This window comes from Zonotrichia leucophrys, unplaced genomic scaffold (assembly GCF_028769735.1).
Source record: "Zonotrichia leucophrys gambelii isolate GWCS_2022_RI unplaced genomic scaffold, RI_Zleu_2.0 Scaffold_70_233381, whole genome shotgun sequence".
Classification (NCBI taxonomy): Eukaryota; Metazoa; Chordata; class Aves; order Passeriformes; family Passerellidae; genus Zonotrichia; species Zonotrichia leucophrys.
In genome coordinates this window covers 99,892-170,137 of record NW_026992275.1, presented here as the reverse complement: position 1 = coordinate 170,137, position 70,246 = coordinate 99,892, and the positions used below count along the sequence as shown (strand labels likewise).

At 50.4% G+C, this 70,246-nt stretch overlaps 4 protein-coding genes across 4 annotated transcripts in view; 2 read left to right on the top strand and 2 right to left on the bottom strand.

Annotated features, from left to right (window-relative positions):
- The window catches only part of LOC135460636 (Fc receptor-like protein 3), a 10,898-nt gene extending 9,156 nt beyond the window's left edge, over window positions 1-1,742 (bottom strand). Inside the window, exons 1-3 of the mRNA XM_064737535.1 lie at window positions 1,653-1,742; window positions 1,061-1,082; window positions 886-936 (exon numbers count right to left, since the gene is read on the bottom strand). Coding sequence (XP_064593605.1) covers window positions 886-936; window positions 1,061-1,082; window positions 1,653-1,742 — 163 coding nt within the window. The remainder of the gene's footprint in view (window positions 1-885; window positions 937-1,060; window positions 1,083-1,652) is intronic.
- Window positions 1,743-5,969: 4,227 nt separating this feature from the next.
- On the top strand, window positions 5,970-13,384 carry LOC135460635 (oocyte zinc finger protein XlCOF15-like). The gene is given in 3 exon segments (XM_064737534.1): window positions 5,970-5,977; window positions 7,088-7,199; window positions 12,734-13,384. Coding segments are annotated over 3 exon segments (771 nt in total).
- A 5,748-nt stretch (window positions 13,385-19,132) lies between these two features.
- On the top strand, window positions 19,133-20,050 carry LOC135460632 (olfactory receptor 14C36-like). Its single transcript, XM_064737531.1, has one exon. It carries the CDS (start codon window positions 19,133-19,135, stop codon window positions 20,048-20,050), a length of 918 nt encoding a protein of 305 aa, XP_064593601.1.
- A 32,867-nt stretch (window positions 20,051-52,917) lies between these two features.
- Window positions 52,918-58,880, bottom strand: LOC135460634 (zinc finger protein 239-like). The gene is made up of 4 exons (XM_064737533.1): window positions 58,875-58,880; window positions 58,148-58,294; window positions 56,014-56,071; window positions 52,918-53,648 (listed from the first exon to the last, which is right to left on the bottom strand). The coding sequence occupies exons 1-4, from the start codon at window positions 58,878-58,880 to the stop codon at window positions 52,918-52,920; spliced, it is 942 nt and encodes a 313-aa protein (XP_064593603.1).
- Window positions 58,881-70,246: the final 11,366 nt, after the last annotated feature.

The following is a 70,246-nucleotide window of genomic DNA, read 5'->3' as shown; positions in this document are numbered from 1 at the left end:
TCTTTCTTTTAAGCCAGTTGGCCCAACAAGGGCCCTCTCTCCAGGTGGCACTTCTGGTCACACGGCCACTCAGGAGCTGGCTTTTGCAGAAAGTCAAGCTGACAGACTGACGGACAGCTGGGGACCTGCCTCACCAAAAGCAAGGCCTGGCCACCCCTGCCACACACAGCTGTTCCAAAATGTCTCCAGACATCAAACTTTTCCTGTCTCTGACACTCCACCCTTCACCATGGCCTGAACATGACTGCCCTGGGAAAGGGGGAGGCTCTGGAACCTCCACAGGGCCTTTGTGACATCATCATATGGGGAACACAGCAGAGGAGGGGTTTGGGACAGGGGAGAAGAGAATCCAGAGCCTCCTGAAGGCTGCTTTGGCCATGAGAGCAAGGAAGGTCCAGGGCCCTGCCAAGTTCTACTGGTGAAGGAAACGTGCTGAGGGAAATGTCTAGGGTTTGTTCCTTTTTGGTGGCTTTCCCTGAAAATTGTTCCTTCTGTGACAATTCAGACTCTGAATCTTGTTGCTGTTGGTTTTATTCTCTCTGGTTTCTGTTTCAGGAAATTGTTCTTCTCTCAGCCCTTTAGAATCTTTGTGCCTCCACGGGGAGGGAGAGGGGCAGTTTTTGGTGGCAGCACAGACATGAGTGGGTGCCCATGGGTGCGGACCCCCAGTGCCCCCCAGTTCCCCCCAGTGTCACAGCACATTCCTGTAGATGTCACTGGGTTCCCATGGTGGCCCCTGGGGTCCCTGCAGCTCCGCGTAGGTCACCTGGGGATCCTGGACGGTGGTGGCACAGGGGGACGCTGTGAGAGACATGGGCTGTGGGATCTGGGTGGGTGACACTTGTGGGTGACGTGTCCCTCTGCGTGTGTCCCCCCCGTACTCACTCCCTGCCTTCTTGGTGACCACGACGTGGGTGTACAGCACCTCCCCCTCCTCTAGGGGGGGGGGGGCGGGGGATCCGGGGGGGGCCTGAGAGAATAAAGGGGATGTATGGGAGGGAATGGGAGGTTTTGGGAGTTGGGCTGAAAGGGGAGAGTTTGGCTTGAGCATCCCACTCACCTTTCCTGGTTCTTTGTGGCAGCTGCAGAGGAAAGAGGTAAGGGGTGACTGTGGGGTCCCACGGCCCTGAACCCTCTCAGAATTCTTGAAACCCCTCGGGACCCCCAGGCATCCCTGAAGCCCCCCCAGAACTCATGAACCTCCCCAGTGCCTCTTACAAACTCAGCCTCAGGAACCCAAAGCCCAGCAGGGACAGAGACCTCCAAACACTCAGAGGGCGCCTGAAAGAACCCCCAACATCCCTGCAGGACCCTTCAGCATGTCTCCAAACCCTTCACGACACCCAGACAAGGTCACACTTCTGGTGCTGTGGGTACTGCCTTATTGATCCCCAACTCTGAGGTCCTCTACACCTCCCTGGGACCCCTGTCTCCCCATTGTCACCTACCCAAATGGTGCCCCTGGCGCCAGGTCACAATGACACCCATGAGCAGTAGGAGGAACAAAAGGGCCCCACTGACCCCTGCAGCCACTGCAAGAAACAGAAGGGGACACATCAGCATCACCCATAACCCAAGGGGTCCTGCACTCCCTGGTGACCCTGTGTGAGCCCACCTATGTCCCTGTGTGTTCCTTTGTCCCACAGTCTCACCTCCATTGCCAGCTCTGGGCTGAGTGCCCGGAACACTCCCAGCTGGTTTTTGGCCATGCACTGGTAGGTGCCCAAATGTCCAAAATCCATGTCGACAGCTCTGAGCTCCAAGAGGGGACCCCGGGCCACCTCCTGCCCATTGTGAAGCCAGGTGAAGACGACAGGGGCTGAGCCCACCTGCACCGAGCAGCGCAGGTGAGTGTGGGGAACAACCTCCCTAATTCCCCCAATAATTAATGTTTATACTCTTCCATGTTTTGCCTTCTCCTGGGGTTTTTGTGGTCCCAAATCACAATAATGGCATTTTCTGGCACAGTAATGGCATTTTCTCCTCCCTACGGTGTCTGTTTACATGTTCCCTCTCCCATATCCACATCCCTGCTGCTCAGATAATTTGTCTTTCTTCGTGTGTAAACAAAAGGTTTATTATAGATTGCATATCTTCCCCAGTATAAACATTTGGTCCCTAAAATTGGTCTACTTCTTCTGCTAATCCAATAGGATCTTCTAGTAGACTTTTTAATTCTTTTTCAAAGGCTTTCACTTCAGAGGAGATACGTGGGGCAGTTACAAACCCAATTGCCCTTATGTCCTTGTGCCCTTCACAAGGGTACTTCCTGGAGGAGGTATAGTGATACTAGTTGATCCTCATTTTTTAATTCCTCCCACTGGACTGCTCTTCCCCTGGTATTCTTGCTAGGTCCATCAGAGTGTGGAGGGGGTGCAGTAGGCGTTGGTGGATATAGAGGAGCCTGATAATCTAAGGGGTCCCAGTTTTTTGCTTCTTTTAATTTAAATGTATTCACTTCTCTCAGACAGGCTTCATCCCCCAGCAAGTGGCAGAATCCTTCTCTTCCTGATTGAGCATTCACATAAATATTCAAAGCTTGGCACATCCCCCTCTCAAAGAACCATGTATAAAGCTCCAGGTGTATCTCTTCCAAGTATATCTTCTCTTTAGTCCATTCTATCATACAATAATGTATCATTTTGGTCTACTTTTTATTCTTTGTTTCAGGTTTATCTTCCCACTGTGCCAATTTTATCCCAAAGGGAGGGGGCTATCAGAGGGTATCTTTATTTATGCTTTCTTGCTTCCCTTTCTCCCGGGGGCTTTCTCCTTGCTTGCCTTGTGTCCCATTTTTTAGTTTATCCCAGCATCTCCCATCTACCCATTTTTGTCTCTCTTCTTCCTTAGCTTCTACATGAATGTAACTTTACACCTCTCACATGTCTTTTCCCAGTCCTTTTCACATACAGTCCAAATTCTAGGAACAAAATACTGTCTCCCACAAACTATTTTAATTATTTCTTCCTGGTGTGATTCAATCAAGGCCTCCCACAAAGCTTTTCCTATTCTTGGGCTGCCTATTTCCCCATGTCCTAGAGAAATTAAGAATTAAAGGCCTGATTTATGGTCCTTAATTCTGCTCTTTTACACTCCCAGCACCAGCACTCTTGTAAGTGGCTGTCCAAAACCACCTCTTATGATGCATTTTACATTCACACATGACCCAAGGTTCACACCCAGATCCAAAACTCAAGCACAAAATTGCACTCATTCAAACAGCACAAGATTTTTATTACAAAATGACAAACACTTTGCTTTTCTCCAGCTGCTCCGGTCACCTGAGAAACAGAACCACAGATCCAAGCTCCTCACTTGCTCTGTGCTAGTCGTACATTGTAGGGGTTTTGGTTCCCCAGTCTGAGATTTCCCAGCCAACTCACCTATTAACGTGGTGGGTTTCAGTGCTGGCCAAACACCAGAGCACCCACTAGAATATACTTACTCATTTGCTGCAGTGAGACAGGACTAGGAGGAAGGCAAAGCAGGCTCAAAACTTCAAAAGGATATAAAGAAAGCTTTATTAACAGTAACTAAAAGAAAGAGTAATGAGAATCAAAATAAAACTTTTAGAACACTTCTCCTCCCCCCACAACCTTTTCTTTCCAACTCCCAATGCACAGAAACAATTCAGTCAGTTTAGCACTTCTAGAATAGTGTTTTTCAGAGAAAAGAAGAAACCTCACAACTTTATAAAAGTTGTAAAGCTTGGTATGTTTATTTACGGCGCCGGACGCATACGGAGAAAATTCTCCTCAAAAGGCATGCGTACCCCTGAAAATCTCAGGTCTCCTTTTATCCCCCCTTCCAAATGCATATGCATACAGTTTCACAATAGGTTCATACATATTCATTCCGTGTGACATTTATCACCAGTTCTTCTTTATCAAAGGAATTCCTAGGTCGGGGGCAAATTGACCTCGTGGTCTTTTCTGTTTTTCTTTCTCTGTCTCCTTGCTGTCTCTGCATGCGAGTTTTTCCTTCAGCTTGGCCTCACAGACTTTTCACCGCTGCTAGACACTTCACCTAATTCAGAATGGATCTCTACTCTGTCTCAATAGTCTTTCTACAATTCGCTTAGAGAGAGAAGGCCCTCTTGCTAACTGGAAACTGCTTCAATAAAAAACAGTTCTCTCATGGCTTCTAATTTTCACAAATAGCAGCCACCCCGGAAATCGGCAATTGTGAAGTCCCTGCCATCTTTTCCACAGCTTTTCCCACAGCTGGGTTTATGGACCATGTCAAGTTATGGGGTACTATTTTAAGGATGCTCTCCCCAGGGAGATGGTAGAATCACCATCTCTAGATGTGTTTAAAAAAGCCTGGACATGGCACTTGGTGCTGTAGTTGAGGTGTCAGGGCATAGGTTGGACTCGATGATCTGAGAGGTCTCTTCCAACCTCATTACTCTGTGATTCTGTGATTCTGTGTGTGTTCATGGCAATATCACAGGTACTCCTGGGCAAAGTCTCTGAAGCTGCTTTTACTTAACTCAGCAGTGTCTGTCAGAAGGAGAGGACAGAAATGGGGTGAAGAACCTGCTAGAAGGAAATTTGGCTTCACTGATAATTCTGGCAAAACTTTTATTGATTTTGGTGGACTGCAGTTATCTGTGTATTTAAGCCCGTCTCTTTGGTGATGTCTGAAGGGGGTTTGGGATATTTCATTGTATTTGTTTCTTCTGTGTGCTCTGTAATGCCTTTTGATATATACACAGAGGATGCACAAAGATTGAAACTTGGGCTCCTGATCATATATAAGCTTATATCACCATCTGTGGAAAAAATATTACTCTTGTGATGTTTCTAAGAGATAAATGCATTATCTACAGCAGTATTAATTAGATATTATATACTATTAATTAGATAGTATTTGAGATTAACTTGTGGAACCTGTTTTAATAGAATCCAGAAACAACGAATGAATTGTTCTCAAAACTCTACAAAGAGGCTGAGAAGATCAAGCAGTGGAAACTGACTGTGGAAACTGAACTAAACCAGAAAGAAAGAAAACTCCAAGAGAATAGAAAGATTATTGAAGCACAGAATAATGCCATTCTGTGGCAGACATTTTTTCTTAGAAATCCTTTCTTTGGGATTTGTTCATCTTCTGGGAAGCTGAGGCCCCAGAAGAAGAATGTAAACAATTGTTATCGGCTGGTGTGGAATGCAACAGGTGCAGCGGTGATTGGTCTTCTGTGAGTGTTTGGATTTGCTGACCACTTTCAGGACAGTTTGTCCTTGCTTTCTGCTGGACACAGAACTTTGGTATTCATTCTTTCCTATGCTATTCTTAGCTTAGCAGCCTCTGCAACTTCTCTCTTTATTCCTTTTAGTATAGTAATAATGTATTATATATCATATATCAATAAATCCAGCCTTCTGATCATGAACCAAGATTCTCGTCCACTTCTCTCACCCTGAAGACCTTCATCAGGTCGCTGTAATATTTGGTGACCCCTCCTGTCAGAGCAAAAATTAATTTGATAAGACCAGAGGAGCAAATTGCTGCACTGGGTAAAATCCTGTATGTGTAGCATGTGATGGTTGCTTTGAAGCGACCACAGAAGTGGATTAAGCCAGGAGCTGAAGAACTGAAGATCCTGATTTGGACAGAGTTCACAGCCAAGGCTGACCACAAGTGAACCTTCTTCTGGAAAACCTTCAGGAAAGATGTTCGGAAAGAGCAGCAGAATCGTGGAGCGAGCCAGAGCTTGCTGGACTCTTTCAAAAGGTACTGTTGGCTTTTCCCTTCCTGATCAACCAGCCCTGAGAAGTTTGTGGCTGTTAGTATGGGGGACACATGCCTTGGAGGAAGAGGTTGAGTTCTCTCCTTCATGAAATAAACAGGGCCAGCAGACTTCTTCTCTTTTTAATGCCTTTATTATAACTGATCAGCTCAAGATTGGGCAGCTCGGCAGGGCTGCAGTCTCCCATTGTCTCTCCCAGGGTGACTCAGAGGAAGAGGACATGCGCAGGTTTGTCCACTAGGGGCAGAGCTGGGGATCAGGTCCTCGTGGGAGCCTTTAGGGCGTGATGATCCCTTCGCTGTTACTTTTCCTGGCCCCATCCCGCCCGGTCCTGGTGTCGGGATGACTCCCATGGTCAGGGCGAGAGGAATTCCGAAGGTGTTCCGCATCTCTGCAGGCTCAGCACTCTGCTCCTCATATCCAGACATCACTCCAGTCTCTCAACACTTAGGTGGCTCGTTGTTTTTGGGGTTCTTCTGCACGTTTGGAGTAGGGGTCCCACACAGCATGCTGGTCCTTGGAGTCACTTTGCATAGTCGCCCCCCCCCCCACCCTCTCAGGTCTCTTATCTATTCTGGGGAAAACTACAACTAAACCTCGGGCAAGGCTCTGCTAATACAAAAGGAGCAATTAACCACAAAGACCTGTGATTACAATAACAAAACACGCAGAACTTCAGCAGCAACAGTGATCTGGCTGATTTTTGTAACCTTTTCTCACAAAAAAATTATCAGAATTTTTGTTCATAACACTTCAGAGGAGAAACTTATTGCCCTCTGGCAAAGATGGTGTGGAGAAGACGGATGTTTTTGTCAAAAACAGATCTCTATGAGTTCTTTCAATGGGCAAAGTTTTTTGTGTTCTTTACTGATGTGCTGTACGCCTTGGATGTTTTCGTGTGGGAATGCATAGGCTCCATTTTCCGATTCGTTTGGGATCAGTGGTGCGACTTCCCTCCTGTCTACCCAGCATTTAGAAAGCTCTTCCCAGTTTTGAAACGGAGAGCAGCTGTTTTTCCATGGATTTCTAACTGCTATGGGTTGGCTCCATTTCTACCGTCCCAGCAGGAGAAGACCCAGTGGGGGATGAGATTCTGCTTCCCAGCCCCCACTGCTCCCCGGCGGCAGGAGGGGGGGGGGGGAGGGTGAAACTCCCCTGCGAGAAGTTTTATTTACTCCTTCTCCAGAGTCTGCGCAGACGGAACCGTGTCTTCCCCCCGCTTCTCTCTCTCCAGGGGGATGGGAGTGGACCGGCCTGCCTCCCCAGCCGATCTCTTGGACTTCGCCCTGCTCAGAGATGGGGGTGGTGCCGGTCCCCGAGGCCCCCCGCCCCTGCCAGCGCCGCGTCCGCCTCCAAGACCCGCCCCGCCGACGCGGCCGCCACTCCAGGTGATCCTGTCTCCGCCTGTCCAGGCAGTCCTGCCCACGGCTTCACCGGCTTCCCCGCCTGCGTCTGAGAGTGCAGACACAGCACTTCCTGTGCCTGCTGAGTTGCTAGGCAATGACAATGCGTCTCCAGCTTCCGGCTCAGCGGAGGAGGAGTTCTCTCCAGCCCCTTCGGCCCCCCCGCCACTTCCACCGGCCTTCCCCCTGCCTCAAGCCGAGACGGTCCCTTTTCAGGATGGTGCTGAAGGCGGCACTGAACCCGCGGGACCCTCGGAGCAGCCCGCGGCTGCTCCTACACCCAGCGTGATTCCCTCCCCGAGTGTTTCGGGTTGTCCCGGGGCTGCCCCAGCAGTTCTGCCACTGTTGGAGACTCTCTCCTCCCTGTCGGCGTCAGAGACTGCCCTGGAAATGGCTGTTTGTTTGAGCTCGCACCATCCCAGACCGGTTGCCTCTGTAGCACCGGCCCCAGTGGCTGGTCTCTCCTTCCGTGGAGTGGGGGGTGCTCGCCAGCTGACTGTGGGGGCATTCTGGCTGCCTGCGTTCAAGATCAGCATTCTTGGCGGGTTGGGGGGTGTTTTTTCGGGGATTGTCCCATGGAGGCTGCCATCTCTGCCGCCTCTCTTGCGCCCTAGTGGTGGGGGGAAGGTGCGTCCCGAGAATTCTGCCTTTGGTCCCCAGCCCGGAGGGGATGATGCCATGGGGCAGATGGAAGATACACCTGATGCATTTGCATTGCAGGGGAAGAGGGCACAGATGGAGGAGATCATAGCTGGTTTGCTGTGGGAAACAAACATCTCCAGACCCCAGATGGGATTTCTGGGGAAGGCTTCTATTTCCCTGCTGCTGGCATGCCTCAGTGGTTTTGGGGAAAGGAAGCGTGTCACCACCTGTGCTGCCATTGTACTGGCAGCAGGGTGCAGGCCTGTGGGAATGCAGAGCCTGTTTCATGGATTTGGGCCAGGGCCATCACTTGGCCTCCTGATGTTTCTGGGAGTTGTGGTTTCTCCTACCGGTCCTGGCCCGTCTTTTGTGGGCCAGTTTTGGGGTTCCTGGTCCATCATGGGACAGGGCCCCCAGGGCCTTTCCTCCTCTGGCACTGCTCTGCTTGGCTGCTGCTCTTTTCGATTAAAAAAAAAAAATTCAATTAAATAAAAAAGATTGATAATAGTGGGCAGCAGCTCTGAAGCACTGAAACATTGAAGGGCCAGAAAAGGACATTCCAAAAATTGTTCAAATTGTTTGAAATTGTTTGAAATTGTGTTATGACTGTCAATGGTTTTTGATAACTATTGATGGGACTTTTGCAGCAAGTCTATTTCAGGACCAAAAAGGATTCTCAGATATTCCGAGAGAAACAACTTCATCTCATGGACTGCTCCTGAAACTCAGCTGCTTGGACTTGCATTCTCTTTGCATTGTTTTTTGCACTTTCTTAGAATTGTAGGATTGTTTTAGTGATTTGTTAGTATTGTATATTTTACAGGTGGAGAAATTTCCTGTTCATTTCACATCAGCATTTTTCTTTTTAATTTATACAATTTAGAAAGGTGAGATGTAGCAGACATTTTTTCATAGAAATCCTTTCTTTGGGATTATTCATCTTCTGGAAAGCTGAGGCCCCAGAAGAAGAATGTAAACAATTGTTATCGGCTGGTGTGGAATGCAACAGGTGCAGCGGTGATTGGTCTTCTGTGAGTGTTTGGATTTGCTGACCACTTTCAGGACAGTTTGTCCTTGCTTTCTGCTGGACACAGAACTTTGGTATTCATTCTTTCCTATGCTATTCTTAGCTTAGCAAGCCTCTTCAACTTCTCTCTTTATTCCTTTTAGTATAGTAATAATGTATTATATATCATATATCAATAAATCCAGCCTTCTGATCATGAACCAAGATTCTCGTCCACTTCTCTCACCCTGAAGACCTCATCAGGACGCTGTAATAGACATCCTGTGGGTCCTGTTAAATTGTGGCTACAGTGCTCCTGGAGTGACAGGTGTGGTTTTGTTGGAGCAGGGATCCTGCAGAAGGGTGGAGTTTTCCTCTGAACTGGAGTTTTCCTCTGAACATCCAGTGGTAGTGTCAATCAGCCTGGTCTTCCTCTGGGATCCAGTGGAGCTGGACGCTGCTCTTCTCGGAATCCTATGGCAGAAGCCTGACTGTTGTTCACAATCTGAGATTATATTCAGGTAGGAATGCTTGGCTCCTCCCTCTGGGGGAAGCTTCTCACAATGGGATGATGTAATTTTTATCAGTGACACTCAATGGCCCATTAACAGAACATATCTGCCTGGAGGGAGGATTCCTTGTGGAAGAGATAAAGTAAACTGCTTAATTAACAGATGATAATTGCCCCACCTTTAACAGCTGGTAATTGAATACACACCCAGCTAAACCTGAGACATTGTTCCAGCCTTGGAAAGCAGGATTTGGTACCAAGACTTGTTAGGGAATGCAACCCTGATTGAAGGCAGAGATAGAATCTCCAGAGCCTGCAGCCAGAAATGGAGAGTTGTGTGATAATAATTTCAATATCTTCTCTTTTGGAATTATTTACTAATGATTATTTGCTTTGCCTATCTAATACTTTTGAAAATGTTTGCAAATTTGCATCATCTAAATTAGCCTGTTCCTTAAGTTAAATTAGTGTCTGTGTGTTGGGTGCTGCCCTGCCCACCGTTAAAACAGGGCCCCATCCTGCTTAAGTGTTACCTGGAAAGACAAAATCCCTCAATGTCCCCCCTTCCTCCTTGTTTTCCACACATTATACACAGATGATGTTGTCCTATGGTCTGGGGTATCCCTGGGGTCAGCTAGGGTCACCTGTCGGGGCTGTGTCCCCTCCCAACCTCCCCGCAGCCCCAGCCCCTCCCCAGCGTGGCTGAACAAGGGGCAGGACAGGCCTTGGCTGTGCTGCAGCTCAGCAAGAACAAAACCATCTCTGCGTGCTCAGCCCTGTGCTCAGCACCCGGCCCAGCATTTCCTCCACTCCCACCCCAGACCCCCCTTTCCCACCCCTCTACCCCACGGCCGCACAGCACCGGCTGACAATAGAAGCAATTCTGTGTCAATTCCAAGTTTCATTGGTTCCTGCACAGCTCCAGATAAGCTGCTGGCATGTTCCAATAAAAGTGCAAGTTCAGCCCAATACAGTTATTATTAAAAGGAAGTGGAAGCTCTTAGTAGCTGTCACAAAGGTGACAGGGATGAAGAAAATAATGATTTTCACATTTGGCAAAGCCCTTGAGACTTTGAATTTTGGAGTTATTCGGGAGTTTAGCTACTTCAGCTGGGCCTCCTGTGGGACTTTCAGCAGCCTTGTGTTCCTCATTGTGGGGTGAATGAACATTGTCAGTCTCACTGGTAACATTTGCTCCCTTTCTGTGGGATCTCAGCACCTCAGGACTGAGGTGCCAAGCCACCGAGACCACCCTTGGGGGGCTCGGAAGTCCTGGAATGTTGCCAGAAGTGTCTGGTGGCTGGACTTTGATCCTACACGGGAGACGACACCTGTATGAGGATAGGAGGACTTCACCGGGGTGAATGGTGAAGGGATTAGTTAATTAGAGGGTGAGACACAGGGTTTAAGATTGCTGTACAGGGGGGTTTAGAGAAGTAAGATGGAGGAATTGGGGCGTGTCCTGTCCTTCTTCTTCTTCTTCTCCTCCATCTTTTGTGGTGATGGTGGCACTTTGGGATTGGTCATTGCTGAAAGTGCACCGGACAATAAGAATAAAAAGGATTGGGGAAAAATGATAAATATTGTACACGTAACCATGGGTATAAAGATAGGTGACTGTCCGGAGGGCTACACAGTGTGCTCATGGCTGGCTGCTGAGCAGACCTCTGTCGGGCCGAAAGAAAATCTTTTAGATAAACATTTAATAAACATAAAAACCGAAAGAAGAACTGAAGCCTCTTCTCGTCCTTTGATACGCGGGCTGCCCCAAGGCCACTCCGGGCCTTTCCAGGCCCTTCAAACAGCCGAAAACCGGACACCTTTCCTCTAGTGATTTTAATAAACTTTTCAAGCAAGGAAAACAAAATATTTTCTTTACATTTCGGACCCACAACGTCCATTTTTCTCATCAGCTCTCCCATAAGTCACTCAGAGGAAGCTGCGTCCAAGTTTCCCAGAGTTCCTCCAGAGAGAACCACAACCTCCTCAGAGGAGGGAACCATGCTGTGGTCAAAGGCACTTGGGGTCAGAGAACAGTGCCCTGAACGCACTGTGCCAAAATAATATTGCAATATGGTTAAGAAAATTGCTATAGAGATGCCTCTGCCCCACTTAAGGTGCTAACGAGACCAAATCCAAGGTGGATTTTATTGAACAGTAAATGAGAGGTAGAGAGAAAGAGAGAAAGAAAGAGAAAAGTGGGGAGAGCCAGGGAGTGACAGGGACAGAGACCTCGCCTGGGGCAGGGCAAGTGTGACATTGTCCCCTGTGTGTGTGGCCTTCCCGGGGTGGCGGTTTTACAGCTGAGCCAGTTTGGGTATGGGAGGTGGTGTTCACCCCCTGAGCAGGGACTACCCCACTGTTTCAGGTTGCAATGCAAGATGTAACCAAATGCATGTTTTCAATCCCCATCTTCATCAACTGCTATAAACAGGTGGGGCAGTGTTCTTTAGCTCTTCCATGACTCAGCCCTGATAACGCCCTCCAGGGGAGACATCTTCTGCTAATGGGCCATTGAGCGTCACTGCAGGACTGGAAAAATTCCATCATTCCATTGTGGGATGCTCTATCCAGGTGGAGGATCCAAGCATTCCTACCTGGATATAAGCTGAGGCTGGCAACACCAGGAGCAGCTTGCCTACTGGATTCCCAGAGGACAAGAGCTCCAGAACCACTACTGAACCTTCAGAGGAAGACCAGACCCTTCTACATGATCACTGCTCTGACAGAATCATGTTCACCTCTCCCACAGGACTGCAGCCACAATTTAATAGGACTGCTGCCACCACCCTGACCAACAGGGTGTCAGGTTATATCCTGACTCTGCCAGTTTAAGGCAGTGTTTCTGTATCATTGCCTTGATCTTAATTTTCTTATTAAATTGTAATTCTTACTTAGACTCTCACACTGGTTTGCCTTCAAACCAGTAGAAAAGACAATGTGCGCACCCTTTGTTTTCTTCCCAAAACGGGATTTCCCATTCCAAAGTCTTGACTGGGTGGAGGAGGAGGCTGCCAGGAAGAGGAAGGAGCCCCAGTACACCCAGGCAGGTGAGGAGGAAGTCAGTGCCCTTTCCCCCTCTCTCCTGCTCCATCTCCCAGCCCAGCACAGCCCCCAGCTGCAGGACAGACCCGCTGCCAATGCCGTCCTGCTGGGGATGCACAGGGGGGATCTCCTTCCCCTTCCCCGTGGCACAGAGGCAAATCCCATCCTCTCCTTGTCCTTCCTTCCCCAGAGAAGGAGCTGAGGATAGAGACCAGAGTGAACAAACCTCCTTGGCAGAACCTCATGGAAGAGGCAGTTTTTAGTGACTCCACAGTGCAGAATTCCAGTGGGGAGGAAAATCCCCAGAGATCCTGCAGGAGGAGGGGCTGCAAACCCAGCCCAGGGGCTCTGAAGAAGAAAGACCCACCCTGGGCTAGGAAGGTGGACAGAGCTTCTGCCAGAGCTCAGAACTGGTGTTCCATGAGCAACTTTATGATGGGGAGGAGCCCCACAAGTGCTTGGAGTATGGGAAGAGCTTCAGGCAGAGCAGCACCCGGATTAGCCACCAGATGATCCACACCGGGGAATGGCCCTACAAGTGTGGGGAATGTGGGAAAAGCTTCAGCTGCAGCTCTGCCCTCATCAGGCACCAACACATCCACACTGGGGCGAGGCCCTAGGAGTGTCCCCAGTGTCAGAAGAAGTTTCGGACCAGCTCCAATCTCCTCCAGCACCAGCGGATGCACACTGAGGAGAGGCCTTTCCTCTGCCCTGACTGTGGTAAGGGCTTCAAGTGCAAGTCCAGCCTCATCACCCACCAACGCATCCACATCGGGGAGAGGCCCTATGAATGTCCCGAGTGTGGGAAGAGGTTTCGGATCAGCTCCAATCTCCTCCACCACAAGCGAATTCACACTGGCGAGAGGCCCTTCAGCTGCCCTGAATGTGGGAAGGGCTTCAAGCACAACTCCAACCTGGTCACCCACCGGCGCATCCACAATAGGGAGAGGCCCTACAAGTGTCCCCAGTGTGGGAAGAGCTTCATCCAGAGCTCTGCCTTGACCAGTCACCAACGGAGGCACCGGTAAGGGAAGGCCTGCCAGTGCCCCAAGTGCAGGAGGATTTTCGTGCGCTGCCCCAACTTCATCCATTATTGGAGGATCCACATTGGGAAGAGCCCTGGTGATCCATTTTCCCTGTGATCTATGCTGGGAAGACACCTGTCCCTTGTCCTGCCCCTCCCAGTGACATGATGTGGCATTGAAAAACATGTGGGTCTGCCCATGGCCCTGTTATTACATTCACTCCCACCTCAGGTCATTGCCAGGGGCAAGACAGGGACTCTCCCTGAGGAGAAGGGTGTCCTTTCCAGGAAGGGGAAATTGTGACCAGGCAGACCCAGTGAGTTGTGTTTTAGTTTTCCCTGTAAACAGTTTTATTTCTACACTCTGTTATCAATATTGTTTCTGTTCCATTTGTTCCTTATCTTGTTGCTGTTCCCAATAAATTTTTCTTATCCCAGCCCGGGATCTTTGCCTTTTGTGCTTTCCAGGGGAGGTGGGAGGGCAGCGAGAGCAGCGCAGTTTTAGTGGGAGCAGGAAATTGGGGAATCCCATTCCTGAACCCCAGCCCGTGGAAACCGGGCATCCCAGCTGGTCCCAGCCCTGGTGGCCATGGCAACAGCCTTGGGAGCGTGTCCCTGGCTGGGGCTGTGGGAACCTCTTCCCTCTGGTGCCCAGGGACAGGAGTAGAGGGAACGGCTGCAGCTGAGTTAGGGCAGGCTTAGGTTGGATGTCAGGAAAAGGTTTTTGCCCAGAGGCTGCTGGGGCCCTGCCCAGGCTCCCCAGGGAAGGGTCCCAGCTCCAGGGCTCTCTGAGCTGCAGCAGCATTTGGACAGCACTGCCAGGCCCAGGCTGGCATTGTTGGGGTGTCCTGTGCAGGGCCAGCAATTGGACTGGAGGATCCTGATGGGTCCCTCCCAGCTCAGCCAATTCTGTGGTTCTGGGATCCCATGAGCCTGGGGGTGGGGCTGCCAATGGTTGCCATGGCAACGGGCTCTGGTTGCAGGCCTGAGCTGGTGTCCATGGCAACCACCCCTGGCATGGGGTCTCCATGGAGCTGCCATGGAAACTGAGCATAGCAACAGGGGGCTGGTGATGGTTGCCATGGAAAGAGACCACAGCAAGAGGAGGCTGGTGATGTTTGCTTGGTAAGGATCAGATTTGTCACAGCTCTCAGAGGGGTTCCATGGGGACTTTCCAAGAGTCTCCAGGCTGTTCAAGAGCTGGAATGTCACAGGCAGAGACAGGGGCTCCATGGAGACCTCCCAGGGCTTTGTGGGGATGGTAAATGCTCTGTGGTCAGAGGCAGTCGCAGCCATTCCATGGTGACATCCCAGGGGACCTTGGGCTGCAAGGACACCGATCTGTCACAGGCACTCACGGGGACTCCACGGTGACATCCCAGCATTCTCCAAGCTGCCAAAGAGCCGGGATGTCCCAGACACTCACAGGGGTTCCTCTCATGGGGAAAGCTTCAGACAACGTTTATTAGAGAAGCTCCTGTTGGGTCACGAGGTGCAGAAAAGATTTGCAATAGCCCCCATAGATCCCCAAATGTCACTGTTGAATCAGTGTTCCGTGCTTTCTTTTCTATGGAAAAGAACCATCCTTCTCCTCCAGGTGTCCATATCTGAAATTGGGATTCTGCCTCTAAAATTCTGTATATCTAAGTGTTGCTCCCAGGAAAGATCAGCCAGTACCATCAAGGCTGGCTGGCCTTGGTCTCTGGTCACTGCCCCTGCAACACTGGGGCTGGGTTCTTTCCTTCCCATGGAGATCCCTGGGACACTGTGGGGACCTCATGGAACCAAGGGGATCACTGCGGCACCACTGGAGCCCATGGAACCAAGAGGCTATGGTGACACAGAGGGGCTTCATGCACCCAGAGACCATTATGGCTCTGTGGGGCCTGATGGAACCATCGACACCATTGTGACCCTTCAGGGCCTCGTGTCACCAAGGGGGCATTGTGACACCTCAGAGCCTCCGGAGAGCAAGGGACCATTGGGACACTGTGGGGCCCCATGGAACCGAGGGAATATGGAGCAGGTCTGGCTGCAAGTATTGAGCCCAGCTCAGGTCACGGAACCATCTGCAGGCCCCGGGTGAGATATGAACTCTTTCAGTGCTTTCATCCTCCTTCGAGTGAGAGAAAAGGACAAAGTGCAGGCACATAGAGGAGCAACATGAAGATACCGAGGGCAGCGAGAAGGAAGTTGAGTCCCAGATGGGAGGGATGGCCCATAAACACAACTGTAAAAGAGCTTTGAAAAACTGGGAGGGATGTCACAATTGCAGATTTTTCTGGGCAGTTGCTATTCATGGAAATTGAAAGCCACAAGAGAAGTGTTTCTTCTGGAGAAGTCTCCATAGCACGAAAAAGAGACTCCTCTCCCTAAGTGAACTCAAGAAAGACTATTCTAGTTGGGGTAAACTGACTGAAAATTTTAGGTTTGTCTCTTTTTATTGTCAGTAAGAAAGAAAAGGTTGTAGGGAGAGGAGAAGTGTTCTGAAAGTTTTGTTCTTATTACTCTTTCTTTTAGTTGCTATTAATGAACTTTTCCTTATATCCTTTTAAAGTTTTGAATCTGCTTTGCCGTTCTCCTAATCTTATCACACAGGAGGAAATGAGTAAGGATATTCTAGTGAGTGCACTGGTCATTAGCCAACACTGAACCCACTAAAATAATTGCTGCATTCTCCAAGAAATCGCAAATTGGTGAACCAAAACCACTACAGAAACATTTCTGATGAACTGCACTAGAACAGAGGGAAATCAAGGCAGAGCCATGGTTTGTCAAGACTTGCTTGATCCTAATGAGCCCTGTGGTGCATTTGGAGCAGAGCCCTTGAACCTCACAGCCTGAGAGGCAATTGCACAAACCTTTCCAGGAGTCAAAGTCAGAAAAAACACCCAAAGTGTCTCAAAGAATGAATGGGTCCCAGTGAGGTGAATCCCCAACACAGGCTCCTCCTGGACTCTTTGGAGGAGAGAATTGGAGGCCAGGATGGCGAAAAAAACTCTCAGAAACTCAGTGTGGAAAGAAAAATCCAGAGTACCTTAAAAATCTTGAGTATCTCAAAGTATTAATGAGCCCCACTAAATGTCAGTACAAAGCTCTCAAGGGACTTGTTAAAGCAGATAATTGGGGCCATGATTGCGCAAACCTCTCACAGAGTCTGTATCAAAAGAGAAACACAAAGTGTCTTAGAATCACTGAAGTACCTTGAAGCATTAATGAGCCCCACTGAGTGTTGTTACTGACAAAGCCTCTCAAGGGACTAATTACAGCAGAGAATTTGAGGCCATGATTGCACAAACCTCTCAGAGACTCCTCTCCAAGGCCATAATCCAAATATTCTGCTTTCAAAATTCTGTATCAATTTCCAGGAAGCCCCCAGGGTCCTTGTCTGGTCACTCCCCCATGGGTGACTTCCTTCCCATGCAGATCCTTGACCACTGGGGATGTGGACAAGGGGTAGCGGAAGGGCCCTGAACCAAGAGGCAGGTGACAAGAGGGCTTCATGCCCAGACCTTTGGCTGTGGGGCTGATGGCCATCGGAATTGGCCCCAGGGCCTCGTGCCCCAAGGGTTGTGACACCTCAAGCCCCGGAGGCACAGGACCATGGTGCATGTTGGCCCCAGGCACAAGGACTTGGAGCAGTTGCTGCATTTGAGCCCACTCAGGTCCGAACCATCTGCCGGAGATTCTCTGGCTTACCTCCTCTGAGGGGGCCCTGGGAGCAACATAGTCTCAGGGCAGGGGTGGTCCCAGTGGGGACCCATAAAAAGTAAGAAAGTTTGGAGGGATGTCAATGATTTGGAGTTCTGGAGAAGAGGTGTTCTTCAGATCCCATACACGGAAAAGAGATTTCCAAGTGACTCAAAGCCTAGTGGGTCTACTGAAGATTTTGTGCTTGTCTGTAGAGGTGTAGGGAGGGAAGTGTCCTGAAAGATGCATAGAAGTGCTTAACTGCAACTTTCTCTTTATGACGCTTTCCGTCCATCCACAAGGGTGGGGCAATCTGAGTGCACCTTAAAGCACACACTGACCCCACAAGAATAGTTCAGATCTCAAGGATGGCAAGGTGCAAAGCCTACAGAATCACTGCAAACGCACTAGAACAGGAACTCAGCTGCAGACCATGCAGCTTGGCTTGATCTCCTAAGAGCTGGGTGCCATTTGAGCAGACCCGGTGAGTACAACTCTGAGTATTTCCAGTGCAGGGGAGGTTAAATGCTCATGAAGCTCTGACATGCTGAGGATTTCTGATCAGTCATGGAATATTTGTAAGACAATGATTTTGATTAAGATGAGGAAATTTCCTAAGATTTTGTATTCAGTTTTGTACTATTGGAGAATGGCAGGGAGGGGGCATATAATATTAAAATTTGAATATGAAATATTTATTAGAAATTTTGACAAGTGCCTGAGTAATCCAAACTGTTACTTTTAGTGATCAATTGGTTCACAGGAGATCCCTAATGTGCTTTCAGCCACTCTGCCCATGGACAGAACCAGCATCACCTTTGCTGGAGCCATCAGGCTCAGTTTGAGCTGTCCTTTCTCCAAGCTGCAAACAGAAGATCCTGCAGCCAGTGTCCTGCAAACAGGCAGGGTTCTGTCAGGCCAAAGAGAGTGGACAGAGATTTGGGGTCTTTGAGTGCTGGCAGGGAGAGATCAGGCACAGGGAAAAACCTCCAGCAGGGAAATCTGCAGGAAGCAGAGAGAAGATCAGGCAATGAGAGAAAACAAAACCCAGAATTGCTGTGGCAGGGAGAGTTTAGAGATGCCCACAGGATCCCCTCCAGTCCAGCCCCTCCCTCTGAACAAGCCCCCTCCCTCCTGTGCCCCAGCCCAGCCTCTGCCCTCAGGGCCGGGGCTCCAAGGCGTGCAGCCCCTCCTGTGCAGGCAGAGCTGCAGCAGAGCCATGGGGCAGCTCTGCAGCCCAGGCCCAGTTCCCTCTGCAGAGCACAGGGCTGGGAGCAGCTGCCCGGCCCTGGGGGCTCTGGCAGGGGACACAGCTGATTCTGGGTGATGCTGTGCCCAGTGCCCGGCTCTGGGCAATGCTGTCAGTGCAGCCAGGGAAGGAGCTGCATCTCCCTTCATCCAATGCCATCATACGGACACTTGGAAGTCTCTCTGATACTTCAGTCCAAGCTGGGAGCTTCAATTCAGGGTGCAAACCTGTCCTAGAGCATCTCTGAGTTATAAGATTGATGGGGAAAGGCAGAGGGGATGTGACATTGAAAATGCTACTGGGTTGGTGGAACGAGCAATGTGAGTCCTTGGCTACAAATGTGGAGCTGGGCTGTGGTGGATCCATCTGCTCTCAGCTGTGCCGGGTGACATTTTAGGGGAATCATTTGAAGGTGACCCCCCTCCACCTGAGAAAGATTAAAGCCCAGAGAAACTCTAAACAGGTCAGAATGGGAGACCATTTATGCTCACTCTCCAGTCATCACTTTGCCTCACAGAACGCAATCCGTTTCCCTGGGGGCAACAGACATTCCGAGGCTTTCTGATATCCAAGAACAGCAGCAGAGATAGAGGGAAGCTTTTTAAAAGAACCCCAGAACTCCTATAAATAAAAGAGACAGAGAGAGAGAGATTGTGTGTGTGTGTGTGTGTGTGTGTGTGTGTGTGTGTATGTGTGTGTGTGTGTTCCAGGGGAGGGTATATGGGAAATAGATTTGATTTTGGTGACAGGTATCTCCTCTAAATTTTTGCTGTCCTTTCTTCATGAACAGGTGCCCATGTGCAGCCAGAGCAAATGTCCAACAGCAGCTCCATCAGCCACTTCCTCCTGCTGGCATTGGCAGACACGCGGCAGCTGCAGCTCCTGCACTTCTGCCTCTTGCTGGGCATCTCCCTGGCTGCCCTCCTGGGCAACGGCCTCATCATCAGCGCCGTAGCCTGCGGCCACCACCTGCACACACCCATGTTCTTCTTCCTGCTCAACCTGGCCCTCAGCGACCTGGGCTCCATCTGCACCACTGTCCCCAAAGCCATGCACAATTCCCTCTGGGACACCAGAGACATCTCCTACTCAGGATGCGTTGCCCAAGTCTCTCTGATTTTCTTTTTTCTTGCAACAGATTTTTTCCTCCTGACCATCATGTGCTATGACCGCTACGTGTCCATCTGCAAACCCCTGCACTATGGGACCCTCCTGGGCAGCAGAGCTTGTGCCCACATGGCAGCAGCTGCCTGGGCCAGTGGTTTTGTCAATGCTCTCATGCACACAGCCAATACATTTTCCCTGCCCCTGTGCCATGGCAATGTCCTGGGCCAGTTCTTCTGTGAAATCCCGCAGATCCTCAAGCTCTCCTGCTCCAAATCCCACCTCAGGGAATTTGGGCTGCTTGCTGTTAGTGCCTGTTTATCATTGGGTTGTTTTGTGTTCATTGTTTTCACCTATGTACAGATCTTCAGGGCTGTGCTGAGGATCCCCTCTGAGCAGGGACGGCACAAAGGCTTTTCTACCTGCCTCCCTCACCTGGCTGTGGTCTCCCTGTTTGTCAGCACTGGCACATTTGCCTACCTGAAGCCTCCCTCCATGTCCTCCCCATCCCTGGATCTGGCCCTGTCAGTTCTGTACTCAGTGGTGCCTCCAGCCCTGAACCCCCTCATCTACAGCCTGAGGAACCAGGAGCTCAAGGCTGCAGTGTGGACACTGATGACTAGATAGTTTCAGGAACATTAAACTGCTGGTCAGTGTTTGCAAATCACTTGTAATAAAAGTAATCTTTGATACTTCTTCTTGGTTTCATTTTAGAGTTTCTTCACCTTTGTTTTACTTTTTTCTTATTGTCCAAAAAGAAATGTCATTGTTTGTTCCATTGGTCATTTTGTTCCCCTCCACCATCCCTGTGGCCACAGACTGTGGCAATGTGGGGCTGTGTTCTTTGGTGCCCTTAAATGAAATTATGATCTCTACCAACAAAATTTTCAGCAGAAAACTGCAGAACTTTTCTGCCCTTTTGTTCCCTTCTCTGGAGCTGCTGCAGCAATGTCTACTGGGGGCAGATCAGTGCCAGCCCAGCAGCTGTGCCCAGCAGCAGCACTTGGTGTTGCCAGTGCTGCTGCCGTGGCCCTGCCCTGCTGCCCTGGTGGCCCTGGTGTAGCTGTAGGGCCTGAGTGCTCTCGGGGCCTGGCGCAGCCCTGGGGGTGGCGGTGCCAGGGCTGCAGCAGGGAGAGGCCATGGGCACTGCTGGGGCAGTGCTGACGCCTCAGGCCAGGCCCTGGGGGCTCCAGGCTCCTTGCCCAGGCTCTCTGAAGAACAAAGCCAGGCCAATGCTCAGCACAGAAAACCCCCGTGAGCAGCCCCAGGCTGGCTGTGGGCAGGCTGAGGGCAAACAGCATGGCTGGGGCCCTGCAAGGGCCCTGGGGCAGACGGGAAGGAGCAGCAGAGCAGGGGCTGATCCATCCCCAGTGCGCTGCACAGCCCAGGGCAGCGTCCCAGAGTGTCCTCATGGAGCTGCCAACAACATCCCCCCTCTGCAGCCCTGGCCTCTCCCCCAGCTCACACAGGTGCCCCATCCTTGCAGGCACAGACATGGCAGCACTGGCTCATCAGCCCCTGTTTGCATTGCACACAGCAGGGGGAGCACCCCCATGCTGTTGGTGTGGGGACATGAACCTGAGGGAGCACAAATGCCATCAGTCCCTGGGGCCAGCAAGGGCTGGGGGACACCAGGGAAACAACTCAGCTTTGTCCTGGCCTCTGCAGTCAGCCAGAAAGTTTGCTCCCATCAGCTGGGAGTTTCATGTCCCACTGCAGATGCTGTTGCTCAGAGCCAGGGCTGCCTGGCAGCTACCCCAAAACTGCTCTGAGCATTTCCTTGGCTTCAGCTTTGCTTACTTTACTCTTCCTGCTACAAATTTCTTTCTATTGCCCACCCAAAGGAGCCTAGAATCGGACAGCACTGGAGGTGCTGCCCAACCAGTGCTGAGCACAGAGGAAGATTCACTGCCCTGTTCCTGCTGGCCAAACTATTCTTGATCCATAGGAATGCCAGGGGTTGGATGAGGGAAATGGTGGAGCGGGGGTAGGGACAAAATATGATTGATTGTCAGCCATGTAGAGTCTTGATTTTCCCATCTCTTCAGGCTGCGTTAGAAGTTGTTGGGGGTCCATATCAATTTGACATTGCTGATATCAATTTATAAACAGGAAAATAAAGAGGACAAAACAGTTCTCTTTGCATTGTTCTCAATAGTGTATATTCAATTTGAATACACTTTGGAAATTTTTTTAGTTAACCACAGTAGAATTGAACATTTAGATAACTATTTTGGGCTTTTATTCCTCAAGTGTTTTAGAACAAATGTTTATTACCCATTTTTACTGAATTCCATAATTGAAGATCTCAAGAATGAAGAGGCCTCTGGAGTATTAAAATTCATCGTCAACCTCCAAGTGGGTGAGGATCAATCCTAATCAGAGCAGCATGAACAGAAATGGGCACAGCTTTGTGACTGCCCCAGCTTTGCCATGGGCCCTGGGCCTGGAGCAGGAGCAGCTCTTGAGGGCCCCAAGGGCAGGGGTCTTGTGCTGCCTTGGGCAGGTGGGATGGCAGCAGGGGCTGCAGAGCTCTCAGCACTCCAGAGGGGAGCAGGGCAGCCAGGGCGCCTCCTTTGGCCTTGGCCAAGCACCTTCCCCCATGGCTGGGGCTGAGTCCTGTGGCAGCTGCAGCTGCTGCTGTGCCCTTGCCAGGGGCTGAGGCCGTGGGGCAGTGCCCAGAGCAGCCTGGCCTGAGCAGAGCTGTGGGACCAGAGCCGGCTGGGCTGGGCTGGGGAGAGGCCCTTGGTGCTGCCCAGAGCTCAGGGCAGCTGGCAGAGCCTGCAGGGAGCTGGGCCGGGCTCAGAGAGCCTGGCCCAGAAACCATCAGTGTCCATCTCAGCCTGGCTGAGTGTGCAGGGGCAGGACTCAGGCCAGGCCTTGTGGGGCAGGGCCAGCGCCTGTGCAAGGCAGTGAAAACAGGCAAGTGGCCCAGAGAGGAGGCTGCTCTGTGCCCTTGGTGGCATGGACAGAGCAGGGAGGGGGCCCAGGACATTTGTCAGAGCCAGCTTCTGTGCCCAGTCCTTGGCAGCCCTGGCTGCTGAGCCCAGCTTTGGCCTGGGCTGAGTTTGGCTGTGGCCCAGCTCCATCCTCCTGCGGGTCTCAGGGTCTGTTCTCGGCCATGGCCAGCCCTGGCCTTGCTCTCTGCTGGCCCAGAGGCCGGCAGAGCCCGGGGCAGGGCTGTCTGTGCAGCCCCACAGGTGCCACAGGCTCTGCAGAAGCTGGCAGAGGCTGCCCAGCAGAGAGGCCATGGGGCACAGAGCCCCAAGGCTGCTGTGGGCAGCACGGCACAGGGGCCGTTCCCAGCCGCAGTGCTCCTGGCCTGGGCTGGGCCTGCACAGGGGCTGGGCCACCATGGCTGGGCCAGCACAGGGCCACAAAGGGGCCACGCAGCCGCTGCCGGGGCTGACAGCAAGGCCAGGCACACACAAGCAATTGCTGAGTATGGCCTGCGCTGGCCAGGCCTGACTGTGCCAAAGGCAGAGCTCAGCTGCACTTGGGGGCTGCAGGAACAGTCCAGAGCCCAAGGAGCCTCCATGGCTATGCTGGAGACCAAGGCTGCAGGAGGGAAATGCAGGGCTGCTGTGGGATGGGGAGGGCATTGAATTCCATCACACACCTAAGATCTCTGATGATCCTGGCTCTATGCTGGGTCCTGTTTCAGACTGGAGCAAGAGTGAATAAAAACTACAACTAAGATGTCTTTGTCTAAAATCCTTTCTGTATGGAAATCCCTTGTGGATGGTGGACATGTCGTATGTTGCTGGAATGTCACAAGGAGAAGAGGGAAGGGTTTTGGTGTTTATTAAATTTTATCATGTTCACATCTTTATGTGTGCCATGAAGAGATACATTTCTGTGCCTCTGAGTCTCACCAGTTCCTGACCCTCAAAGGACACAAACCTGCTAAGTTGTGGTTCCCACTCAAGGGCTGCACTTAGTCCTCTCTCCATAGCCAGAGCAGAGCTCCCTTGTCCCACAAAATCCCTGCAAATGCGGGATGAAGGAAACAGGAGAGGCTGTGGGGATCAAGTGCAGGGCAGAGCCCAGCAGAGGAATTACTTTTGCATTTGATGGAGCTGTGCCTTCCTTGACTTTGTTGGCTGACAAAAAATGGACCTCCCTCTGCATCTCAGGCAGCTACTTCTCCAAGAAAAGCAGGTGGGAGTTGGAGCCAAGGAGCTGAAAGCTGCAGGTGCAGCCTGGGCTGGAGGGAGCTCAGATTTGCACAAGGCTGCTCTGAGTGCCAGGGCTTGGATGGGGGAAATGGTAGGGTGGGGGTAGGGACAGAGTCTGATTGATTGTCAGCCATAAAGGGTCTTGATTTTCATATCTATTCAAACTGCATTAGGTGATACTTGGATTTGGTGTCAATTGGAGATTGCACATGTCAATGCATTACCAGGGGAAAAAAACAGAACCTAAAAAAAATATTTCTCACTGTCTTTGTAAATATAATATCTTCACTTTGAATACACTTATGAAATGTGTTGAATTAACCAAAAAAGATTTGGAAATTATATCACATTATTGCCGGGGCCTTGGCTTGTTAAAGTGTTCAGAATGTTGATGAGCCCTGGGACACTGAATTCCTGCACTGAAGAGCTGAAGGCTGAACAAGCCTCTGCAGCAGTGAAATCCAGCAGCAGCCTCCAAGTTGCTGAGGATGTCAGCAGCCCACACTGAGGCCATCCCTGCCCAGAGACCGTGGGGGAATGGGCAGACAAGGAGAGCGTCCCTGGGGCTGGGGCAGCACAACTCAGAGGCACCAGTGGCTCCAGCTGGGAAATGGAGTGTGGAATGTGGCTGGGAAAGCCCTGCCTGGGCTGTGCCAAGCAGTACACAGAAGCCCTGACTCCCATCCCCCAAAAAACTCTCCCAGGAGACATTTAAAAGGAATTACAATTGTTTGTGTCTTCTGAGTTGGACTCCCTGGAGACGGACCAACAAGAGATTCTCAGGAGCGCAAAAGATCCAAACAGCATTTACTGGCAATTTTAGAAAATTAGAGGACCTTGGCAAAAGGTTTACTGCCACATTCCATTAGCAGAAAACACTTCCCAAAGCATTACCTTGGCACATTCAACTTCACAAACTCTTAGCTCGTTCAATTTTAAGGTAATCAAAATTTGCAAGAGGAGGGTATTAGAAGAAGACACAGAGAGAACGTCAAAAATGATACAGAGAAGCACACACTCAGCTTCCAAATCCTGGATTCCAGCAGTGTTCAGGTGGAAATTCCAAGAGGAGGTAGGGTCAAGATGTGTGCTTGCCTTGTGGTCAGCCTTAAATACCCCTTGGTCTCCCTGGGCCCTTCCCCCAGGTGGGACTTGGGCTCATTTGGTCCCTCAGGAGCTGGGCTGGCAGCTGCAGAGGTGGCTGTGGAGCATTGCCTGTGCTGTGCCAGGGACTGGCAAACACTGCTGGGCTGGGATAGAGGCACTGGGGGGATTGGGGTTCCAGGGCAGGGCAGGGGTTCTAAGGCAGGACAGGGCTGGACCTTCCCTGTCATCCCCCACATATGAAATGTTTTGAGCCAACAATCTTCTCCAATCTTTCACAATAGGCAATGTTGGAGGTGAAATCTCAATTCAGGCCATGGGCCCCTGGAGGAGAAGGACAGTTCTTTTCCATAGCAATGAAAGCATTGAGCCCCAGTGTTTCAGTAGCAGATGAGAAGGGACCTTCAACATGCCAAGGTCAGCTGGACCAGTAAGGAGGCCCAGGAGGCCAAAGCAGCCAGATCTGTTCCATGTTCCCTTAGTTTTATGCTGCCCTGAAGTGTCACAATGACACCTTGGTTCCATCAGGCTCTGCAGTGTCACAATGGTCTCCGTGGTTCCCCAGGCCCCACAAATTCACAGGACTCCTCTGTTCCATGAGCCCTGCAATGTCACAATGGACTTTTGGACCCTGGTTGTTTGCAGTGTCACAATGGTCTCCTTTGGCTCCACAGTGTCACAATGGACCATGGATGACATGAGGCCCTGCAATGTCACAAGGAGCCTTGGTTCCATGCAGGACTAACTGTCACAATGGCCTCTTGGTTTAAGAAGCCCCCACAGTATGACAATGGCCCTCTTGGATCTGTGGGGACCCCAGGGTCACAATGGTCTCACTGGTTCCATGAGGCCTCACAGTGTCACAATGCTTTGCTTATTCCGTGGGGCCTCATAGTGTCACCATGGTCTCCATGATTCCATGAGTCCCCTCAGTGTTACAATAGTCTCCTTGGTGCCATGGTTCCTCAAGGTGTCACAATGGTGCCTTGGTATCATGAGGCTGTGAAGTGTCTTAATGGTCTCTCCATGGTTCCATGAGGCCTTCCAATCTCACAATGGACCTTTGGCTCCATGGGATCTTGCAGTACCACAATGGTCCCATGGTCCCATGACCCCCCAAGGTGTCACAATTGTCTCCATGGTTCCATGAGACCCCTTGTTGTCACAATGGACCCTTGGTTTAATCGGGTCTCTCAGTGTCACAGTGATCCCTACAATCCATGGAGCCACACAGCGTCAGTACAGTCGCCTTGGTTCCATGAGACCCAGCAATTTCACAGTGTTCTCCATGGTTCCATGAGGCCCCACAGTGTCACAATGGTCTCTTGGTCTCACAGGGCCCCACAGAGTCACCATGGTCCCTTAGTCTCCCAGGACCCCACAGTGTCACAATGGTCCCTTGGTGTCACAGGGCCCCACAGTGTCCCAATGCTCCCTTGGTTCCATGGCCTTGTGCTGCTGTATTCCCCCCTGCCCTTCTCAGGCTGCCCTGCCAGCTGAGAAATGCTCCTTGGGTGCCTCAGCCTTGGCCAACAGCCCCTGGGCTCAGCTCCTCTGCAGCTCATAACAAACACTGTCTGCCCCAGGCACTGCTGCTGCCCAACCAGCTCCTGGTTTCTGTAGGAGCAGCCCTGGGAACTGTTGTTGTTCCCTCAGTAGCACAACATCCCTGTTCTCATCGTGCCAAAGAAAGCTGCTGATGCCATGTGTGGCCAGGATGAACCATTGCTGGGACTGAAGCCCCTCTCTTGGGGCCCTGCAAACAGCGCTCCAAAAGGAGCCCGTGGAGCTCTCCTGGGCCAGCGACTCCCTCTGAGTGGTGCCTCTCCCAGCCGGGAAGTCTCCCGTTTGCTGCACTCGGGGATCCCGAACAACAACAGAGCCTGGGCTGATTACCCCACTCCTCCAGGCTCAACCCTTTGCTTGTTGGGGAGATGCCAAAGGATCCGCAGGGAGCATTTCCTGTCGTCAGAGGAATTTCTCACAGGTGCCTTGCACTGACTCTTTGTGTCTGTGTGCACACAGGAGTGCCTGTGCTGGGGAAATGTGGCAGACATGCTTCTCTCGGAGGAGTTTGAGAGCCTTGGATAGCTGAGTCAGTCAGGCCTGTAAGTGAGGTTAAATCACAAGGTCTAAGTGAAGTTAAATGTTTTTAAGAGTTGTTCTTTTGTGAAGTTGTTACTTTTAATATTAGATGAGTCAATTACAGTTAGGTGTTATTCCTCTGTCAAATTAGTAAGTCATGGGTTATAAGGTAGGTCAAATACTGTTAAGTGCTGTTCTTTTAAGGTATCAGTTAGGGTTAAGTTCAGTTCTGTTAAGTTTGATCTCTGTTAAGCTTTTGGGCCATATTCCTTCTGTCCTTGTCCTCACTGTCCTTTTGTGTCACACATACACACATACACACACACACACACAAAGTTCTCGGTTTATTTGTGGTTTGATTGCCTGGATTTGGTTTGGTTTTGTTGTTGCTTAGTTTCGTTGGTGTGCCTGAAGTGTCCACTCGGGAGCAGAGTGACTCTTGCCAAGGAACTTTGTGCTGCTGTCCCTTAGTTTTAAATCTGGTTTTTGCTGCTCCCTTGCTGGGGATTTTTTTCAAGTTCTCAAGGCCCTGTTCCTAACAGGGTGAAGGAGCCCTGGCCCAGGCTCTGGCCCTGGGGGATACAGGGACACTGCAGGAGGGTCCCTGTCCCCCTGAGTCACCCCCAGGGCCCCGGCTCCCTGTCCCCGTGTCAGGCTCTGGGGTTGATCTCGTGGAACATCCTCTGGGGGAGGCTGCGGTGCCGGGGGCGGGGGGGCCCGGAGGAACAGGGGACCCCGCGGTACACGAGCAGGGTTGAACTGCTCTGGGGGGAACTGTGAGGGGTGCCGGGGCAGAGTGACCTCCCCAGTGACCTCACACAGCCCCTGTGATGTCACACAGCACCCTGTGATGTCATACAGCCACCTGTGATGTCACACATCTGCTTATGATGCCACACAGCTCTTCTGCAATGTCACATAGACACCAAAGATGTCACAGCCCACTCTGGGATGTCACACATCATCCTTGTGATGCCACAGAACCAAATTTGGGATGTTGTCAAGGTCCGCCCGAATGAACGGGTGATGGATGATTTTTTGGTGTAAAAAATAACCAACAAGGCACAGGGGCTTTGCAGTAACAAATCAACAAAATGCAATTTTATTGATAATAACCACAGGTGAATATGCATTTGGTTAGGGGATCCGGGGAAGAGAAGGGTAAGACAAGGGAAAAGGGAGGAAAGAAGGTTAGGAAGGGGCTATAGCTACCAAAACGTGATGTCTTCAGGGTCCCGCTATCGAAGCTCACTGGTGTACGTCTCGGGGAGATCTCAGAGGACGATCAGATCGCACCCCAAAATATACCGTTTTTCATTGGGGGAAGGGTGGCCGAAATTAGGTTTCCATGGAGGAGAGAAGAATAGGAACAGTAGGAGGGGGATGTTACTCCACTGTTTTCATGGCCGAATGTTCGCAGGTACGTTTATTCTGGTCAGTTTTTCCCCCCTCCCCGAGCTGGGGGAGGGGGAGGTGTTAGTCCCAGTCTCTGGAAGGGGACTGCCAGGAGGGTGCCAGGGGGGTGCCAAGAGGGTGCCAAGGGGGTTTCTTGTCTTGTCTTGGTTCCTTGATGAGGGGATTAGCATCTCTGTTTGTCTGTCACGATAGTTGAAGTCAGGCAAGAGGGGTCTTCTCTTAGAGGGGGGAGCCACCCCAGAGCTCAGACCGGCCAAGTCAGGAGGTATTGAGAAAATCCAGATCCATTGTTCAGAAAGGGCAGCATGCCCCTTTCGAGTACAGTATGGCATGTTCTGCAAACACCACCTGTGAACACACTGAATAAGCATGAGGCTTTCTTTCCCAACTGGCTCAACAGTTTTTAACCTTTCAGTGGTCTTTTCTCATGACAATTGTGAGGCAAAAATGAAGGATTTTCGGATAGACTCTCACAGATATCACCCTGCAATGTCAGGCAGCTGCACTGTGATGTCACAGAAAACACTGTGATGTCAGAAAGGCACCCTGTGATGTCACTGTCTGTTCTGTGTTGACACCACCTGCTCTGTGATGTTACACAGCCAACCAGTGATGTGACAACCCACTCTCTGATGTCACAGAGACATCCTCCATGATGGCAGGATCTGCTCTATGGCCTCACACCCTACTCTTTATTGTCACAGGCAGCTGTGTGATATCACAACAGTCTCAGTCATGTCACAAAACCCACTCTGTGATTTCATACTGCAGCTCTGTAATGTCACAGCACACACTCTGACCTCACAGCCTGCTCAATGATGTCATACAGCCATACCATGGTGTCACAACCTGCTCTGTGATGTCACACAATCCCCTCTGTGATCCTGTAGCTGCTCAATGACCTCACACAATAAACTCTGTGATGTCATAGCCCAATGTGTGACCTCACACAGCGCACTCTGTGCTGTCACACAGCCCCTTGCTGACATCACAACTGCTCTGTGCCTCTATGACACAGCCACAGAGAAGCTGCTGTGACACAGCCCCCTCTGGGACATCCCACAGCCCCTGCCAGTGCTGAGCCCCTGTGAGCTCTGTCTGTGCCCTGCTGGTGTCCCTGAGGGGCCCTGGCAGTGCCCCAGCCCTGCTGGGCTGCGCACAGGAGCTGCTCCTGGCCAGAGCTGTCTCTCTGCAGCACTGCCCTTGCCAGGAGCTGCCTCTGGGCCAGGAGCCCAGCCCAGCTCAGCAGCACAGACACAGCACAAGAACTTTAATGAGCCTCTGGGGCTTTGGTGCTCTTTGCATCAGACCCATCACCCAGAATGTGCTCAAAGAACTTCTCAAGAGCTCAAAGTGAGATTGAAATACTGAAGTTTCTTGTACTTTAAGTAGATCCCTGTGAGGGACAGGACTGAGAAAGTGTCTCCAGGTTCCAGGTAGAGCAGAACACTGGAGGCAGTGATGACAGGTAGGGACAAGCAAGGCAAAGGTGTCCCAGTGCTGAGCAAAGCTGGATATGTTTCAGGAATGCAAAGGGCCAAGGCCTGAGCCCCAGCCCCTGGCCAGGCAGATCCTGTCCCTCCCTCCTTGCTCAGGGCTCTTCCTGGGATGGGCACTGGCATGTGGGGATGTGCAGTGCCAAGGGCAGGAGCATGGGGGGGCCCCTGCCAGGCTGCTGAGCAGGGACAAGGAGGCAATGAGGCCCCAGGCCTGCAAGGGTCACTTGTCCCTCGTGGCCTCAGGCCCAGGGCCAGCAGCCATGGCCAAGGTGCTGCCCAAGGTGGCTCTGGCAGGGCTGTCTTGCAGCTGCTGCCCATCCCTGTGCCCTGTGCAGCCCAGGCTGTCCCACAGTGTCCCTGCCCTGAGCCTCTGTCCATGCAGGCTGTCGGCATCCCCCGGCTGCCCCACCTGGCTGGGCCCTTGTTTTGCTGACAGCTCTGCCTCCTGCCTGCCTCTGCCTGTCCACACAAAGCCCTGGGCTGCTCCAGGCTCTTGCTGGGGACGTGCTGCACCACAGCCCTGCCCTGACAGGGAAATTCCTTTCTGCTGCTGCCCAGGCTGGGCCTCCGCAGCTTCCCGTGGTGCTATTATTTCCTTCTCATGGTTATATCCTCTATGAAGAAAAGCTCCAGCCTCACTGAAACCACCATTTACCCCCTGCCAGGCTACTCCTGTTCTGTCCTCAGTTTCCACCCCACTGAGCCCAGAGTCTGCAGCCTCCACCTGCTGGTTATCTGATGAGGCCTCCAAACCCCATCTTGGGAGATGTTTGGGTCCCCTTCAAGCTTTGTGAAAATGGAAAAACAGTGGTCAAAGGTATTTTCTCCCAAATCTTGCAGTGGCAGAACAAGGGTCAATATGTCTAAAGTGAATGAGGCTGTATTTACATTTGTTAGAAGGAGGAAATATTTTACAAAGTTGAGAGTGGAACGAAACTGCAACTGTTTCTCCAGAGAAGTGGATGCCCCATCCCAGGAATTGTCCAGGAGCAGGAGCTTTGTGCAACCTTACATAGGGAAACCCCATCCCCTCCCCAAGGATGGAATTCCTGTTGTGTGGGTTCTTTGCTGTGCTCACAAGGCTTCTGGCCAGAATGTCAGCTGAGGGCAGCCAGGCTGCTGCAGCAATTCAGAGGCATCTCCCTAATAATTTTAATAACCAGATGATAACAACTGACTGAAACTGGAACAAAACTCATTCACGTTTAAACAGTTTAAGCAATCACTATAGGAAAAAAAATGTATAGACCAGTACATTTAGAAAATCTCGCATTTGTTCAGTGCAAAAAAAAGCACAATCAGTAGAGCATATATTGTTCATCCACTCAGCTGTGCACAGCCCCCCTGTGATGGTGGTGGCTGGGGGCTGAGTGCTGGTGCCCCCTGCCTGCATCAGGTCCAGCGCTGAGGGGAGTTTGGGGGTCCCTCACCAATTGGGGTCCCCTGGGGGTTGGGGTGACCCCCAGGGCCCCATGGATCCCCCTGAACACGCTGATGCTGCCTGTGCCCAGTTTTTACATCAGAGGGACAGTGACCAGAATAGCTATCCTTCTGGGCTTGGTGGCAATGATTTGCAGGAAGTTTATAAACATGCTAGGGTCTGCTCCAGGTACAAAACGTTCATGGCTGTAGTTATGCATCCAGTTTGTTAGAGGAGGAGCAGCAGGGAATGAGGTTTTTCAGCCTCTGCTTTCCTTCTTCTCCTATGAATCAGTTGCATCACTAGTGAAGGATGTTCAGTTTCCCCTCAGTGTTAAAGAAACCATCTTCCTGGTATTTTCTGGTAACCTTCCTCTATACAGCCTGCTGCTTCCCTAGAATGAAGGCTGAGATTTCTAGATGGGCTGATGAGACCCTTGACTCAGGAGTAATCCCCGGTGTGGAAAATCCTAAGTGGTGTGGGAAATGGGAGGATATGGGCCAAATCCTGAAGGAATTCTCTGACCCTATAGTGTGGGATTTTCCCCATGAACAAATTCAGAACCCAGCTGAGGTGGGCAAATATCTGAAAGAGAAGTACCAGGATGAGCCTAAGGAGAGGAAGGTCATTGCAGTGAGCTGGGCCCTGGCATATGCTTATCGCACACTGCTAGATACTCTAGGGCAGCAGACAGAGGCAGGGGGGCAGGGAGATAAATCAGCAACTGTCCCGGTGACTCAGGCTGCAGCCAACACTCCAGGCTCAAAGCCAGCAGCTAAACCCATGGCTGTTGCTACCAGCACTAGAAGTGGGAAATGCACAGACAAGACCAATCAACCAGGGGATGATGATGATGATGATGATGATGATGATGAAGGAGAAGGAACCTCAATGCCTCCTGACATAAAATCAGGAGTCAAAGCAGCAGGCACAAGATCAGATGCCAATATTGAGTCCTTTTCCCAGCAGGACCTCGGTGGCTTACGGAAGGATTACACCCGACGACCTGATGAATCCATAATTAGTTGGCTGGTCCGTCTCTGGGATGCTGCAGGCGAGGCTACCGTTTTGGATGGCACTGAAGCCAGGCATTTGGGATCCCTGTCACAGGATCCTGTCATCGACCAAGAAATGATGAGGGTGGCTAACTCTCACAGCCTCTGGGAACGGGTCTTGGACAGTGTTGCACGAAGATACCTGTGTGCAGATGATCTCTATATGCAACAAACTCCGTGGAAGAACATAAAGCAAGGGATCCAACACCTGAGAGAAATGGCAGTGGCAGAGATTATCTTCTCAGATGATGTAACAACTAGGAACCCAGACATGGTACCATGCACATCTGTGATGTGGTGAAAACTTGTATGACTTGGGCCACATGAATACGCTTCTGCTTTAGCCATCATGAAGAGGGATGAGAGGGATGAGACTGTGCTTGACATGCAAGGAAGCTCGGAGCATATGCAGATGCTGTACATGGCCCGACACATGCCAGAATCGCAGCGGTAGAAACATATCTGCAGAATTTAGAGGGTAAGATAGAGAAGAATCATAAGAAGCTTAGAGAGGAGATTAAAGAAGACCTTCTCCAAATTTCAGCAGTACAGATCAGAGGTTCTGGTATCCAAGGCAGACGTTTCCCAGATGGTGAGAGATGGTACACCCCATGAGCTGAGCTGTGGTTCTACCTGCGTGATTGTGGGGAAAACATGAGAAGGTGGGACAGGAAACCTACTGCTCCTCTGGCACGGTGGGTGCATGAACTGAAGGAAGTCACCAGAAGGAAAGCAGCTCCAGTTGCCCGGAGCCGACCTGACAGGTATGATGACATATCTGATCCCCTTGAAGGAACATGCAAGACATATGCCCAGGGAAAGAAGGATAACCAGGCTTAGAGGGGCCCTGTCTCTAGCCAGGCACAGGCTACAGGCACAATCGTGTTTTCTGGTCTGTGTGGATTTGTTGGCCTGGCACATCAGAACCACAAGAGTACAAAGCTTTGGTTGATACTGGTGTTCAATGTACATTAATTCTGTCAAGATATGTGGGGACAAAGTCTGTTTCTATTGCTGGTGTGACAGGGAGATCCCAGGATTTCACTTTGCTGGAAGCTGATGTGAGCCTTACTGGGAATGAGTGGAAGAAACATCCTATTGTGACTGGCCCAGAGGCTCCATGTATTTTGGGCATAGACTACCATTGAAGTGGGTACTTCAAAGATCCAAAAGGACTCAGATTGGCATTTCGAATAGCTGTTGTAGAGACAGAGGGCATCCCGCAATTGAACACCTTGCCTGGGTTGTCTGAGAATCCATCTGCAGTAGGATGCCTGACGGGAGAAGAGCAACGAGTGCCAATTGCCACTTCCATAGTGCATCGACGGCAGTATAGAACCACTCGAGATGCTGTGATCCCCATCCATAAGATGATCCGAGAGCTGGAGAGCCAAGGGGTGGTCAGCAAGACCCACTCACCCTTCAACAGCCCCATTTGGCCTGTGCGAAAATCTGAAGGAGAATGGAGATTGACTGTGGACTATCGTGCATTGAATGAAGTGACTCCACCACTGAGTGCTGCCATGCCAGACATATTAGAGCTCCAGTATGAGCTGAAGTCCAAGGCAGCAAAGTGGTACACCACTATAGACATTGCCAATGCATTTTTCTCCATTCCTCTGGCAGCAGAATGCAGGCCTCAGTTTGCCTTCACATGGAGGGGAGTGCAGTACACCTGGAACCGACTGCCCCAGGGGTGGAAGCACAACCCCACCATCTGCCATGGACTGATCCAGGCTGCACTGGAAAAGGGTGAGGCTCCAGAACATCTGCAGTATATTGATGACATCATTGTGTGGGGGAACACAGCTGCAGAAGTGTTTGAGAAAGGGAAGGAAATCATCCAGATCCTCCTGGGAGCTGGTTTCGCCATTAAAAAAAGCAAAGTAAAGGGAGCAGCTTGTGAGATTCAATTCCTGGGGGTGAAGTGGCAAGATGGACGGCGTCAGATTCCTACAGATATCATCAACAAGATCACAGCAATGTCTCCACCCATCAATAAGAAAGAGACACAAGCTTTCCTGTGTGCCATAGGTTTTTGGAGGATGCATATTCCTGAGTACAGTCAGATCGTGAGCCCTCTCTACCTGGTCACCCGCAAGAAGAATGATTTCCAGTGGGGCCCTGAGCAGCAACAAGCCTTTGTCCAGATTAAGCAGGAGATTGCTCATGCAGTAGCCCTTGGCCCAGTCAGGACAGGACCAGAGGTAAAGAATGTGCTCTCCTCTGCAGCCGGGAACCATGGCTTGTCCTGGAGCCTTTGGCAGAAGGTGCCTGGGGAGACTTGGGGTCGACCACTGGGATTTTGGAGTTGAAGCTACAGAGGGTCTGAAGCCAACTACACTCCAACAGAGAAGGAAATCTTGGCTGCCTATGAAGGAGTCCAGGCTGCCTCGGAGTTAATAGGCACTGAAGCACAACTCCTCCTGGCACCCCGACTACCGGTGCTGGGGTGGATGTTCAAAGGCAAGGTTCCTTCCACTCACCATGCCACCAGTGCTACATGGAGCAAGTGGATTGCTCTTATCACTCAGCGCGCCCGTATAGGTAAACTGAATTGCCCTGGGATTTTGGAGGTCATTACAAATTGGCCCGAAGGTGAGAATTTTGGTGTCACAGATGAAGAGGAACAAGAACCAGTGACACGTGCTGAAGAGGCTCCTCCCTATAACCAACTGCAACCAGAGGAAACACGCTACCCTCTTTTCACTGATGGTTCCTGTCGCATCGTTGGGATGAACCGGAAGTGGAAAGCAGCCGTATGGAGCCTCACACGACAGGTTGCACAAGCTACCAAAGGAGAAGGTGGATCAAGCCAACTTGCTGAACTCAAAGCTATTCAACTGGCCCTGGACATTGCTGAGAGAGAGAAGTGGCCAAAGCTCTACCTCTACACTGATTCATGGATGGCAGCCAATGCTCTGTGGGGATGGCTGGAGAGGTGGAAAAACGCTAATTGTCAACGTAGAGGAAAACCAATTTGGGCTGCTGAAGAGTGGAAAGACATTGCTACCAGGGTAGGGAGGCTACCTGTGAAAGTCCACCATGTAGATGCCCATGTACCCAAGAGTAGGGCCAATGAGGAACACCAAAACAATGAGCAGGTAGACCAAGCTGCAAAGATAAGGGTGTCCAAAATAGACCTAGATTGGGAACATAAGGGAGAGGTATTCTTAGCTCGATGGGCCCATGATGCCTCAGGCCACCAGGGCAGAGATGCCACCTATAAGTGGGCACGAGACCGAGGGGTGGATCTAACCATGGACAGTATTTCTCAGGTTATCCATGACTGTGAGACGTGTGCTGCCATCAAGCAGGCCAAGCGAGTGAAACCCCTCTGGTACAGTGGGCGGTGGTCCAAGTACAAGTATGGGGAGGCCTGGCAGATTGACTACCTCACACTGCCCCAGACATGCCAGGGCAAACATTATGTGCTGACCATGGTGGAAGCCACAACTGGATGGTTGGAAACCTACCCTGTGTCTCATGCTACAGCCCGGAACACCATCCTGGGCCTTGAAAAGCAAGTTCTCTGGAGACATGGCACCCCTGAGAGGATTAAGTCAGACAACGGGACTCATTTCAAGAACAACCTTATCAACACCTGGGCTAGGGAACATGGCATTGAGTGGGTGTACCATATTCCCTACCATGCACCAGCTGCAGGCAAAGTGGAGAGGTACAATGGACTACTAAAAACCCAGTTGAAAACCTTTGGGGGGATCGTTCAAAAATTGGGAGCAGCATTTAGCAAAAGCCACCTGGTTAGTTAATACTCGAGGTTCCACCAACTGAGCAGGTCCTGCCCAGTCTGAGTCCCTGAATGTAATAGAAGGAGACAAAGTCCCAGTGGTACATATCAGACGTTTGTTAGGGAACACTGTGTGGATCAATTCTGCCTCGAGTACAGACAAGCCCGATCATGGGGTTGTCTTTGCTCAGGGACCAGGTTGCACATGGTGGATAATGCAAAGAGACGGAACAACACGATGTGTACCTCAGGGAGATCTGATTGTGGGGTAAGAATGATATGCAATATCACTGTTCATCACTCATCATTGTTACTGCCATTGTCTGTACATTAAACCATACAGACATGAGATAGAAGGAAATGTGTAAGTGTCGAAGGCCTGAGCAAGTGATAGATGGAGGTTTAAGTGAGTAAAGTGAAAGGGGGGAATCCTGCAGCTCTGTAATATAGGGCCTGGATTCAGTGGTCCAATGTGGGGATGTGATGCAGGCATGATGGGTATTGCTTGTAAATTTTGGGGGAACAGATGGAAATTTTGTATGAATAATGCATGATGTGTGGTAGTATGTTGATGATATGGGGATAAGGGGTGGAATGTCCTAGGGTGACGTTCTGATGCTTGTATCCACATTCATCTGTTTTGTGCCTTTAAGACTGTCTTTGAAGAGTGAAAGTTTTGTTTGGGTTTCTCTTATCAGGGACACAGAGACAGGCAGTAGATAGGGCGGCTTTCTCTTTTTGCTTCTGGCTTTTCTGCTTTGCTTGCTGTCTGTCTGCTCTCACTTTTGCTTGCTTTTGCTTCTGCTTATTAGCTAGTTTAGCTAAACAGTCAACATTCCTTCCTGGACTGTTTCTCCTCTCCTTTTTCTGCGATCATCTCAAAGCTGCTCCGGACTGGGACCTTGGAACTCCGAGGGTTTGCACCGTTTGGCTGCAGCAGCTGCCCCAGCGCCGGAGGGGCTGACAGATTTTTTCAGAAATGGCTTAGAAGGCAGCTGTGAGGAGCAAATTCTCACAGCCTGTTTCTGTAAACAGTAGAAGTTCTCAGGTTGTTTTTAATTACAAGTAAAAGTGACAAACATGAAGGCCTTGAGAACCTTCCATACCAGAGTTCTCAGGCAGCTTTCTCATAACAAGTTGATATTCTATCTTTGGCTGTTTTGGGAAAGTAAAAGTAAGTTTTGAGAACACAAAGCTTGGTATTGAAAACAAAAGGAGGGGTTGGTGTGTTATCTCTGACCTATTGTGAGCTCGGGTTTTGCAATATGCATGAACTTAATTAACACGGTTATAAAAAGTGACTGATTGAGTTAATAAACGGAGTCAGATGCTGAACCAACAAAGGTGGGTCTTCTCCCTCCACTTCATATATGGTGACCTCCTCGACGTTATATTGTGACACCATGAGAAGTTGGAGTAACGGGTCGGGTTCCGTGTCCGAAACAGCAGCCGGGACAAGCAGCAGCCGGAACAGCAGAAGTGTGCAGAAAAAAAAAAAGCGGAAGAAAAGACGCCGAGACACGCCGTGCTCCAGGTGTCCGTAACAGACAAGCCTGGCTGAAACGTGTGGCCGAGATCTTGAGGAGCTGCAAAAAAGCGCGCTTTAGACATAGTGGAAAGGCAAGCCGCATATGATCTTTTTATTGCTTTTTTACAGACAAGACAGATTACGGGGATGAATTTGCAAAAGGATTTAACAGGACTTTGGACTGAAGGCTATGCTAGAAGGGTTTTCCTTAACCTCCATATGGTTTACGAGTTAACGGGATGGCGTGAATTCGGTGAATTGTTATGGGAAGCTGCTTTGGAGAGTGATAAAACTCTCAAGACGCTGAGCAAGCCATGGCTGGGGGAGGGGAGCAGCCGCGGCGTGCAACCGCCTGAAGTGCCGCTCTGTAGCGGCGATAGCGGAGGCCACCGCGGGGAGAGCCGTGCCGTGGAAGCCGAGCCGAGCCGCGGCCGCCCGGCCCAGCCCACTGTTGGTGCCGGTGATGATGACAGTCTTGCCCCGCATGAAGCCCCCGGGCCCAGGCCGCGCCGCGCCCCGCAGCCAGCACCAGGTGGCCACCAGCAGCCCCTCGCCCAGCACCAGCGGCGGCAGTGCCGCGGCCATGCCGGGCCTGGCCCTGGCGGGAGCCGAGCCAAGCCGCTGCCGCGCCGCGGGACCGGAGAATTTTTTTGCCTGCTCCAACACCGCAGGGAGTCGAGCAGCCGCAGGGGTAGCGACCCGACCAGTGGTAGCTGCAGCAAAGTCAGCCTGCCGGCAAGTAAACAAAGAGCCCAGCGCAGGGGGGTTGGCCCCCCTCCGACACACGCGCCGTGGGAGCAAATAAACTCTTGGTGGGTCTGCTCTAAAATGGACAAATATCTGTTGGTTTTCTTGAATGTATCTGTATTTAAGCCGCTTAAATCTGTTACCTTGGTTAATATGTATTTCATACTTATTCTCATAAGCTTTGGCTTTTTCCTCTCCTGCTCAGACATGTGAAAACTCCTCTTATACACAGAAGAGGTGGACTGCAAACTAGTAGTAGGCCAGGAGGGAGAGGACTGCTGCTGTTCTGAGGTGGTTGTTTTAGCTTGTTGATTGAAAACTTAGATCTGCAGCCTTGTGGTTTACCAAGAAATACCAGGACTCTCTCTCTCTCTCTCTCTCTCTCTCTCTCTCTCTCCTGTCTGTGCAGTTTAGTTTCTGTTCTTGCCATGTCTGTGCTTGGCTGCAGGTAATCCTGAGCCTAAAATGGAAACTTGCAGTAGCTTGGGCTGCTTCAGCTTCCTTCTCTTAACTTTTAGGTACCTTTTTTTTTTGAGTTTCAGAACACTTCAAGTATCCACTCCCCAATAATAATAGTTTCAAGAGGTTTTGCATTTCAAAGTGCAGACAGATCTCTCTATCAAGCTTTAGTTTGATCCTAAATGCTGCTTTTAAAGATTTTAAACAGTGTCTTATTCCAGTGGTATGCAATGTGGCTTTGCTGTTCCCTAGGAGAGAATGTATTTCATATAGCCTTCATAATAGACTTGAAGAGTCAAAAGTAAACACACACAATGGGAAAAGAACTTAGAAGAAGAATTAAGAAATGAGAAACCCAGAGTTTTCTGATGACATGGTTTTAGCTCAAGCCCCGAAAGCTAAATTAGGAGTGGTACACATTTTGAATAAAGAAAAATAGTTTTGGTATAGATTAGAAGTTTTATTGAATTGCTGATATTGAAGGTAATGCATGAACATGAACTCTAAGTAGTATATGTGTTTCAAAGATTTGAGCTGAAAAATGTCTATTTTACACAAGGAAAACATCTGTTGATGTATTTCCTCAAAAAGGCACTTTATAGAACAGTTATATAATTGTTTTTAAATAAGAATTGTTTCCTTTCTCTGAATCCAAAGGAAATGTTTGTTTTTTAAAGTGGTGCTTTCCACCCCAGCCACTTTAGAAGGCATAATAATAATATGAATAAAATTATAAAATATGAAATAAATAATAAAATAAAATAATGATAAATAATAAAATAAATGACAATAATAACATGAAATAATAATAAAAATATAAAATAAAATAAAATGAAAATTTTAAAATAATTTATAATTTCAAATTTTAGTTAACAAAGGCTTGGTTTTAAAAAGCATGTGATTAACAAAAACATACAGCATTTGATATTCATTTTAGGATATCACTTGCTTTTTATCATGATTGCAGGCAAACAAACTTTTGTTGATCAAAAGTTTTCTGTTAAAATTAAAATTATATTAAATATAAGTTATATAAAATTTAAAATCAGCTGAATTTTTAAGTTTCAATGATGTTAAGTTCTGTTAAATTAAAATATTTAAAGTTTAAATATTTTAAGTCTAAATGCTATTAAGTTTAAGTGATGTTAGATAGATTTTTGCTTTTATAATAGGCGTTTATTTTATGACCTGTGTGCAAAATATTGTTGTGAACATTAGAGAAACTCTAGTTAAAAGAGACAATCAGAAGCATTTGTGAGTAGAGTTGTTTTTGTTTAAAATATATCTGCTGTTTGAGAATAGAAAACAAACTTCTTTTAGCTTATTTTTGTGGGTTATATTAGCACACCTGAGTTTTGTTTGCGCCTTGTAGCACATAGAGGTTTTTTTTTTAATCTGTCGTATAGCATATTTTGTAAATGGTATTAGCCTTTTTGGTTTGTTTCCCTAGCTTAGATCCCTTGTAAGAGAGAAACCTTGCTAGCTGAGAATATTGCTTATAATGTAATAATTGTTAGAATCGCCTATTTTTGTGTTGCAAAGAGTGTGACACAGCCCATATAACTTTTCTGAATCTTGTTTAAGTATTATTAGAGTTAATTGATTTTACATATAAGTTTTGTTGATCTTAAAATAAGTCTGTTAAGTTTAAATATTTTAAGTGTTTTAAATGCATGCTAATTTTTCACTACTCCAAATCAACCAAGGACTGAGAATCACCCAGCTGATGCCATTTGAACCAAATGACTAGCCGTTTGCCTCCTCCCCAGGTGCACATGAGGGAGGACAGCTGACAGCTTTTTAACCCTTTGGGGTAAAAGCCATTGCTCAGACCATGGCTGGGGGACCTTATAGAGATACTGAGTGTACTTTTGAAGGCTTTTGTTTGTTTTGCTTTTTATTCTTGGTGATATTCAAGATATGGTCAGTGGAATGATAGAAAAACGTAGCATACCAACCTCCTTGTGCAAAAAAGAAAAAACCGGGAATTGCTGGAGATTTTTTCAGAAATGGCTTAGAAGGCAGCTGTGAGGAGCAAATTCTCACAGCCTGTTTCTGTAAACAGTAGAAGTTCTCAGGTTGTTTTTAATTACAAGTAAAAGTGACAAACATGAAGGCCTTGAGAACCTTGCATACCAGAGTTCTCAGGCAGCTTTCTCATAACAAGTTGATATTCTATCTTTGGCTGTTTTGGGAAAGTAAAAGTAAGTTTTGAGAACACAAAGCTTGGTATTGAAAACAAAAGGAGGGGTTGGTGTGTTATCTCTGACCTATTGTGAGCTCGGGTTTTGCAATATGCATGAACTTAATTAACACGGTTATAAAAAGTGACTGATTGAGTTAATAAACGGAGTCAGATGCTGAACCAACAAAGGTGGGTCTTCTCCCTCCACTTCAATAAGCAACCACCCTCAAAAGAGACTTTCTGATTTTGTCATCTTTCTCAGAGCAGTGCCATCTGGTATTGTTCATTTTGTGTGCTGGGGAGTGCTGTGCCTGTTAAATAAACAGGTTCTTTCCACTTCTCTCCTAGGAATTTTTTTTCCCCAAAAAAAAAATTTTTCCCGGATGGGGGGAGGGGTCGTGTGGATTTGCTTTCTGGAGGTGCCCTCCTTTGGAGGTTCTCTACCAAATTTGCCCTAAACCAGGACATACAGCAACAGTCTGATTCACTTAGGTGATCACAAACATCTTGGTGTTCATATACACCAGGGGAGGTTGAGACACTAATTGTATCTGGTCTCTCATAGGCTGTCCCATTTATCATCCAGCACCCTACACTGATTTCTTCTCCTCTGGTTCTTTGAAGTGCCCACAGTTCTTATTCCTGCCGTTCTTGCTTCTCATATACCCGATTCCCATGGATTTCTACAGTAGATATGTTTAAATCTTTTATCTCAGGAAGTTCTCTCATGGATTTAGTATACTGATTAAAAGCCTGGGACCAAGGCCATTCAGCAATGCTTTGGATAGAGGTACTCTTTAGTTTTGAAACTTCAGTTATAATTACATACAAAACAATTCTGTAAACTAAAGGATGAACTATCCCCGAACGCAATATACTCATTTTGCCCGAGTAAGTTTTAGTCTCAGTTCATTGTCTTCTGGTATCACTCTCCAAGGGACTTTAAGGGCTTTCTTCACTCAAGAGTGATGGATCCAGGCATTCTGCTCCTTAATTTTGATTGCACTGAAGATGGTGAGAAGTACTTGCAGTGGTCTCTCCCACTGTGGTTCCAAAGTCTTCTCTGTAAGAGATTTAACATATACATCATCCCCAGGCTATCTAACTCCCTGCTCCGAGTTCCAGCCACATGTTTCTCAATTTCTCTGAGCTGTTTGCTTAAAGCCACCATGTAGGTCACTAGTGTTATCACCCTAATATGGGTGGACATTCCCTTTGTATTCTATATGGTCTTCTATAAGGCATTTCAAAAGGATTCAGCATTCCTTTAGCTCAAGGTTTAGTTTGAATTCGCAATAGTGCTAGTGGAAGAGCTGGGGGCCAGGGTATATTAACTTCTTGCAGCAGTCTTACAATCTGCTGCTTAATCAAATGATTCATTTTCTCTACCTGGCTGCTTGATTGGGGTGGTATGGGGTGTGAAGTTCCTAATCTATGCCCAGATGGCTACTAATCTGTTGCACTGATCTGGAAATGAAATATGATTCTTTATCTGAGGATATTGTGGCTGGAACTCTGAAGCGTGGTATTATTTCTTGTAAAAATAATCTGGTCACCTCTTGAGCTTTGACAGTTCTGGTGGAGAATGTTTCTGGCCACCCTGAAAATGTATCTGTCAATACCAATACTGATACCTCCCTTTCCTTGGGAGTTCTGAAAAGTTAATTTCCCACTGCTGGCCAGGCCCATGGCCTCTCCCAGTCTGACCAAGTTTTGGCCTGGGGGTATTTTGGGGTTAGTCTAGAGGCAAGGATCACATTGTTGGCTTACCTGAGTGATAGTGGCATACAAATTCCTGACAACGATTATTTCAATCAGATATATGTTCTACAAAGCCTGTGGAAATTACTACCTCAAAGTCAACACTTCATTTCAATGCACTCTGTATCACTCGCAGCCTTGGTCATTTTCGGAAAGGAGCCACACTCTATAAAAAAGCTTTTAAGTAGTTAGGCCCTAGTGTGTTTTCTAGTGCCCTTCCTTCACTAGTAACCATGAAAATGGGAAGGGATTACTAGCTCTCTTTCAATGGTAGCCCACCCCTTCTAGTTGTACATCTATTTTGATTAGTATTATTGTATTCTGGCTTACCTTTGAGGAAAATCTGTACCTCACCCTTTGCTGCTTTCTTTGCCTCTCCATCCGCCAGCTCATTTCTTTCCTCCAAATTTAAGCTCACTCTATGGTGTGCCTTAATTTGCTTTTCCAGGTAGCTGAACTGCTTCCAGCAGCTGGATTGTCTCTTCTTTCCCTGTTAGGTCAGCAGTCCCCTCTCCTTCCAGATGGCTCCATGTGAATGCACAGCTCTGAATGCCTTTTGCTGTTTCTAAGGCACGGGTCAATGCATTTATCTCAGCCTTCTGTGCAGAGGTACCTGTTGGTAAGGGTCCAGACTCTATTACCTCTCTGCAGGTAGTCACTGTGTACTTTGCATGACGCTTTCCACTGGCAATGTAGCTGCTCCTGTCAGTGAACCAGGTCTCTGCATCTTCCAAAGGAGTGTCCTTTAAGTCTGGGCGCCTGGAGTAGGTAGCTTCAATGGTCTCTAGGCAATCATGGTGTACTGCTTCTCCTTGATTCCACTGAGAAAAGAAGCTGGGTTGACAATATTAGTCACCACTATCTCTACATCATCTTGCTCTACCATGACCACCTGGTATTTCAGAAACCTCTGTGGTGAAAGCCAGTGGCCAACCTTTACTTCCAGTACTGCGGACACTGTGTGGGAAACTAGCACAGTCATTATTGTCCCAGGGTAGACTTGGGTGCCTCTTGAATATTCAGCACAACTGCTGCTACACCTCTGAGGCAAACTGGCCATCCTTTGGCTGTTGCATCTGGTTGCTTAGAGAAGTAAGCAACTGCCCTTCGGTATGGACCCAAGTCTTGAGCCAATATTCCCAGGGCAATTCCTTGAGTGGAAAAATAGAAAGAATGGTTTACTTACATCTGGATGTCTCAAAGCTGGAGCTGACACAAGGGCACTCTCTAGCTGGTGAAATGCCCGTGTGGCTTCTTTTGTCCTCTGGAGATCTCTGTTTCCATTGGCAATAAGAGCATAGAGGGGTATGATGAGCAGTCTGTAGCAGATAGGGCCTGGCGTTCGGAAGATCTCGTGATGTTACGGGAAGACAGGGCCCCTGCCCCCTTAGATAAGAAAATTAACATAGGAATGTAGCCCCCTGAACCGGATTCCAGTAATTTTCCACTTGCCCAGGTAACTTTTCCATCCCTACTAACCATAGATGGTAAAGACAGACCCCCACCTGACGTAGAAGCCCCCTAGACTATAAAACCCCACGGGAAGAGAGAATAAAGGCCTTTGATCCTCCACCATATTGGTGTCTGCGTGTTTCTTAGGCCTGAGCGACCCCGGGGAAGGGGGTCGCCGTGCTGTTTCCTGAAACCAGGCCGCCTGCCTTCTATCAGAAGGCAACATCTGGTGCCGAAAACCCGGGAAGCCGATCAGCGCCCGGGGAACGGGAATTCGCCTGGACAGGAAGCAGTGGCTGCAGCGGCAGGTTCCGACTGCAGCGAGGGAGGCGTCCCTGGACCAGCAAGGAACATGGAATCCTATGCAAAGGTCGTATCAGATATGCATGCACAGTTTGGGTTAGAATGTAAAATAAGTGTGAGCTCAGGAATTCTAATCTTGCTATTGCAAGGCTCCTAGAGCTCGGGACAATCAAACGTCCAGTAAATATATTATATTCGGAAGTGCGGGAGAAGCGCACTGCCGCCTTAGCAGAGGATACTAAGTCCTCAGACAGTGGTAAAAGCCTCAAAGCGTGGGGGAAAGGAGAAGAGGCCCTACGCAAGGCATTAGAAGAACAGGAGACGTGGAAAGTCGCGCATATACGTTTATTTCTTGCAGTAAAGCGGGGGGCGGGGGCCGCGACGCACACAGTGTCTGAGAGTGATCGGATTGAATGCGGGAATATGCCGGGGCCGGGAGCGTTCCACCCCTTCCCGAGCCTGAGCCCAGACCCCCCAGAGCCCCCAGGGGACCCCCCGGAGCCCCCATGGGACCCCCCCGACCCTCTCGCGGAGCCCGCCGGCCGCCAGCCCAGCGCGGCAGGCAGAGCGGCACGCGCAGTTCTTTTGCCGGGGACAGGCAGAGGGGGCGCGGAGTGCGGCCAGATTGTCGGACCCTGCCGGGACCGGCGGGGACTCACGACCGCCGTTTGCGTTTGAAGGTGGCGCCGAACCGCATGGCAAGGGCGGAAGGGAAGAGGCGGGGGGCGGAGATGCAGTCAGTCTGCTTGACAACGCATGCACGGGCGAGGGGGGAGAAGGGGCAGCCCCCGCAGTGCAGCGTGAGACCAATCAGAGCGCTCTATTCAAATTAGGTCCTTATAGGGCAAGGACCTCCCCCAGCAGGAGGCGGGGGGAGCCCAGGGGGAGGGAACGGCACCACCCCCGAAGGGAGGAGCGGGGTCGGAGCCGCACAAAACGGCACGGAGCGCATTCAGCTTCTGCCTCAGAGTCAAGTAACAGCTGCTCAGACAGCTCGGGAGAGCTGTCCGAGCCCGGCTGGGACTCGGAAACCGAGAGAGCAGAATTAATACGGTTTTGAGCGAAACCGAATAAAGCTTTAAACAATATCGGGAAACGGTCGCAACACAAACTCACCGATTGGGGAAAAACAAAGACAACTTGTAGGGACCGAGCACCGGCAGCATCCTTGAACGCTTTCCTGGTGGGGGTTGCCGGAGCGCAGGGAAACCAACGGGGGGCATATACCCCAGTTAACCCAGGGGAAGTCAAAGCGATTTCAGAAAGAGGGGTCAATTCAGCTGTAGTACCCACTCTCGTGGACGACCTTTCTAACACTAATGATCTGTTCACTTTTGATATTACGCAAATAAGCCGCATGCTTTTTGATGGGGCAGGGCGGATTCTATTTAAACAGGGGTGGCGGGACGACCGCGTTAGCCCAGGCTTCTGGGGAAAGGCAGCAACTCAGCGAGCTGTCCCCAGCCGGCACAGCTTTCCCTGGCAGCATCCTCGCTCCGGGCACGCCCGAGAGGGATCTGTAGGAGCTGCGGGAAGACACCCCGATGCAGCGGCCCAGCTACGGCGACCCCCAGGGGGGCAGGAGACCCTCGAGCCCTGTGCCTTCACAGGGAGCGGTCAATTTTGCATCCCCGCTTACGGTGCAATGGCCGAGCGGTCGGACCAAACAAAGTGATTAAAAGCATGCCGAAAGGAAAAAACGCAACCTACCCTAAAACCCTACCCACTAGAGTTAGCAAAGTCCCAACCGGCCATGCAGAAGTCTTTCAGACAGACCGCGCAGCCAGCTCGGACTCAGACCAAATCCTTCGTATGTTAGAAGCTACCTTTATATCCCTGAATGAATCCAACCCTAACCTAACCGAATCCTGCTGGCTTTGCTACGATGTCAAACCTCCCTTTTATGAAGGAATCGCTTTAAACACTCCCTTCAGTTACTCCACAGCCGATGCCCCTCACCAGTGCAGATGGGAAACCCCTCGCAAAGGAATCACCCTGAGTCAGGTCACAGGCCAGGGCAGATGCTTTGGCAATGCAACACTAGCTAGGCGGAAAGGCAACGTCTGCACCAAAGTTGTCAAGCCCAACAGGAAAAACAATAAGTGGGTAGTCCCATCCGCACCTGGGATGTGGGTTTGCCAGCGATCTGGAGTGAGTCCCTGTGTGTCTCTCGCCAAATTTGATGACTCTAACGACTTTTGTGTCCAAGTTCTGATTGTTCCTAGGGTCCTGTACCACTCAGACGAAGAGGTGTACCACCTTTTTGAGGAACCCAGCCGGCTCCACAAAAGAGAAATACTAACAGGTGTAACTATCGCAATGCTGCTCGGGCTAGGAGCGGCAGGAACGGCAACGGGTGTCTCAGCCCTAGCGATGCAGCACCAAGGACTGTCCCAGCTGCAAATGACCATCGACGAGGACCTGCAAAGGATCGAGAAATCCATCTCCTTCATGGAGAAGTCAGTCTCCTCTCTCTCGGAAGTGGTCTTGCAGAACAGGCGAGGTCTGGACCTCCTGTTCATGCAGCAAGGAGGCCTGTGTGCCGCCTTGAGAGAGGAGTGCTGCTTCTATGCAGACCACACAGGAGTCGTGAGAGACTCCATGGCAGAACTCAGAAACAGACTGGCTGAGAGGCAGAAGGACAGGGAAGCCCAACAGGGCTGGTTCGAGTCCTGGTTCAATCAATCACCATGGCTAACCACTCTGATTTCTACCCTAATAGGTCCACTGGCATTGCTACTTCTAGCGGTTACCTTTGGACCTTGCCTGCTGAACAAGCTGGTCTCATTCGTTCAGGCCCACCTGGAACAGGCCAACATCCTGTTCATCGGGCGGCGAATCCAACCAGAGAACACTGCCAGCCACAAGTCCTAACCTTGACTGGCGAAAACTTACTCAGATTTACCAAACCCCCTTTTCCTTATCGAACTACAACCTTATACCTCATTTCAGTATATGACTACCTCATTCATTTGTGAAAAAGGGGGGGGAGATGTAGCAGATAGGGCCTGGCGTTCGGAAGATCTCGTGATGTTATGGGAAGACAGGGCCCCTGCCCCCTTAGATAAGAAAATTAACATAGGAATGTAGCCCCCTGAACCGGATTCCAGTAATTTTCCACTTGCCCAGGTAACTTTTCCATCCCTACTAACCATAGATAGTAAAGACAGACCCCCACCTGACATAGAAGCCCCCTAGACTATAAAACCCCACGGGAAGAGAGAATAAAGGCCTTTGATCCTCCACCATATTGGTGTCCGCGTGTTTCTTAGGCCCGAGCGACCCCGGGGAAGGGGGTCGCCGTGCTGTTTCCTGAAACCAGGCCGCCTGCCTTGTATCAGAAGGCAACAGCAGTCCACAATTATAAACCCACAGCCAGCACCATCCTGCCATACTTAAAAAGATTGAGAGTTCTTTTATTGTCTGGGGTTTTGGGGTTTGGCATATGGCTTCCTTTCAAGCCTGCCCTAAAGTCTGCTGCTCAGCACTCACTTCTTACCCCAAGTAGATTACCTTCTATTTCCCTACCTGTGCCTTTTTCTTTGATACTCTGTGTCCTTGGAGTCCTAGGAAATTCAAAAGGCTTACTGTCCAGACCACGCATGCTTCCCTCATCTGAGTGGCCACTAGAAGATCATCCACATACTGCAAAAGCCTTCCTTCTTCCTGCGGAGCTTCCCAGGACTCTAGATCTTTTGCAAGTTGCTCCCCAAAGAGAGTCGGGGAATTTTTGAAGCCCTGAGGCAATCTGGACCATGTGAGCTGCATTTTGCACCCACTTTTAGGGCTTTCCCATTCGAATGCAAAAATTTTCTGGCTGGCTTTGTGGATGGGGAGGCAAAAGAAGGCCACTTTTAGATCTAAAATAGTAAACCAGGCTAGCTCAGGTGTCAGACAAGTTAATAAAGTATATGGATTGGCCGGATACAAATCTTCTGTTATTTTATTGACAGCCCTCAAATTCTGTACTATCCAGTATGACCCATCAGATTTCTGACCAGGTAAAATAGGAGTATTGAAATCAGATTGGCATTCTTTCAGTAACCCTAAGCGCAGAAAATTTTCAATTATTGGGCTGATTCCTTCTCGTCCTTTTTCTCTAGGGGGTACTGCTTGATTCTTACTGGTTGCATTCCCTCCTTGAGCTTAATTACTAAGGGGGAGGCATTTTTCGCCCTCCCCGGTACATCAGAGGCCCACACCCTGGGAAATACCTGACTTCGTACTTCTTCATCAATTTCTTCCTTAATTTCAATAGCTGTTAGGGTTAAACTTAGTACCTCTATGGACTTTTCATCATTCACCTCCAGAGTAACTTTCCCATTTTTGAATGTAATGATTGCTTGCAACTGCTCCAATAAATCTCTGCCTAAAAGTGCCTTTGATGAATTGGGTATGTACAAGAATTTATGAATACGCCATTGTTTTCCCAATTTATACCTCAAAGGTTTGCAGAAATATGTCCTTTCAGACTTGCCAGTTGCCCCCTGCACTACAACATAATCATTTTCCACAGGTACTAAAGCTTTATTTAAAACTGAGTATATAGCTCCCGTATCAACCAAGAATTCCACCTGTTTCCCTTCTTCCCGCAGCTTCATTTTTATAACCAGTAGATCCACTGGGGCAGAATCCCCCAGTTCTCCTCAGTTGTTTTGTATGTGTGCAGCCATTTGTTAGTCACCCCATCTCCATTCTGGGCATTGATCTATCTTTCCAGTGACCAATTCTTTTGCAGATTGCACACTGGTTCCTGCCCAGCCAAGGTGGTCCTTGTCTCAGTGGTCCCTGGTTGTATTTTCTCTGCCTTTCCTCCTGTACCACTGCCACCAACCTTTTCATTCCTTGTTTATATCCTTCTTCCTGGTTACTAAATACCCTCCAGTTTTCCTCGAGCAAGACTTCAAGATTCCTCCCATCCGGTCCCCGAATTTTCTGAAGTTTATGTCTAATATCTCCAGCAGACTGCCCCAAAAATGAATTAACTAGTTGATTTGTCCCTATCTCAGGGACATACATCTAATGATGTATGACAACGCATAGTATCCCTGAAACGCTCTAGAAACTCAGATGGAGTCTCAGAAGGCCCCTTCTTAAGGGAATATAAGGCAGACCAGTTTATTGTTTTTGGAATTGCTCTTTCCACCCCTGTTGCTATCCACTCTTGATGCTCTGCTAATTTCTTTACTCCTGCTGATACGTTATGATCCCATTCCAGGTCTTGGAGGGGGAAATGTTCTTTTACATCTAGCTGTGTGGCCTTGCAGTAATCCTCTGCCAAAGTCCCTGCTGTCTTTAAGATCAGCTGTTTTTCTGTTTGAGTAAAAGCATCCAGTAGTAGCTGGATGTCAGCCCAGTCTGGATTGTGTTGTTTGATAACATATCGTAGACATTTGGCAGTGAGTATCGGACCAACACAATAATTCCTAGCAATCCTTTCCCATGCCTCTAAATCAAGAGTGGTAAATGGCACTTTAATCATTAATTTGCCCCCTTCTGGTCCCACTGCCTCTCGCAGAGGGGCCTGCAACACTACTTGACTCTTAGTTCTAGATGCAGCTGGGCTACCAAGGGTGGGGTGAGTTCTAGTGGATGTGCCTTCCCCACCTGAGTCCTCCTTCTTTTTGGGGAAGTTCCCTTCATCCTCATCCTCAGCTTCAGCCTCAACCTCCCTCCTTCTCGGAGGAGCTTTCATCCACTCAAATGTATCTCGTTCTTGCTCCTCAGAATGACAAACCTTATCTGATCTCATACACCGTTGTCCTATACTACATGCTGAACAACAGCGTTTGATTTGCCCTCTCTTTGCCTTGTTTTCCTTTTCAAGGGCCAAGACCAGTGGATCTGAGCGTGGTTTGATCCCATAGTCCCTTTGCCATTCTTGGTGATTTCTTAAAACAAAAAACATCAGTATACAAAACCTCATCCCATTTACCTTCCTGTCTTAAAAACAACATTAACTGCAGTGAGGTATCATAATCTAGGGTTCCAGTGGGCAGCCACTTTGCTCCGTCCTCCAACCTGTATAAGGGCCACCAGCGTGTGCAATATTGGATTAGATCCTTTTTATTCTGAGCCCCCCTGCTGGTGACTTCCTTCCAGTGTGCCAAGATGCACCCCAAGGGGCTAGCCCAAGGAACTTCCTTGCTCTGGTTAGTTCCCATTATCTTTTTGTCCTTGCCCTATCTCGCTTCCACCCAAACCTCTTTTCACAAAGCTTCGCAGTAGCTTCCCAGTCCTCCTCCCACACCAGGTGGCAGGTATCAGATGTGATTTCCCCCACACAAGATTTAAGATCTTAGGTTCTGAATCAGCTTGATCAGAAAACTTTAATTTACACTCGAGGCATGTGCCCGGACGCTCATTAGAACAGTAATACCAGTGTCTCTCACAAACATCGCACTGCAATAATACCCATGCACCGTGCCAGCCTCTTGATGCACCAAAGGCTCCCAGGAATTGCCCGCAAAGACAGGCTATTCCATTTATTACAGAGAACTCTAAATCCTCTATGGCAGGCTGTTCCCAGTCAAGACTTGCTGTAGTACCAGCTGAAATCCGGTAGAGCCCCTCTAAATGAATTCGTTTGTCTCCTCTATCTATCCAATAATTCACAGGATTCACAAACTTCCAGGGGTCAAGTCCAAATGACCAGGGCAGAAGAACCCCTTGGGTTCATCTAGCCACAGTGAAAGCGTGCACGATCTTCACTATAATTTACCACCTTTGCTCAATGAACATCCTCACCCACACTTCTCCGCTGCTTGCTCTATTTTTCTCTGCCAGGTGGTCCCTGCCCCCACAGCCTGCCCCGGCCCGTGTTCACTCGGCCCCTCCAGTTGCAGGTAGGAAACTCCCCCCCTGCACTGTAGGGAACTGTAGATCTACTCTCTTTTATACACCATACACTTATACACTTGCACAATTACAAACACAGTGCACTGACAACACAATGCATTAACCATACAGCGATACAGTGTCCGGACACCACACACACACACAGACACACATACACATACACACACACAAACATACACGGGTTCACTCAACCCACCCCCAGGGTTGCTAGCGGTGTGCCCTATCAGAACAATGAACCCCTGTCTCTAATCCAGCTGCTCCACCAGCTACACCCAGACGTCTCTGAGTGATTTCCTCCCTAGCTCCCTTTTTCCCCGGGGGCCCCTCAGTACATACCATATCTTCCTCCGCAGGCCAGCAGGTCCTTGTCTGTCCTCGCAGGAGGCAATTCGAGCGTGGCCTCCTCCAGGAAAATCCTGGGGCGTGCCTAGGAGTCCGACTATTCCCCCCTGCCTCTGTGGGGACAGAGACGGAGATGGAAGGTATCTCTTCCTCCTGCCTGGCTCGCCAGAATGTTTTGCAGAGAAAAGAAGAAATTCCACAACTTCGTAAAAGTTGTAAAGTGTATGTATGTTTATTGCAGCGCTGGACACATGCGGAGATTTCTGTCCCAAAAGCGCACGCCCCCTGTTGCTATGCTCAGTCCATCAGCAGCTCCATGGAGACCCCATGCCAGGGGTGGTTGCCATGGACACCAGCTCAGGTCTGCAACCAGAGCCCGTTGCCATGGCCGCCACTGGCAGCCCCATCCCCAGGCTCATGGGATCCCAGAACCACAGAACCGGCTGAGCTGGGAGGGACCCATCAGGATCCTCCAGTCACCCTGCTGGCCCTGCACAGGACACCCCAACAGTGCCAGCCTGGGCCTGGCAGTGCTGTCCAAATGCTGCTGCAGCTCAGAGAGCCCTGGAGCTGGGACCCTTCCCTGGGGAGCCTGGGCAGGGCCCCAGCAGCCTCTGGGCAAAAACCTTTTCCTGACATCCACCCTGAGCCTGCCCCAACTCAGCTGCAGCCATTCCCTCCACTCCTGTCCCCGGGCACCAGAGGGAAGAGGTTCCCACAGCCCCATCCAGGGACCTGCTCCCAAGGCTGTTGCCATGGCCACCGGGGCTGGGACCAGCTGGGATGCCCGGTTTCCATGGGCTGGGGTTCAGGAATGGGATTCCCCAATTTCCTGCTCCCGCTAAAACTGCACTGCCCTCGCTGCCCTCCCACCTCCCCTGGAAAGCACAAAAGGCAAAGATCCCGGGCTGGGATGGGAACAATTTATTGGGAACAGCAACGAGATAAGGAACAAACAGAAACAGAAATAATATTGATAACAGAAGGGATAAGAAAAACTGTTTGCAGGGAAAACATACATCAACAACAGGCTCTTCCTGGCCATGCATTTCCCCTGCCTGGAAAGGACACCCTTCTCCTCAGAGGGAGAGAGAGAGAGTCCCTGTCCTGCCCCTGGCAATGACCTGAGGTGGGAGTAAATGTAATGACACGGCCATGGCCAGACTCTCATGTTCTTCCATCCCACATCATGTCTTTGGCAAGGGCAGGAAAAGGGACAGGTGACTTCCCAGATGGATCACAGGGAAAATGGATCCCCATGGCTCTTCCCAATGTGAGCCCTCCAATGGGGGATGAAGCTGGAGTGGTGCATGAAGCTTTTCCTGCGTTTGTGGCATTTGCAGGGCTTCCCTTACTGGTGGCTCTGTTGGTGTTGGGTCAAGGCAGAGCTGGTGGTGAAGCTCTTCCCACACTGGGAACACTCGAAGGGCCTCTCCCCGGTGTGGATGCGCCGGTGGGTGATGAGGGTGGAGTTGTGCTTGAAGCCCTTCCCACAGTCAGGGCAGCGGAAGGGCCTCTCCTCTGTGTGAATCCGCTCATGCAGATGGAGATTTGAGCTGGTCTGAAACCTCTTCCCACATGTGGGCCACTGGTAGGGCCTCTCCCCAGTGTGGATGCATTGGTGCCTGACGAGGGTGGACTTTTGCTTGAAGCCCATCCCACATTCAGGGCACCGGAAGGGCCTCTCCTCTGTGTGAATCCGCTCATGCAGATGGAGATTTGAGCTGGTCAGAAACTTCTTCCCACATGTGGGGCACTGGTAGGGCCTCTCCCCAGTGTGGATGCGTTGGTGCTTGACGAGTGTGCAGCCGCAGCTGAAGCCCATCCCACATTCCCCACACTCGTAGGGCCTCTCCCCAGTGTGGATGCATTGGTGCCTGATGAGATCTGACCTGTAGCTGAAGCCCTTCCCACATTCCTCACATTTGTAGGGCCATTCCCCAGTGTGGATCATCTGGTGACAGAGCAGGGTGAGGATCTTCCTGAAGCTCTTCCCACACTCCAAGCACTTGTGGGTCTTGTCCTTATCATGAATCTGCTCATGGGCCACCAGCTCGGAACTCTGGCTCAAGGTCTGTCCACCTTCCTGGCTCAGGGAGGGTCTTTCCTCCTCAGCGCACCCTGGGCTGGGTTTGGAGCCCCTCCTCATGTGGGATGTCTGAGGTTTTGCTTCCCTGTTGGGTTCCTGTGCACTAGAATCACTCAAAAAAGCCTCTTTCACAAGGTTCTGCCATGCAGATTTTTCCTCCCTGGTCTCCATCCTCAGTTCCTTCCCTGGGGAAGGAAGGACAAGGAAAGGATGGGATTTGCCTCCGTGCCACAGGGAAGAGGAAGGAGATCCCACCAGTGCATCCCCGGCGAGATGGTGTTGGCAGCGGGGTTGTCCTGCAGCTGGGGTCTGTGCTGGGCTGGGAGATGGAGCAGGAGAGAGGGGCAAATAGGAACTGACTTCCTCCTCACCTGCCTGGGTGTCCCAGGGATCGTTCCTCTTCCTCGCAGCCTCCTCCTACATCCAGTCAAGATCTGGGAATGGGAAATCCTGTTCTGGGAAGAAAACAAAGGGTGCGCACATTGTCTTTTCTACTGGTTTAAGGCAAACCTGGGGGAGAGTCTATGTCAGAATACAATTTAATAAGAAAGTGAAGACCAAGGCAATGATACAGAAACCCTGCCTTAAACTGACAGAGTCAGGATATAACCTGAGACCCTGTCGGTCAGGGTGGTGGCTGCAGTCCCATTAAATGGTGGCTGCAGTCCTGTTGGGGTGATGAACGTGATTCTGTCAGAGCAGTGATCCTGTAGAAGGGTATGGTCTTCCTCTGAAGGTCCAGTGGTGGTTCTGGAGCTCTTGTCCTCTGGGAATCCAGTAGGCAAGCTGCTCCTGGTTGTAGCAAGGCTCAGCTTATATCCCGGTAGGAATGCTTGGATCCTCCCATTGGGCAGAGCATCCCACAATGGGATGATGGAATTTTATCAGTCCTGAAGTGACACTCAATGGCCCATTCACAGAAGATATCTCCCCTGGAGGGCGTTATCAGGGCTGAGTCATGGAAGAGATAAAGAACCCTGCCCCACCTGTTTATAGCAGTTGATGAAGATGGAGATTGAAAACATGCATTTGGTTACATCTTGCATGGCAGCCTGAAACAGTGGGGTAATCCCTGCTCAGGGGGTGAACACCACCCCTCTTACCCAAACCGGCTCAGCTGTAAAACCCCCACCCTGGGAATGCCACGCATACACGGGACAATGTCACACTTGCCCAGCTCCAGGGGAGGTCTCTGTCCCTGTCACTCCATTGCTCTCTCCCTTTTTCTCTTTCTTTTTATCTCTCTCTCTACCTCACATTTACTGTTCAATAAAATCCACTTTGGTTGTGGCCTCATTAGCACCTTAATTGGGCAGAGGAATCTCTATAACAATTTGAGTAACCATGTGGGAATCCATAAAGTCAGAGGGTTTTTAGGAAATGGTTAAAAAAGAGTATTTAGGCCTCAGGATGTGGCCCGAAGTTCTGTTACAGCAGAAAAGTTTCCCAAGCAAGCAGAAAAGTTTCCTAAGCAGCAGACGTGACAAATAACAATAGGACTTTGTAGATTTGGCTTTAGGATGGCAACAAGTTTACTTAATGTATATCTTTAGAAGGCTACTGTGAATAGAGCTCTGTTCTTTGTCTTTTATGAACCAGTCTTTGTTTTAACTACCATTACGTATGTTTTATAAGGTTGGATGGAAAGCTTGTCAATATGTCTTGTTTTTGTGTGATTGGCTGAAAGCTAAATTGAGATGATTTTATGACATTCCATTCTACCCCACCTTCGGGGGCATTTCGCATTAGGCCAGCATGCTGTTAACATCTAACAATGTTCTGAGGCTGATGTATTATTAATAATAATAAAAAAAAGCTGGTCTGGATTTGTCCAATGTTGTCCATATTTGGACTTTTTGCCGCGGCAAGTGGGTTCCTCTTTTAAGACGTGGGTTCCTGACACCATTGGATCTATAGCTACCCTGGTGCCCCGACAAACCAGACTGTGACATTATTTTGGCACAGTGAATTCAGGGCACTGTTCTCTGACTCCAAGAGCCTTTGATAAGAGCATGGTTCCCTTCTCTGAGGAAGTTGTGGTTCTTTCTGGAAGAACTCTTGGAAACTTGGACACAGTCCCTCCTTCCTCCCGGGGAACTTATGGGAGAAATGATGAGGAAAATGGCTGTTGTGAGTGGCCAGTGAAAAAGAAAATATTTTCTTGTCCTTCCTTTAAAAGTTTGTTAAAATCACTGGAGGAAAGGGAGAAAATGTTACCAGCGAGACTGACAAGGTTCATTCACTCCAAGGTGAAGAACATAAGGGGCTGCTGAAGGTCCCACAAGAATCCCAGCTCAAGTAGCTAAATTCCCAAATAATTCTGGAATTCACAGGCTTGGGGGCTTTACCAAATGTGACAATCATTTTTCTCTTCATTCCTGTCACCTTTTTGACAGCTACACTGAGATTTCCCTTCCTTTTAATAATATTTGTATTGGACCAAATTAGCACTTTGCTTTTATTGGAACCTGCCAGCAGCTGAGCTGTAGCTATGCAGGAACCAATGTAACTTGGAATTGCAACAGAATTGCTTCTATTGTCAGTTTATTCATGTTTGGGATTTGTGTTTTCATCACATGTGACTTATGGGAAATCAAATATTCATTAAGGTATTTTATGTAGGATAAAGTTTGATTTCTGCAAAGTTTATTTTGTCCAGTACCCAGGGGATGCTCAAGGGGTCTCTGTGCCTCTCATCCTGGGGGATGCTTGGGAGGGGCTGGGGGGGCTCTCCGACCTTCTCACACCTGGGGAGGCTGGGCTAGCCTCTGTCCTTCTCAGCCCTGCTGTGACCCCACCCAAACATCATTGGGGTCAGAGGGACAGAGACACCCCCAAACCCCCAGAAGGGCTGAACCTGGGATTTGGTTTGGGGCTGAGGATTTAGGAAGGGGCTGGAATTGGGGCTGGGCTTGGAGTTGGGGCTGAGATTTGGATTAGAGCTGGGATTGAGGTTAAGGCGAGACATGGGATTGGCTTTAGGGCTGGGGTTGGGATTGGGTCTGGGGATAGACGAGTCAGGCACTGGGATGAGAACAGTGAGAACAGAACTGTGAGTGTGTCTAAACATGGAGTGAGACTGAGATCAGCATCAGGGTCAGGTTTGGGACTGAGCTCACCCAGAGCGGAACAGAGGGGATGTCACTGCAGGATGTCCCTGGCATCTTCCCAGCCCTCCTCAGGCACCTCCAAACATGGGGGGCAGCTGGGTGCCCCAAGATCCAGGTGTTCCCACGCTGCCCCTCCATACCAGGCGAGCATTCCCTGAGGGCAGCCCTGACTGTGACCCTTAGGCCTCTGGGATCAGCCCTCATATCCCTGTGGGAGCAGCTGCAGACAGGACGAGAGATTTTCCCCCCCTTCTTTTCGGAGGAAGGGTGAAGCCCGGCTGCCCTTTTCTTCTGGTGCCTCCTCCTCTCCTCAGCTGAGGATGTCAAACTCCCCAGGAGCAGGAAAATCCCCATTCCCTCTTTCCTTGTGGCTGCAGCCTGGAACATCCACCCAGAGTTAAGGACTTTTTGACAGCCCTGCTGAATGACACTGGCAAGAGGTTTGTGAGAAGGGGAAGAAATTGTATTTTGATAGTAAATAAAAGATGGAAAATTATTCCTTTCTGTTATATTCCTTTTCAGTCAGTTATGGTCTGTTTTCAGAGTGCCACCTTCTCAGCTGATTGTGTTTGTGCCCTCCTTTCTCTCCTGCCTCTCTTCCCCTGCTCTGTTTCTCTCTCAGGGTCTCCCTTGACCCAGGGCAGCTCACACCAAAGACCGTGCCCGGATTTAATTCCCAATTCAGGAGGTACAGCAGCCATGGGTGAAGTTAAGAAGGCTGGCAGTGAAATGCCACTGTAAGATCTTGCTCCACTTGGCTTTTGGCTCCTTCTTGACAGCTTTGCCCTCAAGGGCAGGAACATCTTTTCATAGCTGAGAACTGGAACTCCAGACCCTGGCAGTGTGTGCCGTGGATCCCAGAGGGGCATTCCCGAGGCTCCCAGGGTGCTGCTGCTGCCATGCCTCCCAAGGAGCTTCTCTCGCAAGGGGAGAAGATCCAGCAGCTCTGTGGGCTCCCAGAGCACACAGCAAAGGTGGCTTTGATGGACATTTTCCAGCACCTTCCGCTCTGGAAGCAGAGGGAGGGAGGAAATAGAAGCGAGTCCTGGAAGGACTGGGGTGGGAAGGGACCCTGCCCATGGATTACGACCCCGCGAGGGAGAGACGCCTCTGCCCCAGTGAAGGAGCGAATGAGAGCGTGGGAACGCAACCGACGATTATTGAACGTGGACTGAACGGAACAAGAAATGGGGAGGAGAAAGGGAGAGAAAGAAATCGGGAAGAGGTCTCAGAGAACAGAAAGAAACAGGAAAAGGCTCCCGCCTGGACTCCGCAGCTCCCAGGGACACCGGCAGGGCGCGGCGCCTTTCACAATTCCAGCCAATCAGAAGAGCCACTAACCAATTTCCAGCCAAGCAGAGCTTTTCTCTCTGATGACTCACCGGTTGCCAGGCGGACCCGCAGAGCCCGGTGGCCCCGGAGCGGAATTTGGGGCTCGGGCCGGGGGGACGGATCCGCCCCGGGAGGGTCCCCGAGCCCCCTGCCCAGCCCTGGGGCCGATCGCGGGCTCCCCCACCCAGCAGCCGGTGCTGCGGGGCCGCGGGACAGAGCGGTGGGAAAGGGGGGTCCGAGCTGGGAGCGAAGGAAATGCGGGAGGAAGAGGAGGGAGAGGAGGAGCAGCAGCGGGAGCGGGAGAATCGCGGCGCTCGCAGCGCCCGCCCGCTGAGCCTGCAGCACCCCCTGCCCCGGGAGCATCGCCCCCAGCCCCGAGCCGCAGGGGAGGGCAGAGGCCGAGCTCGCCCCGGCTCCAGCCAGGGGTCTCCGGGAGGATTTTTTGGAGAGTGTTCGGAGCCGGCAGATCCCGGACTCCAGCCCCGGATATCTCCGGGCTCCTCAACAGGAGCTTTTCCGGGGGGAGAGGAGCCGCGATCGCCGCTCGGGAGAGTCCCGGGGGGTCCACGTGGGGATTGCTCGGTACCGACGGGGCGGGACATTGGATTTGGGGATCCCCGTGAGAGCCGGGGCTGTGGAACGGGGGACCCCCGGGTCGGGGAGAGGGGAAGGGGCGACACCGGAGCTGGGGGACCCCCGGCAGCCCGGAGATGAGGCGGGGACGGGACCCCCTGACCCTGACAGGGGTGTCCTGGGGTGACTTCATGATGCTCGTACCCCCATCGGTCCATTTAGCCCAGAAATGAGTTCTGCACCTTTAAGGCTGGTGCTGAGAGCGAAGGGAGGAGGAAGAATCTGCAGTTTGTTTTCAGAAACTGCACTCGCTCCTCTACATTCCAGCTCCTGGACGGACAGACAGCAGGACAGAGCTCTCCTTTGCTTTTAGTCAGTTTTTAGGTCTCTGAGGCAGAGAAGTTCCCTGGACTTTGATTTTTCTTTTTCTTTGGAGCTGTCCAAACCTGCTCTGGACTGAACAACCAGAACACCACTGGCAGGTCCCGCCTGCGGCCCACTTCGAGGGACCTGGGCCGAGGCATTTCCAGCGCTGGACGGACTGATAAGAGACTGATAATAGACTGATAAGTGACTGATAAAACACTAATAAGACACTGAGTGGGCTGAGCTACAACCCAAGGAGGGACTTTCGGAGTTTGTCATCTATTTTGGAGCAGCAGGAGGTTTTATTGCTTAATATTGTTCAATTTTTTGCTGGTGAATGCTTTGCCTGTAAAATAAAGTTTTTTTGGACTTTTCTCCCCGGAAATATTTTCCCAAATTGGCGGAGGGTGGGTCTGCTGAATTGGCATTCTAGAGGAAACTCCTTTTGGAGAGTTTCAACCAAATTTGCCCTAAACTATCTGGGCAACCAGGGTAGTTATAGATCCAATGGTGTCAGGAACCCACGTCTTAAAAGAGGAACCCACTTGCCGCGGCAAAAAGTCCAAATATGGACCACACTGGACAAATTCAGACCAGCCTTTTTTATTATTAGTACATCAGCCTCAGAACATTGTTAGATGTTAACAGCATGCTGGCGTAATGGAAAATGCCCCTGAAGGTGGGGTAAAACGGAATGACATAAAATCATCTCAGTTTAGATTTCAGCCAATCACACCAAAACAAGATATATTGACAAGCTTTCCATCCAACCTTATAAAACATACGTAAATGGTAGTTAAAACAAAGACTGTTTCATAAGAAACAAAGAACAGAGCTCTATTCACAGTAGCCTTCTAAAGATATACATTAAGTAAACTTGTTGCCATCCTAAAGCCAAACCTACAAAGTCCTATTGTTATTTGTCACGTCTACTGCTTGGGAAACTTTTCTACTTGCTTGGGAAACTTTTCTGCTTGCTTGGGAAACTTTTCTGCTGTAACAGAACTTCGGGCCACATCCAGAGGCCTAAATACTCTTTTTTAACCATTTCCTAAAAACCCTCTAACTTTATGGATTCCCACATTAACCAGGACAGGGTGGTGGAAAGAAGGGGGAACCTCAAGTTGCTGGATTGAGGGGATGGTGGAGAGGGGGACCTTGGGACCCCAGAATCTCCCAGAATCCAAAAGCAGGACCCTGGAGAGGAGGGATCCCCAGGGCCCATGGAATCCCCACCAGACCTGAGATGGGGGACCAACCATAACCCAAGAGGGATGAGACTGGAAATGGTAAACTCCTGGTGGCTTTTTTTTATTCACTCTTGATTTTTGGACATCAGGTGACTTCTAGAAATGGACATGGGTTGGAGGAGTCCGCAACCCAAGGCATTCACACCTAGTTTTTCTCCAAACCAGGATTTTCCCCAAACCTTCCCACCGTGACATCCCCCCTGTCCTGCTCTGGGTGAGCTCAATCCCAAACCTGACCCTGATCCTGGTCTCAGTCTCACTCCATGTTTTTACACACTCACTGTTCTGTATTATTCTCATCCCAGTCCCAAACTCATCTATCCCAACCCCAGCCCAAAAGTTAATCCCATGTCTAGCCTTAACCCCCATCCAAGCTCTAATCCAATCTCAGCCCCAACTCCAACCCAGCCCCAATTCCAGCCCCTTCCAAAATCCTCAGCCCCAAACCAAATCCCAGGTTCAGCCCTTCTGGGGGTTTGGGGGTGTCTCTGTCCCTCTGACCTCGATGATGTTTGGGTGGGGTCACAGCAGGGACAGAGACCCCCCCAGCCTCCCCAGGTGTGAGAAGGTCGGAGAGCCCCCCCAGCCCCGAGCACCCTCAGGCGTGAGAGGGACACAGAGCCCCTGGTCCCCAGCCCTGCACAGGCATTGCCTGAGGCCAGAGGGATGGAGACACCCGAGCATCCCCTGGGCTGAGGGGACAGAGACCTCCGAGTATCCCCTGGGCTGAGAGGGACAGAGACTGCCCCGAGCATTCCCTGGGCTGAGAGGGACAGAGACCGCCCCGAGCACCCCCTGGCAGACGGGTGGGAGGGAGGGAGACCCCCCAGGCATTTCCTGGGTGAAAATGATGGAGACCCCCTGGGGAATGGCCTGGAATGAGAGGGACTGGGGCACCCCTGGGAAATGGCCTGGGGTGACAGGGACAGGGGCACCCCCTGGGGAACAGCCTGGTGTGACGGGGACAGGAAACCCCCCCCAAACCCCTCCCAAGCATCCCCCAGTGTGAGAGGCACAGAGACCCCTTGAGCATCCTCTGGGCACTGGACAAAATAAACTTGGCAGAAATCAAACTTGACTCTGCAAAATCACTTTGAAGAATATATGGTCTTCCCACAAGTAACTTGTGATGAAAGCGCAAACAAATCCCAAATATGAATAAACCAACATTCCAAACAGTGATGTGGCAATTCCAATATTCATTGCTTCCTGCACAGCTCCAGCTCAGCTGCTGGCAGGTTCCAATAAAAGGAAAGTGGAAATTTGGCCCAATACAGATTATTAAAAGGAATGGAAAGCTCTGTGTAGCAGCCACAAAGGTGACAGGGATAAAGAGAAAAATGATTGTCACATTTGGTAAAGCCCCCAAGCCTGGGAATTCAGGACTTATTCAGAAATTTATCTACTTGACCTGGGCTTCTTCTGGGACTTTTAGCCGCCTCGCATTCCTCACCGTGGGGTGAATGAACCTTGTCAGTCTCACTGGTAAGATTTGCTCCCTTTCCTCCAGTGATTTTAACAACTTTATAAGGAAAGACAGCAAATTATTTTCTTTACACTGGCCACTCATAAAAGCCATTTTCCTCATAATTTCTCCCATAAAGAAATAAAACTTTTGTAAGCTCCCCAGGAGGAAGGAGGGACTGTGTCCAAGTTTCCAAGAGTTCTTCAAAAGAGAACCACAACCTCGTCAGTGGAGGGAATCATGCTGTTGTTAAAGGCACTTGGGGTCAGAGAACAGCGCCTAAACACACTGTGCAAAAATAATGTCACAGTCTGGTTATGCAAATTGTTAGAGAGATTCCTCTGCCCCAATTAAGGTGCTAACGATACCAAATCCAAAATGGATTTTATTGAACAGTAAATGTGAGGTAGAGAGATGGAAAGAAAGAGAAAAGATGAGTGACAAGGGACTGAGACCTCACCTGGAGCTGGGCAAGTGTGATATTGTCCCCTGTGTGGGGGGGTTTTACAGCTGAGCCAGTTTGGGTATGGGAGGTGGTGTTCACCCCCTGAGCAGGGATTACCCCACTGTTTCAGGTTGCCATGCAAGATGTAACCAAATGCATGTTTTCAATCTCCATCTTCATCAACTGCTATAAACAGGTGGGGCAGGGTTCTTTATCTCTTCCATGACTCAGCCCTGATAACGCCCTCCAGGGGAGATATCTTCTGTGAATGGGCCATTGAGGGTCTCTGCAGGACTGATAAAATTCCATCATCCCATTGTGGGATGCTCCACCCAGGGGGAGGATCCAAGCATTCCTGCCTGGATATAAGCTGAGCCTTGCTACAACCAGGAGCAGCTTGCCTACTGGATTCCCAGAGGACAAGAGCTCCAGAACCACCACTGGACCTTCAGAGGAAGACCATACCCTTCTACAGGATCACTGCTTTGACAGAATCACGTTCATCACCCCAACAGGACTGAAGTCACCATTTATTGGGACTGCAGCCACCACCCTGACCAACAGGGTGTCAGGTCATATCTTGACTCTGTCAGTTTAAGGCAGGGTTTTTCTATATCGTTGCCTTGATCTTCATTTTCTTTTAAATTGTAATTCTGGTTGAGACCCTTTCCCAGGTTTGCCTTAAACACAGTGCAAAACTCAATGTACTCATTCATTGTTTTCCTCCCAAAACAGAATTTCCCATCCCCAAACCTTTGCCAGATGCAATAGGAGGCTGTGAGGAACAGGAAGGATCCCCAAGACACCCAGGCAGGTGAGGAGGAAGTCAGTTCCTATTTGCCCCTCTCTCCTGCTCCATCTCCCAGCCCAGCACAGCCCCTGGCTGCAGGACAACCCTGCTGCCAACACCATCCTGCTGGGGATGCACTGGGGGGATCTCCTTCCCCTTCCCTCTGGCATGGAGACAAATCCCATCCTCTCCTTGTCTTTCCTCCCCCAGACAAGAAGCTGAGGATGAAGACCAGGGAGGAAAAATCCCCACAGCAGAACCTGGAGGAAGAGGCCGTTATGAGTGACTCCAGAGCACAGCAATCCAACGGAGAGGAAACTCCCCAGAGATTCCATAGGAAGAGGGGCTCCAAACCCAGTCTGGGGTGCTCTGAGGAGGAAAGACCCTCCCTGAGCCAGGAAGGTGGACAGAGCTTCAGAAAGCGCTCGGAGCTGGTGGTCCATGAGCAGCTTCATGATGGGGAGAAGCCCCACAAGTGCTTGGAGTGTGGGAGGAGCTTCAGGAAGATCAGCACCCTGATCAGCCACCAACGCATCCACACCAGGGAATGGCCCTACGAGTGTGGGAAGGGCTTCAGCTACAGGTCAGAACTCATCAGGCACCAACGCATCCACACTGGGGAGAGGCCCTACGAGTGTCCCCACATGCGGGAAGAGCTTCTCCAGCAGCTCTAACATGGCAAAACACCAATGGAGGCACCACTAAGGGAAGCCCTGCGAGTGCCCCAGCTGCAGGAGGAGCTTTGTGAACTGCTCCAGCTTCATCCCCAATGGAGGTCTAACGTTGGGAAGAGTGCAGGTGATCCATGTTCCCTATGATCCATGCTGGGAAGACAACTGCCCCAATACCTTCCCCTCTCAATGACATGGTGTAGAACGGAAGAACATGAGGGTCTTTCCATGGCCCTGTAATTACATTCACTCTCACCTATTGCAAGGGGCAGGAAAGGGACTCTCCCTGAGAAGAATGGTGTCCTTTCCAGGTGGGGGAAATATGGTTGCTGGGAAGAGCCAGGAAGTTGTGTTTTAGTTTTCCCTGTAAACAGTTTTATTTATCCCTTCTGTGATCGATAGCTTTTCTGTTCCATGTTTTCCTTATCTCGTTGCTGTTCCCAATAAATTGTTCTTATCCCAACCCGGGATCTTTGCCTTTTGTGCTTTCCAGGGGAGGTGGGAGGGCAGTGAGAGCAGCGTGGTTTTAGCAGGGGCAGGAAATTGGGGAATCCCATTCCTGAACCCCAGCCCGTGGAAACCGAGCATCCCAGCTGGTCCCAGCCCCGGTGGCCATGGCAACAGCCTTGGGAGCGGGTCCCTGGATGGGGCTGTGGGAACCTCTTCCCTCTGGTGCCCAGGGACAGGAGTGGAGGTAATGGCTGCAGCTGAGTTAGGGCAGGCTCGGGTTGGATGTCAGGAAAAGGTTTTTGCCCAGAGGCTGCTGGGGCCCTGCCCAGGCTCCCCAGGGAAGGGTCCCAGCTCCAGGGCTCTCTGAGCTGCAGCAGCGTTTGGACAGCACTGCCAGGCCCAGGCTGGCACTGTTGGGGTGTCCTGTGCAGGGCCAGCAGGGTGACTGGAGGATCCTGATGGGTCCCTCCCGGCTCAGCCAATTCTGTGGTTCTGGGATCCCATGAGCCTGGGGATGGGGCTGCCAGTGGTGGCCATGGCAACAGGCTCTGGCTGCAGGCCTGAGCTGGTGTCCATGGCAACCATCCCTGGCATGGGGTCTTCATGGAGCTGCCATGGAAACTGAGCATAGCAACAGGGGGCTGGTGATGGTTGCCATGGAAACTGACCATAGCAACAGGGGACCAGTTATGGTTGCCATGGAAACTGACAAGAGCAACAGGGCATGGTGATGGTTGCCTGCTAAGGATCAAACTTGTCACAGGCCCTCAGAGAGGCTCCATGGGGACTTTCCAAGAGTCTCCAGGCTGTTCTAGAGCTGGAATGTCATAGGCACAGACAGGGGCTCCATGGATACCTCCCAGAGCTTTCTGAGGATGGTAAAGAGCCCTGTGGTCAGAGGCAGTCACAGCCATTCCATGGTGACATCCCAGGGGACCTTGGGCTGCACAGGCACCGATCTGTCACAGGCACTCACGGGGGCTCCACAGTGACATCCCAGGAGTCCCCAGGGTGCCAAAGAGCCGGGATGTCCCAGACACTCAAAGGGGTTCCCGTCATGGGCACAAAGGGAGTTTCAGGCAAAAGTATTTTCTTTATTGGAGAAACTCCTCCTGATACATGACGTGCAGATATTACACAAAACAGCCACCATGGATCCTCGAACTCTTGCAGGGCCCCTAGACTTCTAAAATTCCTTCTAAGAGAGGAGACTGGGAACGGCTGTATCCAATCCAAGCCCCAGTCTTTGTCAAAGGTGTAAAAGATTGGACATTGGAATTGAACTTAAACGCTATTTGTCCCACAGGATTAATCATAGAATACCCGATAAATTTCTATAAATACAGCTCTGATTTTTTCTGATCATGATTAGACAGAATGGTTCATTTACACCACAGAGTAAATGAAAAAATATGAGTTATTGCTGCAGTCTTAGGTGGTCTGGATACAATCTTCCCCAGAGTGTCTTGTGCCTGTGGGTAGGAACCATGAGAGCAACAGCACACACACACACACACACACACACACACACACACACACACACACAGACACACACACACAGACACATATACACACACACACACACATACACACAGAAACGCTGAAAGTGTTCAGAGGCCAAAGAGAAAGGATTGTCCAGAGTATAAATGGAGGGAAAGAGAGTGCAATGGAGAGCACCAGGGATCCAATGCTCTGAGGGCTCAGGGGTGGTACACTGGTATTGGACCAGTAGGGAATGCCAGGGTAGATGGACAGGATTACACACCAATGGGAAGGGAGAACTCACCAGAACATATAAGTGTAAAAGGGGTAGAGAAGGCCAATGGAGAGGGCAGAACTGGGACAAATTAGCATAGCGCTGCAGAACACCTATGGGGAAGCCTTTTTTCTCACCTTGAGCTGTGAGGAGTGCCCAGAGCCTGTGGTGTGTCTTTCCAGGGCATTGCTACTGCCTTTTCCCTGGTAGGCTCACAGGTTTGCATAGTTGTGCAGTGTCACAATAATCTCCTTGGTTCTGCAGCCCTGCTGTGGCTGCTGCGTAACAATGGACCTGTGGTACCATGAGGCTCCATAGTGTCACCAGGGTCCCTTTGGTTACACAAGGACCTGCTGGGACATGATGGACCCTTGGTTCCATGAGGTGCCTGGCTTCCCACAGCCCCTCACAGACCCCTATGGCCTCTCAGAGTTCCCCATGGCCCATAATGGCCTCTCAAGGCCCTTCATGATGCCTCATGACTGATGGCCCCTCACACCCCCTCACGGCCCCTCACAGCCCCTCTCAGCCTCAGGCCCGGGGCTCCACCCAAGGCAAGAGAACAGGTTGGGCCCTACTTGTTCTGCTTTCATTTCAGTCCCTTCACAGCCACGAGTGCAGAAAGGCTGAAATGGAGGCTTTGCCCAGCGTTTCCCTCGGGGTTAACTGCGGGCTGAAGCTCTGTGCTGGCCCCAGGCCCAGCGCCACCATCCCTGCAGCTGCCAGGCCTTTGCTGTCCCCCGGTGTCCGTTCTCTGTCCCCGAGTCCCGCCCGGCTCTGGCAGCAGCAGCAGCCGCAGCGCAGGGGGCGCCGGCCCGGCCCAGCCGGGGCTCCTGGCCAGGAGCAGCAGCAGCGCCGGCCCCTTCCCGCCTGCTCCTGCCTCGGCTCCCAAGGGCTTTTTCCAGCTCAGTTCTGGAGCAGAGCACCCACACACAGCCCTGACTGCTCAGGGCCCGCCTGTGCTGCCCTGAGCCAGCCCTCAGAGGAAGAAAGGATCGGGTTCCAGCGCTGCATCCAGCTCTGTTTGACTCACCCTGAGGTGACAGCAGGAGGCTGCTGGTGCCTTTGCCTTGGGAATTGCAGATCATGGCTGCTCTTGGCCCTCTTCTGCTTGCAACCTGAATTTTATCCATAAAAATGCAAGTGCCTCTTTCAGTTGGTGCTACCCACGGTGCTTTCATGACAGTGAAGTCAGTATTTTTGTCACAGGCATAAAGATCAGCAGATACTGGAATGCTCACCAGCCCCTGAACACTAAGATGAGGGGAATTAAAGCCACACAGGCCACATTTGCAGTGCTCAAACACAGCCCTGTTGCTGGCGTTGTTGAAATAGAATAAGCTGACAGAAGCTGTCACAGAATTTGCCTCTACAGTGTGGAATTAAATAAAAAAATCCAGCAGGAGAAACAGAAACCAGAACTTCTCGACTCACTTCATTGCTCCTTCCCAGCAGCAGGAAACACAGATGCCCAGAGGTGTTTTGCACTGCTGCTGCCCCCAGTTTGAGCCCAGGCTCTGCCCAGTCCCAGCGGGAACCTGAGCCCAGCCCAGGGAGCTCAGCACGCGCGGGGCCATGCCCAGAGCCCTGGGCATGGCCGCCCATTGCGGGGCAGCGGCGCAGAGGGAATGTCCTGCGGCCCAAATCTCCTGCTCCTGCCACACAGCGCCAGCCTTCTCCTCCTCCTCCTACTCTCCCAGCACGGCACAAATTCTAGCTTGGAGTGAAGGTCTGTAGAGAAGCAAAGTCGCCACCCCCACTTGGGTGCATGGCCAGACATTCGCCAGACTGTCATTGCCATCACTGGCCAGGGAGCGGCCAGCCAGAGACCATTTGAGTCCGCACACCTCATGTGTGTGGCCAGCAAGGGTGGCCACGTGATGCTCAGCCACTCGCACATCGTGGTGATGGATGTGCCCAGTCTGTGCACCACTGCAGAAAGAAGAGAAGGCTTGCAGGGTCAGGCTGCACATTTTCACCCAAATCCATTTTTGTTGTTGCACGACTGCTATAGCTGCCACTGGGTTTCAACCAGTGTTACCAGCAACACAGGTCTGTTGGTGTGAGTGAAACACCCACACAAGCTCTTTACAGCTTCAGCACAAATTGCAATACAGGAAAGAGGCCTTCTCCTCACAGCCCCAACAGATAAGGCTGAGTAAGAATCCCAAGCCAGGACAAACGTCTCTCTGCCATCCCTAACCCATGCCACACATAGATTGAGGGATAGGAGTTTGCAACAACTGGAAACTGCCCTTGACCCACTGCTTTACCTGGAGAGGATGCAGCTGTTCCAGCTGAGGGTTCCCACACGGCCACAATGGCTGGTCATGGTTCGGAGACGTTTCTGCTGCTCAACGTCCCATAGTTGGAGAGGCAAAGCAAAAAGTTCTTCAGAAGAAACCAAATCCTGTTTCTATGCCCTAGGAACCTCATTGCACAGGCTCTCTCAGCTTACTCAGTAAGGGAACAGAGAAAATGTGTATCTCATGACTATAGCACAGAAGGTTACGCTACTTATCAGAAAACCCCCAAACCAAAACCCTGCCTTGCACACTGGGCAGTTCCACCCCACACCAGGGAAGACAAGTCAGGTGCATGTCATCCTTCCTCTGCCAGCCAAGGTTTTGTCCCCAGGCCCCACAGTTCTGTCAATCCCTAGAAAACACCTCTAGTTTTACTCCTGCATTCACCTGAACCTCAGCACTACTTGTGCCAGCAACAAGGTAGTCTCCATCTTTAATCCATGACAAGAGGAAATGTAAATATCTGGATGCTCTGTCTGCAGCAGGGGGATAATCTCCCTAGTATCGTAACTCCACAGATAAACAGTGTCGTCCAGAGCCACTGCCAGGAAGTTCTGGGAGATCCAGTCTACAAGATTCAGATCTACAATTTGAAAGAGCAATGCAGGTCACACCATGCTTGGCTAGAGAGCATGCCCTTCACCCGTGCTGATGCAGCAGGTGTGGGTGCACATGTGCACACACACATGTACAGGTGAGGGGCAGCCTTCTGAGTGTCACTATGCCCAGCTGCTGGGGCCAGGTACCCTGCTCCAAGGTATCTACACAGTGCCCTAGACCACTGTCCCTGTAAGGTCACACAGGGACACTCCAGAAGTGGTCTGTGCTAGCCTGGGTACACAAAATAATACAGACAGCCCAGTTACACTGTCCTAGGAACAGCAATCCAGTTTCTCCTTGCCAAACATAGTGGAAAAGCTTTTTGCTAAGATGTAGACCACAAGAGACGCTAAAGATGAAGGTACGGAGCTTCCCTGAGCTAAGCTCCGCTCCTGGGTGCCTTTCGGCTGAAGCCACCTTCCAGAGAGGACTGTGACCGGCACAATCGTCTTTGCGCGAAGAAGCCGCTTCTTCACCTCTGGGAGCCGGAGAGAGCAGCAGCTTCAGAAAGGTGAAGAAGGAAGCTGCACAACACTGGGATTGCGTGCGCAGCTTGCAAACTGATAGAAAAGAGTACCTTACATCTCTCCTGCCTTTTCCAATCACATGAACATTCAATTGGAAGCTGTTTTGGACAACTTTCTTTTTCTTCTTGCCAAACACTCTGCAGACCTCCGTGCAACTTCTAGAACACGATGGGAGATGTTTAAACTCTGAAGCAGTGGTGTTTCAAACTGCTCCCTTCTCCAGCTCTTCTGTGGGTATCCTTGGACAAAAGGCCTCTTGGTGGGAGATCTCTGTGGCAGGTTAAGGAAGGAGGTTGATATTTCAGGGTTGTGACTGCTGAAAGCAGCTGGTTTCCAGAGGTGTCCAGAGCTGGGAGTGGCTCTTTTCTCACCTGCCTGCAGAAAAGGAAGTTGCAAACTAGGAATTTCATTTGTGGAGATGACCATCAGGGGTGTTTGCCAAGAGATGGGCTGGCAGAGAGGCAGGTCTGGTGCTAAACTGGCTGTGTGTTTTGATGGTGGGAGAGGGTCAGAGATGCAGTCACAGACACCAGCTGAAGGAACAGTGTAATTTACTGTAATGCAAAAGTGCAAAAAAGAGTCAGGAAGGATAAGCTAAGTAATGCACCTCAGCATTATTACAAAAGGGTGCCTCTGGTGATTAAGGAAGATCCATCACCAGGTAGCCCAATGCTTTCCCCTTCATCCAGAGCTGCACATCAGCTGGGGGAAGCTGTCCCAGCCCAGCCCTGCAGAGCCACGGCCGGGAACCGGGAAATCCTGCGGTGCCTCCACCTTTGGCGGCCACGAGGCTCCCGAGTGCGCTGTGAGAGTAGCCCGGCTCTGACAGTGCTGGACGAGCAATGTGCCAGAGCTTCTGCTGGGGGCACAGCTGGTGTCATTCTCCTCTTGGTTTTCTCCCTGAGCCTGCCCAGGGCTCAAGGAGGAACCAAGGCCAGGTGTGGCCTTGT

What these genes read in the sequence shown, in the direction of transcription:
- LOC135460632 (XM_064737531.1), top strand. Translation starts at nt 19,133, where the DNA reads ATGTCCAACAGCAGCTCCATCAGCCACTTCCTCCTGCTGGCATTGGCA.
- LOC135460634 (XM_064737533.1), bottom strand. An exon ending in GCGGGTCCGCCTGGCAACCG is followed by an intron (nt 56,072 to 58,147) that starts GTGAGTCATCAG and finishes TATTATTAAAAG; the next exon opens with GAAGGGAAATCTCAGTGTAG. An exon ending in GAATGAAGAGAAAAATGATT is followed by an intron (nt 53,649 to 56,013) that starts GTCACATTTGGT and finishes TGAGCCAGGAAG; the next exon opens with GTGGACAGACCTTGAGCCAG.